The sequence below is a fragment of the Rhyacophila brunnea genome, unplaced genomic scaffold (assembly GCF_057557595.1).
Source record: "Rhyacophila brunnea isolate RB1 unplaced genomic scaffold, BYU_Rbru_1.0 scaffold_6, whole genome shotgun sequence".
Lineage (NCBI taxonomy): Eukaryota > Metazoa > Arthropoda > Insecta > Trichoptera > Rhyacophilidae > Rhyacophila > Rhyacophila brunnea.
Window position 1 is genome coordinate 40507063 of NW_028233276.1, and position 72089 is coordinate 40579151.

The window sequence follows — 72089 nt, forward strand, 5'->3', positions numbered from 1 at the left end:
CAATTATAATACCTCAATACATAAATATGATAAACATCCGTCGATAGCCGCCGTGTGTATCAAAAAGATCAATTGATGTCATTAGTGGGAGGTAGATTTTGAACTATTATTAATTTATTTGATTGCATAGAGACACCGCATTTCCCCGCGTACATTCCCCATGCACAGATAAACATCGCTTGTAATGTAATCGCGATTAGTAACATTCTATTAACCATTTTTTTGTTGTTTTTTTCGTTCCGGGAAGGAAGCGATCCGGTTTCGAGGACCCCTCCCCCTTGTGTAGGCTCCAGCTAGCATCTTGGATTAATATTTTAAACAACTAAATTAACTCCTTCTTTTATAGTCGTTCTACTTTTCCATTGTCATATCATCATTCACCATGTATATGTATTTATTAAAAAAAAACTTTAAAAAAAAACTTAGTCAATAACATCACATAATATGTAGTACGAGATGTATTTTTTTCACAGCCGCACTGAGATAAAACACATTGTATTTGTGTTCAAATAAAACGGCCATTTTTTATATAAATAAAAAATATCACCAAATCAATAAACAATCACATATAATCACAACATTATTGCCTAAGCTTTTTATTATTGTGCCATCTGGCGGAGGTCAGCCACCATCAAGGCGATATTAACTTTGTCATCTGCTACCCGGAACAGTTCAGTGGAGCTACACTCGTACCAATCACAGAGGTTCTTATGCCACGAAATGCGGCGTCGTCCTTTGCTACGCTTACCATTGATCATTTATTAAATGAAAAGTTGGTGAATGCTGTACTTTTGTCCTCTCATAATGTAGCCGAGGTACTGTAGTTTCCTGGTATTGATACTACGCAGAACTTCTCGGTCCTTTCCCATTCGATTGAGAACTTCAACATTATTTGTCACCCAGTCGGTCCAAGGCACTCCAAAGTCCACTAAGCAACCAAAGCAAAACATCAGCATCAGGCGGTTATTTTAATAAGAAAGTTTGCAATTGCTTGTTCGAATATTTATATTATAATAATTTACCTAATATAGTAGTTCAATCTGCAACATTTTATTAGCCATGTTAATGAAATTGTATTGATTCATAATTAATATAATATGTATGAATATGTATTCCCTCTGAATAGCGATGGACAAAGCATCGAGAGCGTCGACAGCTTCAAGTACCTGGGGGTACACATCACGCGAGATGACATTTTGCAGAAAGAGCTTGCTATCCGAATGGGAATGGCTGGAGCAACATTCAACTCGATGCGAAATGTCTGGGACTCACGATTGTACTCGGTCAAAACCAAATGCCGCCTATTCGACGGTTGCATTCTGATGGTGCTGCTTTACGGTAGCGAATCATGGCACCTTACGAAGGCTCCGAGCAACCGTATACTGAGCTTCGAAAACAGATGTTTGCGACGAATACCTACTGGGTGTGCGGTGGTATGAATTTAGGAGCAACGAGGAGATAAGAGAACGTACCAAACAGCCTCTCATCACGCTGAAAGTGAAGAAGCGACGTTGGACCTGGCTCGGCCACGTGCTGCGGATGCCAGAAGAGAACTTTAACCTGGCTTGCCTGTTCTTCAAGCCGACCGGATTCCGGCGTCCTGGAATGCCGCTAAATACAATCTATAGAGTGTATACGGCGGAGCTACGGGATGATGGTTTGACCTGGAACGAAGCAAGAAGACTGGCGAGCGACAGGGATTCTTGGAGGCGCCGCGTGGTGTCCATATGCTCCAGTTAAGGGGCGGATATGGACAAAGAAGAAGAATGTGTATATATGGAATCAGTGGACAAGGAAGCAGACAAGGGTTCGTGATGTAATAAAGTTCATTAAAAGCCTCAAATGGAGATAGGCTGGACACATAGCTCAAAAAAGAGACAATCGTTGAACAAATTTAGGCATCCAGTGGTATAATAGATGTACAACACGTCCGCAAGGAAGACCTAGAGGCCGCTGCATCGATTAAATGATAAAGTTCTGCGGAAGTACGTGGCAGCGCAACGCACAGGACCGAAAGAAGTGTAAACAGCTTGAAGACGCCTTCATCCAGCAGTCGATAGATTTAGGCTGATGATGATGTAAGACAAAATCTGCTTTAACGACATAGTTAGTTAGTTAGTTAAGATTCTTTCTTTTCTCTCTCTTCTAGAAGCATTCAATTAATACAACTACTATGTTGGCACATTTCATAGAGTTCTCCTTGAAAATGTGGGTCAATTGGTTGACAAATAAATACAAGTTGTTTTTTTTCAATGTACGTTTTATTCCGTGTCAGTACCCAATAGGTTAAACGAATAGCTACCCGCTAAAAACCATTACCCATAAAAAAGCGTGTTACTATGCTCTCATGTTCCACCCCTTTACAGGTCTGCCCTCAATATGTATGCGGAGATCTCCGACTTTTTGTTTACTGACAACCATTCAAACGATTATCAGCTTATTCATCGTTGTGTCTTACTTATGATGCTTACTTTAGTCAGTAAACATTGAAGGTCATTCAAATTATTCACCAGTAGTACTGTGTCGTCAGCATAATGAAGATTGTTAATAATTATCTATCTACCATGAGATTACGATCAGTAAGCGGCATGAAGCACTGTCAAAAAATGAAGCATCTGGAGGGCGGTTAGAGCCTTTTCACATGAGACATCAGACAGAGACTGGTATCTTGTGTGAAATTGCACAGTGCTACATAATACTCATACTAGTCTACGGAATCAAAGTCTGGACGTTAAAGGAACATATACTTATGAAGCTGGAAGCTTTCAATATTTGGCTTCTATGGTGTACCATTCAGATATCTTATAGAACAAGGGTACTGTTCGGTTATGAGGAATACAGCGGAAAACACATTTTGAAAATACCCGATATACTGGATTATTTGTTAGTTTGGGTTAGTTTAGGTTAGGTTAGGTTTGGTTAGGTTAACCTAACAAATAATCCAGTATATCGGCTATTTTTAAAATGTGTTTGCCGCTGTATTCCTCATAACCGAACAGTACCGTATAATTTACTCTAACTCAAGGATGGCGAACCTTTTTGCGCACGCGTCCCAAAATTTCCTAAATATTATTTTTCAACTTTCGGGGAAAATATTTTATAAAACTTCTATTAAAAATAAATGATGATTTTCTAGATACCACTCACAAAACATAACAAATGTATAGCTTTATCACTTTTTTAATTACGCCATTCATTTCGGTCCACCAATTTTGAAACTGTCTGCCAGAATGACTATTACTAGCTTCATCAAGTTTTTATTTCGTATTTGGCGCAGTCATTTTTTGTGGGTAGAATTGAAATTGTTTGTTAATATATTAATTAGGTTATTTACGCACAAATTGACACCAGAATTGATCCGATCAAATGAGACATTTTCTCGCTACAGTGGTCTCAAGCATTGTAAATCGATAAAATTTGTTCGCGGCACGGCATTCCCCGCCGCCTGACGAGGTTAATGCGATAATATTATATGTGATGAATAAACTATAAGGATTCACCTATGCAATTATTTACATTTACATTAAACGTAATGCTTATTCTTGGAGAGTATTTGCCTGCTATTTTTATAGAATAAGATCTGTCATTTATTATTATTATAGGTATTTGTTTTTCTATTCAAACGCGTGCCATGCAAAATCATCTCACGTGTCACTGGTGTCACGCATGCCATAGGTTTGCCATTACTGCTGTTACTCATAATAGGTATAAGGAAGCAGAAATGTATCATGTAAAAGAATATTTTCTTGACAACGAAACTTTCGTAAATAGCTTAATTTTGAAGGCATTGGAGATTTCATATGACTGGTTTAGGATAGCATGGTCGTGTACTTAACTGCTAGTAGGTTACCAGAACTTATCTCCATTTTATAGAGACCCAAATTTCTTCCCGAGGAGAACGTGATAATTACCTTTATTTTACTTTGTTAGAAAACAGTATGGGAAACAAAGCTGAAGGAATATATTTCCATTTTATTGAATCCGTGTATACAAAATATAGCGACGATTGCGAAATATACATTTTATTATTTTTCTCATAAATAATATCCTCGATATTACAACAATAATTGAATTCAGAAAACGCAACCCTTCCCAAAAGTTGTATTATACTTAGCCGACATGATAAACGATATTATTGTTGGTTCACCCTGCGTCCAACTTTCGATCCTATCAGGGGTTGATTTAGAGCCATTAAGTGTTTTTGCTTGACTGGATCCGAATATCATTTACTTACTTGCCTACTCATAATGTGTAGCGCGGATAAATAACCGACCGGACACGGATAAGCATCGTATTATCTTTGATTTGTTTATGTTTTTTTTTTGTGTTTGTTTTTGCTTGTAAACGTGAATGGCGAATTATTTTCTCACCGGAGTTATTCGAAATGTACATCTATATTTACTTTATTTTTAACTGAAATAAAATTAAGATTCTAAATTCGTGAGTGTTTTGTAATATTCCACATTAGTAAGTTTTAGTAACTCAGGATCCACCGTTTCGTCACTTTATTATTATATTATAATATATCGTCTCTGTTCTGGCAGAACACACTAACTGGAGAATACTAGTTTTGAGTAATTTGACTTTGAAGTTGTTAAAATGTTTGAAATTGTCTATCATGTGAGTTTATGAAGTAATCGTAAAAAGGATGACTTTAAAAAATAAAGACTGTTTATTTATTAAGAAGGTTTCCAGGCGGTAAAGTTTGAAATAAGGAACATTTTGGTAAAACTAACTCAATATTATGTATTTTTTTCGAATTAGTGTCTTCTGCCAGAACAGTGACGATACTATATCTATTAAAAAACTGGATGCTGTGCAGAAATAAATGTTCGCATTGAAATATTTCAACCCTACTTAGCTATAAATTTTAAGAATAAAGTTATCCATATATAACTACTTAAAAATTGAAACAGATACCTAAATATTAAATATAATAATGTTACAAATACTCTAATAGTGCTTTTGGTAAATTAATATTATAATAGAAATAAAAGCTTAAATAAATAAATAAACGCACAGAAAATATCGATATAACGGACTTATGCGGGCGATTACGAATGTCCGTTATATAATGAAATAGGATTTTTAATTTTTTAATCGTCTTTGCATGATATATATTCAGACGTACCCGTTATGACGTGACGGTAATGTTCGCAATCGAGACCTAGACTTTTGGTAATCATGAATTAAAATTTTTTTTTATATAAATAATTCTTAAATGACAAAAATGGGTGGAATAAAGCTCATTATCTAATGAATAGATATTTTTGTCCATTATATCCGATATCCGTCATATCGAGGTCCGTTATATATTTGATAAATTTTCAACTAAACATTTTGAAATGCTGTAAATTCCGAATACTTATTAACTTGATTGATAGATGGCATCAAGATCTCTCCAAGCCGCCTGCCAAAATCTCTCCAAGTGAAGTATGAAACCAGAGGTTGGAGCGGACCCTTTTCTGAATTGCTTTGCTCCAGGACCTAATACTTTCTCCAGCTCCGTTCCGGGTAAAAAGTTTTAATAGCAAGGTATTATATGTATACAAATGTTAAAAATTAAAAAAAAAACAAGTAGTTTTAAAATAACGTTTGTTATTCGACGTTTTCATTATTAATTATATTTAATAAAACGACAGCTACACGTAAAGAAGTAATATTTTTGTCTCAATAAATAACTGTTAATGTTTCATAGTAAAACATCATCATAATCTATTATAAAATAATGAAAATAAATGAAAAATGTATTTTAATAGACTTCTTTAACAAACTGTCATTTTTTGTCATTTTTAAAAGCCACTTAAAATATTTTCCCCCCCCATCTTTAAATGGCTTTACAGTAGAAAGATTCAAGACAAGAAGGATTCATGTACCGGCGTCAGTTTTGTTGAAAGCAGCCACTGCTTACTCAAAAACAAATTAGAAAAAAAACACAAAAATACGACAGCCTTTGAAAATTTCACGGTTCCCCCACCATCTTGTTTGCTTATCTGAGTGGGGCTTTCCAATATTGTTGGTCTAGTTTATTGAAAGTATTCCATAATAATATTTGGCATTAAAGAAATTGCCTCAAGGCGATATAACAAGAGAGTCCATTGGTTTGCTTATAAACCAAACAATCATTTTTATCCAATTAGCCAAAACAACATTATTATTCGAAATGAAATTAACTTCATGAAAAATAACTCAGTTTATTTTTGTTATAATAATCTCTACATTTTTGGACTGTAATATATATTTACATGATAAATAATTTAGAAGGTAAAACTTGAAAAGCTATTGAAAAAAACATAGTGCATATTCTATCACATTTCGAAAAAACAATTATACCAAATAAATCACCGGCTCAAATACTATTCATGTCAAAATAAGTTAACAACTACGCATTCGCTGTGTTTATCTTTTATAATTTTAAATTTGGGATCACAGAGATTATCAATATAATTTTTTATCGTGAATATTTCACTACAATAATGCCAATATAAATTATACTGATGGTTTTAAAAATGCGTTTAAAAATTAATAAATGTAAAAAATCTTAACACCACTGCACATTTATGTACTGAAATATGACTATATTCTAAAACATTAGAGCGAGAGGTTTAAAAGAATACTATTTTATGTAATAAAAATACTTTATGCGTTCATCAAATGTTTAAAATAAATATAAAAGATAATAAGGCTTTAAAATTATATAAATAGATTATCTACAACGTTTAAGGTATGTCCAGGATCATGCTTTGAAAATAGAACAAAAGTTTTATTTTGAGCTACGCTTAGCATGCCCCCCTTAAGTTAGTTTTTATTTAAGTACCTACCCAATAATACTCAATACGAAAGAATATAACATTCTTTTTTGAACATCAATAATTTGGAACAAACTTATTAAAATATTATATATTGCAAGTTAGATCAGCAATAATAATTATTATATAAGATTTTTTTTTCTCCATTCATTGTAGTTCAATGAGGTAAACATATTATTGATTATATTTTTAATTTTTCAGTAGGCCAATAATAAGTGACATTTTCACTGTAAAATATATGCTGAAAAGTATATAATATGGCTCAAGATATGATTAATCGTAAGTAATATTATACAATCATATCCCACCGATATATTATAATGCTCCACATTACCGATTTGATATAAGTACCTAAAGATATAAGGCATAAGCCGTCGCACAAAACATTATATTTAATGAAATTATGTATTACATTAAATTTGTGTAAAACAAATTTTATTCCAAAATCATAATTATAACATCACCACTATGAGGGTAAAATGACTTTACTTTTGAATTATCAACAGCTATTACAAATAATCTATAAGTAGTATATTGTTTTTTTTTCAATTAGTTTGCTATCAGAAATTCTACTTTACCGAACATACATCTCATAATAATATATTTCAATTTGCTTTGCAAAATTAATAAAACACAATCCCAATAATTTAGAACTATAAATTAATCATCATCATCAGTCGGGGTTTATCCACTGCTGGATGAAAGCCCCCCCCCCATAGTCGTATCCACTCTTATTGGTCCCTAGTTCTTTTCTACCACACACGTTCACCAATCTTTATGAACTCGTCTATCCAGTGGATTTTAGGGCATTCCTGTCGGCGTTTAGTACCCATTGTGTACCACTGTATGACGGCATTTGTCCAATGGTTGTCCACTCACCGAGTCCAATGCCAATTCATCTGCTTAGTAACCTCTATCACATTGCGTACTGATGTCTGCTTTCATATCCATTGATTTATTCTGTGATCTTTATGCGTTATGCCCAACATTCATCTTTGCATGTCACGTTGTGCTACTCGTAATTTTTGAATTTATCTTACATAAGAAGTCTATGGTTCACATGCATACGTGAACATTGGTAGCACACATTGGTTGATCACTTGACGCTTAAGACACACTGGGAGGCCACTTTTGAAGATACTATCCAGGCTCAAATGCACTCTATGTCAGTTTGGATCTGCAAGCTATCTCGTCGACGAGATATTATGTACCTATAGATGTGTGTATTTTTGTAAAAGTGGTAAAACTGTTGTAAGTGGGTAAGACAGGTACGGCCTAAACCTAAATAGTAACAAGACAATATGTATGAGTATAAGTAAGTATAAGTAAGATGAAATTGTTTGCAGAGTAAAGCTAGGCTGGAGAGCTTTTGGTCGCCTGAATAATGTCTTCAAAAGTGACCTTCCACTGTGCCTAAAGCGCAAAGTGTTCAACCAGTGTGTACTTCCCGTGATCAAATATGCGTATGAAACATGGACCATAAGTAAAAGAGAGATCCACAAACTTAGAGTAGCACAACGTGGTATGGAGAGATGCATGCTGGGCTTAACGTGAAAGGACAAAATAAGGAAGCAGACAAGGGTTTGCGATCTAATAGAGTATATTAAAAGCCCTAAATGGAGATGGGCTGGACACATAGCTCGAAGAAAAGACAATCGTTGGACAAATCTAGTCATTCAGTGGTATCAGAGAAGTACAAAACGTCCGCAAGGTAGACCTAGAGGCCGCTGGATCGATGAAATGATAAAGTTCTGCGGAAGTACGTGGCAACGCAATGCACAGGACCGAGAGAAGTGGAAGCAGCTTGAAAAGGCCTTCATCCAGCAGTGGATAGATTCAGGCTGATGATGATGATAAGTAAGTCCCATATATATGAGAGAACCTGCGAATTAGACGAAGTGCCCTTACAAAAAGCACATTCTGTTGAATACTTACGTGAAACCATACCATTGAAAACCAAGGAAAATACTATATAGCCCCGATCTAAACATGCAAATGATAAGATGCTATGTTTTTTAATTCCTCCATTATCTGTAGTAAAAACATGGACACCCACAGGAAACAACGCATAAAATTTTTGAAGCATTGAAGATATCCGGTATACAAAATTACGAATGTCGAGGTGAAAAATTAATTAGGTAGATAAAACCTGGAAAATTGGCTTATTTTGGAGACACTATGCAGCATCTCAGGAATTATCAACCTCTGCATCTTGTAATTCAAGAAAAATTCAAAATTCAAAAAATTCAAGTCCTGGAAGAAGAAGAATGCTAAAGCAGCGGCAGAAAACGGAAAAAATAGCCGAAATCATCGCCGAAGTCCGAAAACGGATATGGCACAAAAAAAATGTACTTTGTATGTCTAATAAAAATATGATACATTTACAAACACAATCTTTACGATGATGTACTTACAGTAACCATATCATTTTTAAAATTGAAAATTGTGTGTGATCGTAATTATACGCAAAAAATATTTTCTGATCTTGCAGTTCCTTTTTTTTAATTATTTTAATTATAGAAACATTTATTAAAAAGTAGCTTAGTAATATTTAGAACACCCAGATACTTTTTAAATTAGAAAAAAATGTTTGCAATTATAAAACCAATTTATAAACACTTTTAAGAAGTTTACCGTAATTATTCACCGTATCTTAGAATTGCTACGCGGTCTTAATTTAGTGCCTTCAATGTAATGCAAATGGTTCCAATTTAAAGAAATGTCTACATAATGCCAGCTTAGAGGTCAAATCCAAAAAGGTTCTGCCATTTCTCACCAATGCCATTGAAATGCTTAACATCCCCTGTTGGTAAGGAAACCCCCTTGGTTGAGTTGTCACGCATTTTTTCTGCGTGATAATGTTGGGCCCACAACCGTTTATGGAGGCATACTGTAGATCCGTACATATCTACTGGGATAAACGTACACTGAAAAGTTACTTGACATGGTGAAATGAAATAAAATAAAACGTGTAATAGTAAAACTCAGTAGATATATTATTAGAGAAATTGCGTATTTTATTTACTGCTAAATATCATTAAACGATATTGTATATTATTTTATATCTTATACGAGAATGATTAAATGCCTTTCCTATGCTTTGGGTGAAGTGTATACACATGTGTCGCTCGCCGACTTTCATTTAGCTATCCTATACCTTAGGTTCATCGGTTTGGCTTTCAAAAAAGAAATGCCAAGCTATGACTCTCTGGAGGCATCTGAAGCACATCCTACGTCAAAAATTTCATCTCAATCTTGAATGTGATAAAAGGCTGTATAGTCCGCTCTTTTATCTCTTCTTTTCTGGCACAATAATACCATGTACACGCAATAATCACCCGTTCTCCAAACTCGACATATGCTTGATGTAAGTCTTTGTAAGTTGCTTAACTACCATAAAACAGAACCTTCAAAAGTGGTTGTACAGACGGTATCGTCGATTCGATGTTGCATATGAAGACCGCCCATATCTACATAGCGACAGTCGCACGTAACCTTCGAAACGTATAGATATTTGGATCCGGCGATCGGCGTGCCGGTATAGAAATGACCAATTCGTAGGTGTTTGTATTCATCCTGGCGTCTTCGACTCACAGCCCGAGAACCATGCGATTTGTCGATTACAACAGCAGATGTTTTTTTCAAACTAAACAATCGCATTCGAGCAATCTAATGAGCTCCATTTGGCAACGTGTGTTTTGTGAATAACGATGACGTCACATCGACATATTCGACACAATGCAGGCGGACGAGTTTTGATCCGAGAGCCGGCTAAATGTTACTCCAGATACTTCCATTCAGATAAAAAGCTCTCTTTGCAAAGTTCCATTGCTAAAGGTGTCGGTAATCTTAACGATCTATCCATCGCTGACCAAAGAGAAATCTGGATCATAATTTAATATGTTCAATACGAATTAATTATTATTAAGGTTAGGTAAATACTTCGCCTTACCACGCCATAATATCAGATAATAGATAAAAAAATATCGCTTCATTTCTCTTGTTTCAGCACTATAATAAGTGACCAATACATATTACTATTCCATGTTTGGTAAATACACGTTTATTTTCAACGCATAACAATAGGCAACGATCATAATTATTATTAAAACCTCAACAAGTTAAGGAGGGACATGCTTAGCGTACGTCAAAATGGAGATTTTATGCTATTTTCAAAGCATGATCCTGGACATTTCTTAAACGTTGTAGATAATCTATTTACATAATTTTAAAGCCTTATTATCCTTTATATTTATTTTAAACATTTGATGACTGCATAAAGTATTTTTATTACATAAAATAGTATTCTTTTAAACCTCTCGCACTAATGTTTTAGAATATAGTCATATTTCAGTACATAAATGTGCAGTGGTGTTAAAATTTTTTACATTTATTAATTATTAAACGCATTTATAAAACCATCAGTATAATTTATATTGACATTATTGTAGTGAAATATTTAAGATAAAAAATTATATTGATAATATCTGTGATCCCAAATTTGACAAGAATTAGGCGTTTTATTATTCAAAAATGGGCAAGATTAACACATTTGAAGATAATTATAAAGATACTCATTATAAGCTATGTCTTTGACCATTTAAGTGTGATAAACATCCTACGAATAATGATTGCTTTATAATAATTATTGACCTAAGAATAAGGTAGTATTTTTTTAAAATACGCCATTTCTATTGGCATTTCCCAGTGGCTAAGCTACAACATACGGCCGTAGCCATAAATTGACAAACGATAAATGAAGTAGGGAGTAAGGTCATAGTAACGCGCGTGTTTTGACATGTACCGTTTAAAAAAAATCATAAAAGCTCCATTTTGACGTACGCTGAGCATGTGGGCCGTTTAATGCAATTATAAATCAAAAGTAAAACGATGAATTTAATAATTAAACACACAATATATAGTTCACCTGGTAATGGATATTCAATTTTTTCCGCGAATATTATCTCTTAAAATCAATAACAAAATAATATATTATTATAAACCAATGCTTGACAACTTTCCAAATATATTAAAGTGGCTTCGATCTATATATTACTAGCTGACCCGGCGAACTTCGTACCGCCTCAGAATCAATAATCTTGTGTTAACTTATTAGCTGAATTAAATTCAGTTTTTTATTAAGTTAAAATGAATACTCAAAATGAATAAGTTCAATAAATGTGCAAAAACCAAATCAAAATGATAAGTATTTTAATTACATTGAACTGTACACACTGTATACCCACGATGACCGCGTAGATTAAGCGCCAGTGTATAGTGTCGAGTGTCGAGGGTCCCAGGTTCGAATCCTGGGTCTGGCAAGCTCACATATTGTTTTTCAATTTGTGCATGAGTCAGAATATTGTCCTAATACGTTGAGCAAGTGGCTGACATCCATTTCTCGTAAAAATAAAATCTGTTAATACAAACCTCCACTCTGTGGAGGCCCATATGATCCTATTAGGATCGGACATGGTCAAAAGAAAAAAAAAGAATGAAATTCACGTGGCAGCAAGGCATTTGCTTTATTGAAGCGAATCGAAATAATTTGCGTAGCATTGTTACACTACTTTCTGTTAAACTATTTGCTGGATGGGTTGCACTCGGGTAGATTCCCTTCATTGAAGTACCTTGTGATATACGACATTTTTGTTTTGTTGTCAGGTGCGAAAACGAACAAAGCAGATGGTTTGCCGACACATGAACATGCTACGTACAATTGACCGTGAGAGAAACATTAATTTTATAGATTCAGGCCATAAACACTCAAGGATTGGCCTTGTAATTTGTTGATCGTCATGCCGAACGCAAGAAGAATTGGAAATTGAATTCGTTTAATGGCATATCGGTTGGGATCATCGAAATTCTCGGAATGAGAACTACCTCACCTTTGAACATTCCTTTGATTATCGTCGCGTGAATCACATTGCTCATGAGTTTTTTCACCACCAAAAGCGTTCCGTTACATAGTTTTGGTTGGTTCAGATTTCAAAGCATGATGACTACCGAGCCAACCTTCAGTTGTTAATTGTGCGGTGGCAAGCCAGGCAGATCCAATGAGTTTAAAAATTCAGTTGGATAGTTGGTTGCTTCGTCTTCGTTTGTTACACAGTCGATAGATTTTAAGGAATGCAGTGGACCAACAATTTCATTTTGAATTATGAAGTTTAAGTGATCCACATCTTTGTTCTTTGCCGCAAGACTGCTCGTTCACTCAAACAATTGTAATTTTTGTGGTTAGCAATGATGTTTCGGTAACACTTTGTTGATGAGTTCGTCCTTAGTTGAGACGAAATTGCAAAAATTCAGCGGAAACGAAATCAATCCGTTCGATTCATCAACAGGAACACGGCCGTTACCGATAGTCAGCAATTACTTGGAGAAATCTTCGGCAGATGGATCGTTTAGCAATACAACTTGCATGTTTGTCGTCAGCTAAAGTTTCTTCACATAGCACCACAGAGTCGATGATTTGAGGCAAGCATTTATTTCATCGGCAGCGGTCGATCTTGGAATGACTGGTAGTGTTTGGCGGAAATCGCCAGATAGTAGAATCACTGCGCCTCCAAAACTTCTTGAGTCATTGCGCAGATCTTTTATAGTTCGATTGAGTGCTTTTAATGCGCGTTTGTGCGCCATTGTGCATTTATCCCAGGTGATGATTTTACTTGCTAACAAAACTTTGGCCATTAGTGAGTGTTTCGCAATGTTGCATGTCGGTTGTTCAGTCGTTGGCAGGTTTAACGGCAATTTCAACTTTGAATGAGGCATTCAGCATCCTTCTAGAAACGTGGCCGCTATTTCAGAAGAAGCAACTGCTACAGCATTTTTGGATCTCGCACGCCAAAATCAATCACATGAGGAATGTCTTCCCAGTTCCACCGGGCGCGTCGAGGAAAAATAAGCCACCATTTCCATCATTAATTGCCTTCATTAATGTATCATACACTTCTTTCTGTTGAGGGTTCAACAGTGTAACATTCGTTCGAATTGATTGGTTCAATGCATCTCGATCATATTCACGTTCACGTTCCAATTTTCGATTGAAAGCGTCGTTCATTCCACGATGTGGCGTTGGCATTCCTAACTTGACTAACAAACTGCCGCACATGAGGTAACACATATTATGTTCGATCAAAAGCAAAGCCTGGTTATGTATCTCCTCATTCACCTTGAGATCGGGATTCCCTGAACTGACACGAATTCGATGTAAAATGTCTTCTGACATGTCATCCTTGTACTTGTTTCGCAGTTCAGGTGGATTCGATGGGAAGCATGTCGAAATAATGATAGCAAATAATGTGCGTATCTGATTTGGAGATGTAGAAACAATTGCTTCAGCGATTGTCATATCCCAATGAGTATCGTTTTCAAGCAAATTGAGCTGTTGACATGAAGCACGAAATGTTGGGCACACTACACCATTGACAGTTAGACATTTCGACTATAATTATTTCTTTTGTTTGTTCGTTTCTTGTTTATTGTTTCTGTCATGTATCAGAGATGGCGTTGTATATGGATTTAATTTTTTTGTGATTTTCTTTTATTTTCGAATGCGCGAGGCGTGTTTGAGAAAATTAATTTTCTTCATAATTTATTTTTTCCGTGATTTATCCAATATTTTAATAATTATTCTGCTATTCCGGGCGGAGACAAATACAACAAAACAAAGATTATAAAAATCTGTTCAGCCGTTCTTGAGTTATAAATGGTGTAACTAACCCGACTTTTTTATTTTTTATTATATATACTATTTTTATATATATAGATTATCTTCATCATAACGGTCTTGAAAATTCTAAAATGCAAATCAACTGATTGCAAAAGACTCAAATAATTTTATTCATTAACCATTCAATATTATTTTTAAAGTTGCAAGCAACAACAAAAATATTGTTTCTTTAACAGGAAACCCTATAAAAATAGTCAAAATTCAATATAAAATGAAATTGTGCATTTTTTTAGCAAAATAACACAAAACTATATTACATATTTTAAGAAGTGCGCTAACGACATGTTCTAAATTTAATATTACTATTTTGCCAGGACATATCATGTTCCGTACATAATTTGAAAATACTTAAATATTATATAGCCAATAGAAAATATATTTCTTGAAAAAATACGACCTCTGAAGTGTTTTCAAATTATGTGTGTTCAATAAAAACAATGTTAAATTCTTAAATCATGTGAATTGTTCGTTTGGATAAAACAATAGCTAATTATATTATGTTTCGTATTAAAATTAAAAAAAATATATATAAAGTAAATGAGCTTACTATTTAGAACTCATTTCTATAGACCGGCACTGCACTACACTTAGGTTCATTTTAGTCCTAATTATTTGTTTTACGCTTATATAAGTATTTTTATAAATTAGTAGTATTTACATTTTTGCATTAGTTTTTTTCCTTTTTTTGGTGTGTTGTTACAGTAAAAGGCCCAACAATACGCTTGGTTAAAACCGGGCGTGGTGGTGCGGAGTAGGTATGGTTTGGTGGGGCCATTAATTTCAATGTTTTCAAAATTAATAACAAGATTGGCGTTCATGACAAGTCGGTTTACATAGTAATAATGCCTTTCGGCGCTAATGCAATGGTTTAACTTATAACTGAATTATATAGTATATACTATTATAATGGACCAAGGTTTTTTTCGGCCACCGTTGGTCAAACGTAATTTTTCTATACGGGTTCTACATGAAAGGACGACAAAGTTATTTCAAGACAAAATGCCTAAGTATATTATACAGCTGACCTTTAGTCTTTGGCATTACTCAGTTTGTGATGTTCATACTAACTATTATCAACTACTCTCTGTTATTCTAAGGATGATAATATATACTTCATAACCTTGAAACAATGTAACTAGATAAAATACTTAATACTAACAATGTTTCCCATGCCCAACAAACAAAAAGAATAACCAACAAACCCCTAGACAAAAACAAATTACGTTGTTTTTATTGTACGCTGTTGTGTGAACATGTTCCACTTGGATAATTTTATCCTACGTTCATTTTTTTAATTTATGCGAATCTTTCCACCGGTTGGATGAAAGTGTTTAAGGAATCTATGAAACATATTTATGGAAATAAAATATTCCGTACAGTAACATTAATGGTCTCACATTTTTTTTTAAATACTGCAATAATATTTCTTTGTTGAATACATTAATTTAAACAGGTTTAGTTTTATGTGATGGTATGTAATTACACCATTTTTATATTGTTTATAATTATTTTTTTATATATTATAAAAACTAATAGAAAATAAATTTGAATTAGAAACAATTAAATGTTTATTAAATATTGTTTACACGCGGTGAATACCGAGTGACAGGTAACTATATTATCATGAATTATCTTGGAAATAAAATTAAATAATTTAGTTTCTTTCCAAAATCATTGTTTGCAATTCATTATTATTTTTATAAATTTATTTTTTATTAAATTTGTGCCCCAGGTATTTAAATTTATTTTTGATTGAATTTTTAAAATATTTGAAAGTCCTAAAATTTAACAATTTAGTCCTTACACTACGAGTTCATCATATTGTTTATAATTATGAAGATGTACTCATTTTCTATTGCGGCAACCAGAGCGTTAAGCATAGTACGGAAAAGCTTTGTTTTGAGGCTTGTTAGGACCTTCGTGATCATTATGTCTCAAGCCATGGAGCTTTTAAACTCTATTGTGCTTGCCCTCTATTAGTCCTTGGATAAACGTACCTTGCATTAAGGTAGAGTGTAATAGGTATCAGAGACATCTGGTGATGCAGTTAAGAAACATGTAATTAGGTACCGTTCACTGAAAATGTTACTGTGATTTGATTATAATCTATTTTTGTCATAATAGTGCTATAAAATAAAGAAGAATAATTATTGAGATAAGAGGAAACACGAATGAAATGTAAAAAACCAACTTTCTATCACTTCATGTAGTAAGATACTCGCCTGTATGCGTAAGGTAATGCAAGGCTACTATTAAAAACTACTTACTCATTTATCAGCGGTATATTTCATCATGCTCCACATACAGAATACTATCGCCACGTGATTCTTTTTCAAAAATGTTTTTTTTTTAGAAATACACTCGACGTACAAAGTACTGGATAATATTATAGCACCTATAATAGCAGATATAGTAAAGTTTTACAAATAAATATGTAAGTACTATGTAATATTAAAAAACACGTAAAAGTCATGGCGACAAATTTGGTCAATGGTTTCGTCATTTTGCAGAATATTTTGAACGATCAACAGCTCTGTAAATTCTACGATAGATAGTGCCAACTCTAATGTATTAGTATTTTGAATTATTATTCATGATAGTTTCAATTATTTTTAACAGTTTCTACGTGTGCGTACGTAAAAATTACTTTCCGATATTACATCCAAAGAGAATATTTTGAACAGAACCCAACCTGTAGACCATAGATAATAGAAAACATTCTTATAGAAAATACATAGCGACAACCGCTAAAAACAAAAAACACGCGATTTTGACATATTGAGTCGAAAATGTGTAGGCATGTATACAATGATAAAAAACGTTCATTGAGTCATTCAGGTGTCGATGCAGTGCAGTAAAACGTGAGGTGACCTCATTGTTGTTCTGGTGATTTCGGCAGATTTTGAAGTGACAGTGTTCGTTTAAAGGTTCAAAATGCGCTACGGGATGGATGCATCAGTCTGATAACATTTTAAACACAAAGAAAAACAAAATTGTACACTTTCCCCCGTACCGACAGCTTACTGTGACAACACGTGATAGTACGCGACGTGCAGCTAATATAATCACAACTAATATCAAAAAAAAATCATATGAATCCCTCTGGGTGTAGGCCAAAATTCTGATACAATAACTTGTGTAATACGTATTAGGTAAACTGACGGCTGTAGGTACGGGAGAACATTGACGTATTGGTGAAAAATAAGTTGTTTGTTCAATATTAATTTTACAGTTGTTAGAAATTTTGACAGGTCATAACAAAACTTTCTTACTCGCCATCACAACTTTATTTTAAAAACTTTGAAAATTACGTCCATTAGTATTAATAATATATAACTCATTCAGATAAAATGGTAATTAATTATATTTTATTTCAGTTTTATTTTTTTTATTTTGAAGTGGAGTGGAGTGGGCAAGCTATAGTCTATTAATTTATTTGCATTTACATTGTAATGCACATTTTTCTGTCTATTTATGATCAATTTTCATTCAGTTTTTTGCCAAGCATTTTATAGAAATAGTGTTATACGTTATTTTAATATTTCATTGTTATGTAATATCAAATTCATAATTAAAATTTTATGAAATAGTAATTTAATCATTTACTGCTAAACAACAAGTCCCATATCATACCACATTTGATCCCATAGGGGCCAGTATAGGGCAACTGGTCGTATTATAATATAATAAATATATAGCTGATATTTTGAGATATCTGTGATAATTTTTTCACACCAGTTTTAAACACATTATTTCTACTGAATGACAGATTTTTTAATCACATTAATGTAGTTTTGCTGTCATTTGCATAACAAAATAATTAATATTTTATTATTCTTCTTCGACCATGCCCGTCTTTTAGTTTATGAATATGGACACCATACGGTATCTCTAAGAATCCCTGTTGCTAGCCAGTTATCTTGCATCTTCTCAAGTCACGCCAGCATCGTGTAACTCCGCCGTATACACTGTTCATGGTATTTAACGACTTTCCAGGATGCCACAATCCTGTTGGTTTGAAGAACAGGCATGCTAAGTTGAAATTGAGGCATCCTCAGTACGTGGCCGCATTAGGTCTCATGTCGCCTCTTTTCTTTCAGTGTAATAAGAAGCTGATGGGTTCCAAATTAAATTAGTATGTATTTTTATTTTTAAAATTCCATGCCGTGCAATGTTAATTATTTCTCATATTATATCGATGGTCCAATGTCAATTCCCCGTATCTGACCTATATGACGAAAATGACTTGACTTTTTGATGTAGTAAAAACAACAAACATACTGCTCATCGACTGCGAAATTCTCATATCTGTAGTTATTTTAACAAAAATGATATAGCCATTTTAGTAATTTACCGTAGCTGAAAATTGCAGAAATAAACCTGTAAGAGCCCGTATAATGCTTTTATGCTGTCAATCGTATTGCATGTCGTATGTTGAATAATTCAGCTTCAAAATTTCACTTTAGAATTATTTAAAAGATAAAACAGTAAGTAATTTCGTAACAAATTTGGATGTATATCTTTATATTATACTAGCTGAAGTACCTGGCTTCGCACAAGGTCGCTTCGTGGTTATATTTATCTTAGATATTTAAAAAAATAATAAGAGGTAATTATTTTTTTAATATTAAAATATCTGTGGCAATATGAAAATAATTCTAATAAGAGTAAAGGTCAAACAAAAGAACACTAAATTAAAATCGAATCCAAAATATGCAAACTTTATTAATGTTATTAATATGCAGTAAAAAACCAAAATTGGATGGAACAAACAAACAATAAACTTTGTATTTTATATAATACTAATTAAAAAACCTTTGCAGGTGTGCGCACAACTTCTGACAAAAGTTTCATCGCAATCGGATGAATGGTATAGGAACTCATACGAATAGAAGAAGATGATGATTTTCTAATTCAGAAATCTTTGTGGGTATGCGCACGACAACTCACCGAAGTTTCATTGTAAACGGATGAACGGTATAGGAACGCATACGGATAGAAGAAGAAGAAGAAGATGGTTGTACTAATTCAGAAACCTTTGCGGGCGTGCGCACAACAACTTGTCAAAATTTCATCGCAATCAGATGAATGGTATAAGAACGCATACGAATAGAAGAAGATAGAATCGATGAAAAAGAAGAAGACATGGTTGTATCAATTCAAAAACCTTTGCGGGCGTGAGCACAACCACTGACGAAAGTTTCATCGCAATCGGATGAATGATATAGGGACCATACGAATAAAAGAAGATAGAACGAAGAAGAAGAATAAGATGGTTGTACTAATTCAGAAACCTCTATGGGTGTAACCACAACAACTGATGAAAGTTTCATCGCAATCGGATGAATGGTATAAGAACCATACGAATAAAAGAAAATAGAATGAAGAAGAAGAATAAGATGATAACTTTTCTAATTCAGAAACCCTTATGGGTGTGCATACAACCACTTACCAAAATTTCATCGCAATCGGATGAATGGTATAGGAACGCATACGGGACAGACAGACAGACAGACAAACATACAGACAGACAGACATTCATTTTTATATATTAGTATAGCCTATAGTCTTTGCGCAAGTGCAAGCAATAAGTTGACAAAGTTTTATCGCAATCGGATGAACGGTTTGGCAGCGCATAAAATACAAACAAACAAACAAACAAATATTGATTTTTATTATATAGATATCACATTTAATTGGATGTTATCACTATATTAGGCGTTATGTGCTTTGCTTTACCACTGTCAGTTTACGTTACGGGTTATCGGCATGCTATGTAGTTACAACATATTTTAACTATTAACAGTCAGATACGGGATATTAAATATTTAGTTTTCTTAGCCTCCTGTATAATTTGTAAAAATTTACTTACGGGATATTGTCATTAAGACATTGATATATACTAGCACAGGGCAATTAATATTTTTATTAAAACTTTCATAAATTGATTCCAAACTGTACTGATTTTTATATTAAACTTCACAATACATTGCAATAAATAATGCCCATTCAGCGGGAGAAATCAATGAAACAAAATGATGCGTTCTTTTTGTTATTCTTCAGAGACACTATCCTAGCCGAGGGGCTGTGAGTGGCCAGTAACCAACAAAACAGAACGAACTTTGAAACATACAAGACACAGGTGAATCGAGAGCAGAAATCCTTTTGATGTTGTTTGTATTTTGGTATTCCCCTGAGAAATTTGTATGCCACTATAGGAGTTAACTACTTGCGGTGTATTTGCGACAACTTCCGGTTCCGCATGGATTTGTTGTATAGTTTTATTTAATTAGCATCTAAAATGAGTAGCAAAAAGCAGTTACCGTAGCAAATTAGCAATCAATACTAACAAGTTGGCAATACATTTTTTTTTTATGTTGAAATAAAACACATTCGAGATCAGAAAAAAATCATGATTCTTTTATGCGAATTCATTTTACAAAATAAAATACAAAGGTTCGTATAAAAATAACAAGCTCCGAGCGTCTTTCCGTTATAAAAAATTCTTCATTGGATAAAAACTAAAAAAGTCTCTAATATTTGTATATTTTCGAAAAAAAGTTTTTATGGATCAATTACCAAAATTAATTCACATATTTTATAATATGATGTAATAAAAAATATACAAAATAAATATTTTTATGAGATAGATTTTTTATGCGGTAGATTTTTAATGTTTTTATCAATGTTTGATGATATTGTAGGTATTTCGTAATGATAATACATTCAATTATCATTTTATTATGAAATAAAATTACAAAGGTAATATAAAAATCTTAATGTCAATATATTAACCGATTGACATTTATATGTTTTGGTAAAAAATAAAGAATTTTTGGTATCTTAATAAACCTGAATAATTTGTATAAGTACTTGAAATAATATGTTTCTACGATTCATCAACGACGAAGTAAAAAAATGTCTTCACTCGGGGTTTATATTTAGGTAAGTATATTATACATTTTAACAGTTTTTTGAAAATTTGAAATTCTGTACGATGCAAGTGCGGTGATAATACTTTTTTAGTTAGGGAGCGGCACGGGAATCCAAATATTGGTCGCAATACTATGTTGTTATAAAATGCTATTATATTAGACATGCTATCGCTCTGAAATATTAGCTGTCGATTATAAAATTCCCGTGGTATAAATTGAACATAAATGCCACAACTTAATATAATTTATTTAAGCGTAAATACAGTTTTCATCTGTTGATGGTGACGTATTTTTCATATATGTATTCATAATTGACTTATAGCGTTTGTACACGTGAATGGGTTTACTGGCAGAAATAGTGTGTATTTTAAACTATCGTGACAATAACACTGTTTACACGTAAAAGTGGTGACTGTCTCTCAAAATGAGTCTCTCCGCGGTGTTGTTCGTTTTTTTAACGGCAGATTTGCATCGAAAAAATCCCAACTGTTGCATGAAAATTCAGAAGCTTCCGAACTTTTTTGATTCATGCACGCAACCTTGCAACTGCAGAATAATACATGTTTACGCGTACATTTTTTGTTATGACCGCGATAATACGTACTGTCAGCAGTAAATCTATGGACGTGTAAACGGGGTATAATATTTAAAATGCATTTCATTATCAATTTTACTTATTTTTATGATAGCTTAATCGTTTCTGTAAACGTATTTCTTAGCTTAGAAACATTCGAAGTGCTGATTTCAATGTAATCGTAAAGTTACATTGTGTATTACTTTACCAATGAGCTGCGGTTACTGAAATTCAATACAGCAATCTTTTATTTTCTGTGAAACAGTGTACTTGTAGACAAACGTGTATTTTAGATAAAAGGCTGTTTCCATTCAGGCACTTGTGTTCTCTATGAAATTCCTATTGTATTGTAGATATTTTTATTTATGTCCGTGCAAACCGACAATAATATTGTTCAGAATTTTCTCATTGTAAAACCAGAAAGGGAAACCGGGCAGATAGGGTAAATGCAACAATAAATTATTATTTTCCTCCACATACAGGAAATCCGAAGCCCGAATTGAAAGGAAAAACAAAACAAAAATCCCACGGATATTTTATTACATACAGTTATATTATTATGTATTCATATACTTAGTATTTATTTAGTAATTTAGGGCGGGATTCTCATAAGAAATACTTAACTTACTATATTATAATAACATGATTATATTACGTGAATACATCCAACGTAGAGTTATTGCCAGAACTTGTTTGGTGGTTACTTAAATATTATATACTAATATTTATTTATTCTCTATTTCAAGACATAAATTGTAAATTTATCAGATATTTATAGCTATTGTAAAAATATTGAACGGAATAGGATTCGAAGTACTATTCCGCTTGAGTCAAACTTGTATAATATTATATTATTCCATTTGACTCAAATAGAATAGTACAAAACTTAAATAATTAGAATTTATATTCAAATTCCAGCAAATAGCCTCGGTCGATAGTATTAGTTTTGCATGTATTTTAATGCCCACGATGGTCGAGCAACTAATGCATCGGTTTCAGGGCTCGAAATGGACCGGAACGCACCGGAGCGCCGTTCCGGTTCATAAAATCTCCAAAATTGTCGCTCCGTCTCGTGGAAATAATAATTTGACCGTCTGATCTAGATATGTCATATAATAAAAAATCTAACAGACTTATTTTTATAAAATACATATACAATTAGATAACAACGTTAATTAACAACGGTTCGTAAAATTTTCCATTTCGAGCGCTGATCGGTTTATAATGTCGTGGGTCCCAGGCTTGAATCCAGGGTCTGGAAATACACAATAATATATTGGTTTTCAATGTTAACCCATAGCTTACGGGCCACACAGAATTGTGTTTTTGCTAATTACTTTTCAAATGCAAATTAACACGTTAATTACAAAATTAATTAAAAGGGCCCGTAGAGTACAATATAGTTAGGTTAGGTTGGTTGGGTAATAGGTTGAGCAAGTGGCTAACATCTATTTTAGTAAAAACAAAAATATGTTAATACAAAAATACATTCTGTTGAGGCCCATATGATCTTGTTAGTATCGTACAAAGTCAAAAAAAATCTTTTAGATGGTGAAGGCTCATAACACTAAGCTATCCGGGAACTTGGATCGGTATATGGTATGTTTTTAGGGTTTTATTTATACATAGTTACAACACATAATATATCATGATCAGCCGAGATCGATCTACGGCTTGATGAAGATCTCCCTTAGCTCCCTCCACTCTTCTCGGTCCCTAGTTATTTGCTGCAATGTACATCTGCTAAAATTTATGTTTTCGTTTATCCAGCGGATTTTAGGGCGTTCTTCTGCAGCTCTATGTTCTTACTGGTGATATGAAGTCACCCGACGATATGACGTAATTGTGACCCAATTGCACAAACCTCACCCACCCAAGGCTCACCATAGATAGTATTATGCTGAAACACCTATTTGTGTATGGGGACAATGGATAACGCCACTATTTTAGTAGCGTTATTTTCTCGAATGCTATTATCACTCCGGTAGTACGTCACAATGATGTCATATGACGTCATGTCGACCGGGCGACTACAACTCGCAAGTTCTAACATAAGGCCTCTGGTCATTTAGTGTGGCTTGGGTACCGTTGTATATCTGGATAACACAAAAACAATTATTGCTCTATTTTATAATGCAAACTTTTTGTTATAATAATGTAGTGTTGAAAACATAATTTTAATGCATTTTACTATCAATAAAATAGTGAATGGTTGTTTAATTTTGTCATCCATTACTATACTGTTGAACAAGAACTTATTGTCCACGTGTTGACACTGTGAGGTGTTCAAATGAGGAACGCCCCCCAAATTTATCATTTCTATTTATGCCCCCATGGTGAATGGATTTATGTAATGTGAAGCTTTTTATAATAAAAATATATCTAAAACAATCAGAAGTGCTAAAATTATTATTATAAATTTTTGGTTTATTGCGAAGAAGAAAAGGAGTCGCATCTGAAAAGAGAGCCGATACATTATTTAAGCAGGCGTTGCCGCCATGACAGGTATGGCACTGATAAGTCTATTATATACTACAACGAATTCGTGTTATCGTCGAATTCTTGTTGTCAGACAGTAAGTAGTAAATAATAATGTAAAAAAATAATAAATTGAAGGACATCAGTAAATAATAATTCTTCTTTTTATTGTGCCATCCCCTAGCGGAGGTCGGCCACCATCAAGGCGATCTTATCTTTGTCGTCTGCTACCCTGAACAGTTCAGTGGAGCTGCACTCGTACCAATCACGGAGGTTCTTAAGCCACGAAATGCGGCGCCGTCCTCTGCTATGCTTCGCATTGATCTTTCCTTGAATGAAAAGTTGGGGAATGCTGTATTTTTGTCGTCTCATAATGTGGCCGAGGTACTGTAGTTTCCTGGTTTTGATACTACTTAGAACTTCTCGCTCCTTCTCCATTCGATTGAGAACTTCAACATTTGTCACTCGGTCAGTCCAAGGAATTTTGAGGATGCGCCTATACAGCCACATCTCCGTGACATCTCTTGGTTTAGCGTCTATTAGTTCGTCGTTTAGTTAAATAATAATAAAGTTTTTAAATTGTTGATTCATTCACTTGTGATTTAATTGTTAAATAAAACAAATGTAATAAATTATACACCTACTAAAGTACCTGTAGCCTAATAATCGGTTTATACAATTTTAATTCCGTAATGATAAGTTAAAATAATTTTACTTTGATTAACAAATTATGCAGGGAATGCCCAACACCTAACCGTTTGACAATGTTCACATAATATTGCAGCTGAATACACATCCACACATTACAGTAACTTAATCACTGATGCCTAAACACATATCATGCAAACGTTATAGCTAATCAGTGCAGTTGCATGAGTCTCGTGACCGCTCACTCCAAGATGCAAAACTAGTGACTCCAATAGGAGCCTCCGCCGGAGTACATTAATGAGCTACACCGGGGACTCAGTCTATCTAACTTGAGACTTGCTCCAGTGCAGATGTCGTCAATTTGATTAACGATCTCCAACTTGTATTCTGATTTAATTGTAATGCATACAACGATGGTAGGCATTCAAACAAAACAATCATAACTGAAGTTTAAACAAATCGTAAATAAATTAAAATTGATTTCCAAAATGTATTTATAATAAGTAATAAATATGTAAAATGAAAATGACAACTTGAGTTTCCTTTAATAATATTCTAAGTATATTATTTTTCATTGCTGTTTACTTTCAATCAAAAATATACGTACGCAGTTAGTCGTATCATAGTTCAATGCAAACTATTATATCGGAAACAGAAAGCCGCATAGCATTGTGATCAAATTCATGTCTAAATATAACACAATGTATACGTTATATAAACCACTGGCATACATTGGAAAAATAAAAGCAAATGTGTAAGTAAGTAAATTAGAAATACATACAATCGTATCGCATATATTTATATAAAATTATGAGTGATTCAAAAGTAGGTTAGCAAGTAGGTATTTGTAAATATTAAAACTAAAAAGCAAGAACGTCATAAACATGTATAAATCCTGACGCCATCTAGCATCTTCTTTTAATTTCAAAGCTGCAGGCCTATATTATAACTGGTGATATAAAGTTACCCGACGACATGACGTAATTGTGACGTAAGCCAATACACGCTCGAGGCAAGCCGCCCAACGCACACTGCTCACCATAGATATTATTATGCTGAAACACCTATTTGTGTATGGGGACGATGGATAACGCCAGTATTTTAGTAGAGTTATTTTCTCGAATGCTATTATCACTCTGGTAGTACGTCACAATGATGTCATATGACGTCATGTCGACCGGGCGACTTCAACTCGCAAGTTCTAACATAAGGCTCCTGGTTGCCTTTTTTGTAGTTATTAGAAATACTTTGCATTAGTCATAGGCCGATCGGTAACTTAAAAACAATCTCTCAGTTAGTGAATATTGTGAATTTCAATCAATACTTCTCGTTTGTTACACAACATATTTTATCGTATGGGAAAATGTACTTATACTGACGTATGGACGCAACGTATTAGGTAAATTAGTGAGTTCTATTGCGCATGCGTCATACGCATCGGAAATTTCTGATAGTATCCGGAAATCATGAGTTCAAAAATTCAGTCGACGTTCGTTTTTCGTAACGCTTTTTTGCGTAACACGTTAGCGGTCGTTCTGTTGCATTACTTTAAAAGTCATCTGGATAAAATCACGAATGGTATGCAATATTAAAAATATCCTCATGAGACAAAATGTCGAAAATATCTTCTGAACCCTCTCTACAATAAGGCCGTACTTAATCTTACAAGGAGCCCAAATAATAGACTCACTCTTAAGCCAGGTTCGAACTAATGAATTAGGTGAGGTTTTGATATCAATGATGTCACGTGATATCAGCTAATATCAATGACATTATTAATGGACAACGCACCACTCAGTACAGTAGCTAGCGAGTAAATTCGCGCATAGCAACATTCGCACATGTATAGGTAGACGTCACGTGACCAAATTTTGCAATTTCCATTATGCGATATCACGCATCGGGAATTTATAGCAATATCACCTTTATTGTAATGGCGATAGAACAGTGTTTCTAGTGTCAATGTTCATTTGAGCGAGCGATATTGATATTAAAATATTAATTATGCCATTCGGCAGACCGATAAAAATCATCGGGAATTTATAGCAATATCACCTTTATTGTAATGGCGTTAGAACAGATTATGTCATTCGGCAGACCCGACAAATAAGTGAGTGTCATTTTTTTTCCAGATGCTTCGTCCATATTAATGCCATTGGCTAATATATTAAAATCGATCATTGCAATTTAATCATATTGGAAAATGATTTATGTTCAGTCACAGAACCATAGTTTTGTCTTAATGTTATTATTTTAATAATAAAATAAATTATAACCGGCGACATAAATGATATTTTCGATAGCATTTTTCGTTGCCATAGATTTCACATTCTCGTGAAAACAATAAATAACGCGAATAGACAGTGTTCCATATATTTCGCAGAAGAGTCGATATCGGACGTCATATTCCGGGCCAAACGGATAAGAAGTATTACATTCGCAAAGTTTTTTTTTCCAGTATCGATTGAATAAATTTAGTACTGAGCTCTTCGAAATTCTTACTTCATTATGAAATTTTTAAAGGGAGGTGTTAAAAACTCAAACCAACGGGAGTGGCTATAAATTTCCCTTCGATAATCGAAATAATACGGAAGGCTCTTTTTAAAATTCTTCAACCATAATGGCTTTTTTCATCTTGCAGATATTTGATAAGTTTTTATCGTGCGACTCCGTTTAACTGTCACTTGTGAAACATTTCTAGGTACCTAGTTTTTTACGAGCCGTTTTTTTAAAGGCTTCATTAAAATAATATTCTACCGGTAAACCGCTGAAAATTCGATTTTACTAAAGATTTTATCATATCAATGAGATGGTTCATCGTAAAAATAAAAATACTATGACGAAGGGAGGGGCGCCAGAATTGGGATTTTTAAGGAAATGCTATCACAATCAGCTTGTTAATTTAACCTCTCTTTCCACCTATAAGAACTATAATTATAGTTTCAATACTATCGAAAATTATTAGTCAAACGGTATAAGTCAGTCCGATGGCTTGCTGTTTTGTGGATTATGAGAAAGCTTTCGACAGTCCGCACCGCCCCTCCCTCTGGATGATACTGGGAGCATACGGGATCCCTCCCAAGATCATTGCCATAATCAAAAGCCTTCACGAGAACAGCGAATGCTGTGTCAGAATTGGAGTTACTGTCACGGAATGGTTTGGGGTCACGACCGGAGTCAGACAGGGTTATGTCCTTGTACCGTTTCTCTTTATCATTCTCTTTGACTTTATACTACGGAAGTCAATACCACCCGACCGAGGCATACCTGTTACCCCCACGGTGAAGCTATGTGACCTGGAATACGCCGATGATGCTGTCCTATTCGACAACTCAATCGAGGGCATTCAAGAGACAATCGATAGTACCTGTCCTGATGCAAATTTCCCTCTGATTAGCGATGGACAAAACATCGAGAGCGTCGACAGCTTCAAGTACCTGGGGGTACACATCACGGGAGATGGCATTTTGCAGAAAGAGCTCGCTATCCGAATGGGAATGGCTGGAGCAACATTCAACTCGATGCGAAATATCTGGGACTCACGATTGTACTCGGTCAAAACCAAATGCCGCCTATTCGACGCTTGCATTCTGACAGTGCTGCTTTACGGTAGCGAATCATAGCACCTTACGAAGGCTCAGAGCAACCGTATATTGAGCTTCGAAAACAGATGTTTGCGACGAATACTGGGTGTGCGGTGGTATGACTTTAGGAGCAATGAGGAGATAAGAGAACGTACCAAGCAGCCTCTCATCACGCTGAAAGTGAAGAGGCGACGTTGGACCTGGCTCGGCCACGTGCTGCGGACAATTCACGCATTAAGACATGCGTTCCGGATCTTCGAGGGAACCTCTCTCGCCCTGCATCGGTGGTACGAAAGCAATCTACGCGCTACAGGTCTCACATGGCGGAAGGCGCGAGACATGTCGATGGACCAAGTGAAGTGGCGTGATCTTATCCTTGCCCTATGCTCCAATACCGGGGCGTGATAAGGTGAAGTATATAGGTACACTACCAAAATATAGATGCATTTTTTACACGCAATAATTCTTGCTGATGCATTTTTGATACACAATCTGAAGATTCTAAATAATCAAACCTCATAAACAATTAATTTTTACCTCATACATCTTTTTTACACGTATGTAATATTTCATCAAAACATATTATATTTACCATAAAATAAAATGTTAATAATTTAGTAACTGGGTAATAAATTTTTAGAAACATCCTAGCTCGCTCTGTAGTAATTAATATAAAAAAAATATGACCAAACAAGAATACACCATACGCATCAAAACCATCGCGTTCTTTACCGTCAGAAAACGGATACGTAAATTTATCCATGGAGTGATCGTGTGAAATCATTGACAAATTTTAAAACGTCGTGCATATGCTGAGTATAGGCGCCTTTTCGCGCTTTCGCTATGCATCTTAAATTCGTTGTTCCTTTTACAATTAAAAAAAAAAGTTCATAAATATTGAATAAACCGTAGAATAATTTCTCTACACACATACAATGAACGCGTGGGCGTTCGATGTTTAGGTACATAAAGTATTACTTACTAATTTGACTAATTATGCATTTTTAAAGTAGTCACTCTACTCCCATAATGTTAGTAAACGTATATACTTTGATCATTTAACATAATATTAATTACTGTGACGAATCAATATCACATAATAAAATCATTCAGGTGTGCTCGGTCTCTTTGATTATTTGTATAGATACAAATTATCACTTGCAACATGAGTGGAGAAAGACATAACAGTATGATAATACATTGTACATAGCTAACTTATACTAGATAAGTGGTGGCAAACCTGTGGCACGCAAATATTTTATTTTGAAGAGAATTAAAAAACCTGTAATAATAATAAATGATAGATCGCATTGTATAGAAAATAGCAGGCAAATAGTCTTCAAGAGAGAGAGAGAATTACGTTTAATGTAAATATATAATTGCATAGGTCAATCCATATGGTTTATGGGCTACATATATTACCATAATATTATCGCATTATCCTTATCAGGCAGCGGAGAAAGCCGCGTCACAAACCTATGATTTTGATCAATTTACAATACTTGAGACAATTGTAGCGAGAGAATGCCTCATCTGATCGGATCATTTCTGATGTTAATTTGTGCGTAAAGAACCAAACTAAGTAATACAGTACAAAATAATTTCATTTGTACCCACAAAAATGGCTGTACCATATAAAAAACAAACACTTGGTGGAACTGGTAGTACTAATTCTTCTTCTTAATCTTCAAAATTGGTGGACCAAAATGTGTGGCGTAATTGAAAAAAATGATACAGCTATACATTTTTTGTGAGTAGCATTTAGGACATAATCATTTTTAATGGAATTTTAAAAACCATTTTCCCCACGAAAAACTGCTCGGCACGTCAGACTGTCGAAAAATAATATTTTGAAAATTTTGGCACGCGTACATAAAAAGGTTCGCTAACCCAGCACTAGATACTAGTTAATAATATGCTTTTAATAGTAACGTTACTTCCTATTATTATACATTTTCAGTCGCTTTTTCTTAACAATATTGAATGATTCTAAACGGAGTAGGTACAAACTTTACAATGTTATTTGTTTTTGGCTGTTAAATTTAACAAACCATATAATAATTATCAAAATGGCACATTAATAAAATAATTGTATTAATTTCAGTCTCTATTATATTCAATTACATTATTGCTTCACAAAGAAAATAAACCTCAGCAATATCTTTGTAGAAATAACATTTTCACTTTAATTCCGGATAAAACAATTCACAAATAAGCCGAAATGTCTTCACATTTACTGTTATTACCTACTTTATAAAAAAACATGGTTGGTATTTTGTACAAAAACAAATAAACGGATATGACAAAGCCTCGGTTACTCAATGAATGCAAAACACAATAAACCTTTGCCAAATGAAATCCTTCATAATTTCCGGTGGATGATTTTTCACAAAGCCTCGAGAAAATGGCGAGCAAACTCACAGATATATTCGTTTGTTTCTTTTGAAGCTCGTTCTCTATGGTATTATTACCTGCAACGGAGTTACCAGCGATGTTGTGGTCAAAGGACTTGTCTTGTACGAATTCCCCGGATGAATTAAGGGAAAACCATTACCGACTTTAAATTATATTTAAAAAATAAATGCTTCGTTTCCTTCCTAAAGGTGAGTTGGTCAATTAAACCACAACAAGTTTATTAAATACGCTTAAACTGATTACATACATAATGTTTATAATACAAGTATTGTATAATACTTTTACTGTGAGCACCAGTGTGCGTTGAAAGAGAAAAGCTTCTAAATTTGATCTGACTCTCAGTTGGACCAGTCGGCCATTGCGACTTGATATCTTCTAAGAGGGAATATTTCTCAGTTTAAAAAAAAGTTTGTCGTATTTTACGACGAGCGAGAAGGTCTTTTTTCATCCAGAATTTACCGAAATTAATTTATTATATAAAATCATGAATCACGCATACCCTAGTCTTAGGAAGTTGCTCCTGGGACACTTTCAGCACAATTTTTCGTTACGGCATTGTATACGCCTGCATAACGGGTATGGGGACATAGCGGCTGGTTGAGGAAAAAACAAGTATGGATACCTACCTACATTTATATTAAGATTATGACTTATAAATCTCAATACTGAATTATAATCAAATGATATTACTTAATAGTAAATTGATATACTGCTAGATAAATATATCCCCTACCTCTTTACACATGTCTCTCGGTTTGTAATTATTTGCTGCAGTGTATATTCGCAGAATTTAATGAGGTTGTCAATCCAGTGGGTTTATGGTATCTCTGTGCTCGTTTAGGTCTCTTGGGTACTACCGGACATTCAGTGATTTTCCGTGTCCGATATAATATAACCACTCTTATCTGCCTCATTATGCATTGGTTTTTGCTGTAGTCCCTGTGCTCAACATGCACTGTTTCATGTGATGTTACATCAACGGTTTATATTTCACATCTCAAAAAAAAATTATATTATACCTATGATAGGTATTTGAACAAAAACTTTGTACGGCTGTGAAGTTGGTCTTTCTTTTATTTTAATGCGGTTTGAGAGAATGGTTATTTATTAACCTACTAACTTACGGCACTTAAATTTTAAACACATATGTATTTAATTTAATAACAACAATAAATTATTACTGATGTCTTAAAATACATAACCTTTGGGTCTATTCTATACTTATCGAACCCTAAATTGATAAATAGTATCAAACTTAGGGTAGGTTTGTATTAAAATATTAGCACTTATTGTAACAATTACACGAAGCTGGTTTTTATTGTTGCAATAAGTGCTATATTTTAACAGCACCTATCTTGCTGCTGTTAAAATATCGCACTTATTGCAACAATAAAAACCAGCTTCGTGTAATTGTTACAATAAGTGCTAATATTTTAATACAAACCTACCCTAAGTTTGATACTATTTATCAATTTAGGGTTCGATAAGTATAGAATAGACCCACTTAGCTGGATATTGAGATATTATATGAAGAAATATAATATTAATAAAGCTTTTGTAATAAAAATGTTGGTTTTTTTACAAATACAGTGGTATATAGTAACAAAATTAACGATAACCAGATTATTAAAAAAAAACGCATACGTTATTATCAGTGACGAAGGATGGAGGGGAGGTAAGCTGTGGGGAAAAGACATGCATAATTTTATAGTTATTTATTTATTTACATTGAATTAAGAAATACAAATTGCAGTTGGTTTTTAAAATTCGATTAAGCTTCGCTTAAACCAAACCGTTATTATAATAATATATAACAAAATATTCTTCTTTCCATAAAATACCCAAAATTATGAATTGTTTATAGGCATAATTTTAGATTTAGACATAGACATTTTCAATGATATACTTTGAATTTTGTTTCTGAAACTTTATTTTATTGTATAAAATTGTTTATGTTTTGTTTTATTAATATTTCTTTTCCTTCTATCTTGTGAAAGTAATATTTTTTGTTATAATGTAAATCTCATGTTGTCAATGTCTTTAATCTTGATTTGTTATTTCCACAATGTTTTGTTTTCTTAAATAAATAAATAAATATTTTATAGATAGAAGAAGATTTTTATCTATTATGGTTTAGTTTAGGCGAGTTTTAATTGATTTTTTTTTAAACTTACCAATACCATCTACAAATTTTATTTTTTGTTCGATGAAAATAAATAATAAACCAATATTGACTGACAAAGTTTAGTATACACTATTTATATCCGACCCTGCAGCTTATATTTTATGATTGGCACCCGTTTTGTTCACTTAGAATTACATTCTTAACAAACTATAATAATATATTATAAAACTAACAAGTTTTATATTATACATAAAAAAATATGTAAACAGGAAAAATATAAAAATGTCATCTTCATCAGCCTGAATCCATCCACTGCTGGATGAAGGCCTCTTCAAGCTGCTTCCACTTCTCTCAGTCCTGTGCATTGTGTTGCCACGTACTTCCGCAGAACTTTATCATGTCATCGATCCAGCGGCCTCTAGGTCTACCTTGCGGACGTTTTGTACTTCTTGGATACCACTGGATGACTAGATTTGTCCAACGATTGTCTCTTCTTCGAGCAATGTGTCCAGCTTATCTCCATTTAAGGCTTTTAATAAGCTCTATTACATCGCAAATCCTTGTCTGCTTCCTTATCCACTCATTCCTCTTTTTGTCCTTTTGCGTTATGCCCAGAATGCACCTCTCCATACCACGTTATGCTACTCTAAGTTTCTGGATCTCTCTTTTACTTAGGGTCCATGTTTCACACGCATATGTGATCACGTGAAGCACACACTGGTTGAACACTTTGCGCTTTAGGCACAGTGGAAGGTCACCTTTGAAGATATTATTCAGGCGGCCAAAAGAACTCCAGCCTAGCTTTACTCTGCGAACAATTTCATCAAATATACATCCATCTATAGACATGTGTTGTCCCAGATAGATGTAGCTTTTCACCTGTTTGAGCTGAGTGCCATTGATGAGAATCTCTTTTTGGCCTGCAAAGCAGTTGAACATGACTTTCGTCTTTGTTACATTTATTTTCAAACCTACTAATATAATAAAAATGTGCCGTATATGATAATTTTTTTTAGTATTTTCGGTAATCCGAATTATAAAATTATATAACTAAATAACTACTCAGCCTAAGCTCTGTTTTACAAAACTTAAGGAATGGGTATTTATTTTTAAACGACAGAATTAATAATACATCAGTATTAATTAAACCCGTTTACATAGAATTATTATTGTATCATGTTATACTATCAAATTCAAACTCTAGTATTAATCAGGTTATCACTATTATGAGGAAGTTTTAGTAACCAAATACAATACCCAATAGTATCTACCCAAAACTCTTCGGCAAAATTAAATTAATCATTCATGTCTTGATTAACTTCTGTTTCAATTAGTCTAGATTTCAGGTTTATTTAGAATGTCAAAAGTCAATAACCATAAGCAGCTATAAATATGACAGTATACACCAATTCAATTCTCAGTGACTAGACTATGGTTTATGTTAATTATATTTTAAGTACTGATTGAGCTTTCTTAATATTGAAATTTATTATATCTTACAATAAATTAAAATTATGATCAATCGAAAAAAAGCTTTTTCCGATATTGCGAAAAATTGTTATTCAAACTTTCTTTGATTTTTAAAATCAAGCTTTTACCTGAATTTGACGGAAACCATTAAAAGGGTGCCTTTTCGCTTTTTAATCACGATTTAGCTCTTCGTTCGGGTTAATTAGTAAAAATGGAGATTAAAAATAAGATTTTCAATCATCGTTTTATTTTTAATCTAACTATAAGAGCGTCATAATTTACTTAAACAAAAAAATATTCAATTTCGTCACGTCGAACCGATTTGAAAAAAAAATGAATATTACCATAAATTTTATGTTTCGGATTTTTATTACTTTATTATTATTTTATTAACACTAACCAAACAATATGGTGTAATATGTTAGTTTTTTTTCTATATTGTGCTGATAAACTTTCTTAAACAGAATGTGAAAAAAAACTGACAGATACATAATTTTTCAATTTACCGAAACCCATTTTTACGATCTGATAATATTTTTCGTGGTGTTGTTATATTTTAAAAAAAATAATATGACTTATCATCCTCATTATTAGTATTACACCATAGAGCAAGATTTAATGTCTTCCAGAAGTATCCTCTACTGGTTTATGTCAGTCTTCTCTGACTTATAAGACCTATCATCATACTAAAGTCCTCGTACATACAGTTAACCTACTCCTATCACGACATGCCTATGGTCGCTTCAGCTGAGATACTAAACAGATTTATCTTCTAGAAATCTTTTAATACGCTACCCATTACAGTTTTTGCGAATGACAATATAGGTATGCTGTTTAACTAGGTTATCGATCTAATAGTTAATATTTTTAATTAACCATTTCTTTTATCCAACGGATAATTTTGAGAATGTAACATTCCATATATTGAACATTTACATTACTTGAAAATGCCTCAGAAAATATATTCACTAGAAAAAATCACATTTGAAAAAATACAATGCTCGATTGGATTTGAACCCGTATATCCACTGGTATCGCGCCAATATGCTTTAACCAATTAAACTACGAGCCTCATACCTAATTGCAATAATTTAAACTAGTAGGTCCTACATGAAATGCTTATCAAATTGCGTTATTATTGACTGTCGGTTTTTGTGTTTTAAATCAAGGAATATTAATTACCTTAGTAAAAACGTCTGCTTGAACTAGCTTACAATTTTTAATAAACCATTTTTTTATTCAGCGAGCAGAATTCACGAGATTTGAGAATGTAACATTCCATATATTGAACATACATAACTTGAAAATATCACCTTAGATATATACTCACATTAAATTTCACAAAAAATCACATTAAATTATCGCAATTAGGTATGAGGCTCGTGGCTTAATTGGTTAAAGCATATTGGCGCGATACCAATGCATATGCGGGTTTAAATCCCGTCGAGCATCGTATTTTTTTCAAATGTCATTTTCTCTAGCGGGTATAATCTATCTGAAGTGTTTTCAAGTTATGTATGATCAGTTCATACTTATTTTGTAAACCCTAATTAAGAATTATTTCTCCTCACAGACTGCCAATTTTCCTTCTACGTCATCGATTGGATAGGCATTATGTTTTACAGGAACAAGTCATCAATGGTGTTATTATGACTTTGAATGTCAAAACTTTGCTTCTATGACCTAGTTCTTTCAACCCCAGTAAACGGTTTGCTTCCTGTTATTATGAGATTTTTTAGTTTTTCAATAACCTTTTATTTCATATTAGATATTGAATTAAGAGTTCACTTCTCGGCGGTGTAATTCATGTATATTCAAATTTTATTTTTAAAAGGGCGTTAAAATGTAGAAAAAAAATAAACTCTTTTAAAAAATGTGATTAAAGCTCGCGGACCACACAAAAATACTTGGTGGGAGGCAGTTTGCCTGTACTAAGTAAGGCATTGATTTGGAGACTAAATGCCTCAGCGTTATAATATTTCAAAATTGCAGCGTAGTCAATAAATTTCTGGATGCCATTTGCGTCGTATTGTGATCCACATAATCTTTACTTAATACAAGGATATTTTTTTATACTTTATAGCACTAAAATAGGTTACGAGGCTGCATTAGAGTGGTGTATAAGTAGTTTGGTAGAAGTAGCAGTTAAATTAACTGAACACAGAAATAAATTCCTAGACAAAATCACAAATAAGTATTATAACGTTACCGCGTATCTAACCTGAAACCCCAGTATGAGGGTGGTTCTATCAGTGTTGCTTACTGTTATTCACAAAAATATGGCAGAAAAAATATTAGATTTTCTTATAATTAAAAAATATCCATAAACTAGAACTTCGTCGAAATAAGTCATAATTTTGAACATTATTTTACGACAGCAAAATACATGAAAAGAGAATTAATTATTGAACTTACATAATTTGAAAACACCTAATTTGAAGACGCTCAGCAGTAATCGAACCTGCGTCACTCGGGATTCGCGCCCACGTACATTGACCACAATGCTATAGGCATCTTTAAAATTATGTAGGTATGTTCAATAAAAACAATGTGACATTAGTAAAACTTGTAAATTATTCGTTGAATAAAAAATAGTTAAGATGATTTAATTATTTTTCAACTACTCCGGTACAAAATTTCGTCATCACTTAAAAAAATCCTATGCCACATTTAATTTATTGAAATGACATTATAAGGTACAAGCGGCCAGAATGTTGATTTTTAAGTAAATTGGTGTAACATTCTAGATTTTTTGTGAGAAATTTTAAGCTATTTGTGGTGTCAAAAAACGCTAGATTTAACGCCATACGCCAGATGCGTATTTTTCAAGCGTCAATACGAAAATGTTAGATTTGGCAAGAAAAACGCTTAGTTGATAACGTTGAACCCTCTGCGTTAGGCATTGAACCACGAGGGTCGCGCTGCTATGGCATCCATTACAAGTGGTAAATTATTAATTGTGGTAAACATTGAATCACTTTGTCTAACCCCTGATTTGATCGCAATGCTCTCTGTAAGCTCATTCTATTTACCATTGTATAATATGACTACAGACTACAAATATTTCGTTGAGTAAATTTATAATCCAATCAAAATACTATTACAATACGAACCCTTTCCTTCGCTTCTCTATTCTTAGAGTCTCTACATTTGATTCACAAAATATGCCCATTTATTAGCAAAAATTACAATATCCATCCGCCATTAAGTCTGTAATGCAGACTTTTATTGCGGGAAATATAACGCGAGTAGTTTTATTATTATCAAAGGACATTATTCATCCTGCGGCGCGGCGACGCTTTGCGAAAGACGAGGCCGTTATGATACATAGACTGGCGGTTGTATAAAATGTTGTAAGTACCTACAACACAAACGTGATACATCTTCAAGCAATCTTCACCTTAGCTCTTCACTTCAACAGTAAGGGTGGGATAAATAGTCTAAATGGATTATCGGTACTTAGTACTGAAGGGTATGGGTTTACGTAGGGTGTTGATTTATACTTTTCACTTATTAAAAACACTGATTCAGGGACATTAAGTATATTTCGCTTGACAATTAATTACTAGCAACATTTTTAAACGCACGCTTTGGCGCGAAAAAGGTAGAAAATCGTATTTAGAGGCAACGTAAGGGCTCAACAGGGGTAGGTAGCCGACTGACTGTACCCACTTCTTGACCCTCAGTCCGCTCAGAAACAGGTAACGGTAATTTTGTGTTTCTTTGTTTAGCTGTGCGTGCATCTTGGTCTAGCTTCGACTCGTTTACAGTTACAATAAATATGATTATATTCCAAACTCTATCGATTGGAGTATTTTTGATGGGGGATTTAGGCATTAGGGTATTTGATAACAGTACCTACATGTATATTTGTTTTGCGAGTCTCGTTGTTGAGGGACGAGAGCGTTGTATTTGGGGAAAACCTGCAGCCCTATGTTATAACTAGTGATATGAAGTCACCCGACAACATGACGTAATTGTGACGTCAGCCAATACACGCTCGAGGCAAGCCGTCCAACGCACACGGCTCACCATAGATATTATTATGCTGAAACACCTATTTGTGTATGGGCACAATGGATAACGCCACTATTTTAGTAGCGTTATTTTTTCGAATGCTGTTATCACTCCGGTAGTACGTCACAATGATGTCATATTACGTCATGTCGACCTGGCGACTACAACTCGCAAGTTCTAACATAAGGCCCCAGGAGGTGTGAAGTCATCAGGAGGTGAGATGAAGAGTCGAGATATGGTAATGATTGCTAGAACGGATGCAGGAGTTATTTTTATTTACAGAGTAAACATTGTTACAAGAGTATGTTACAAGAGCGTTATGTTACAATACTTATCGACTGTGTTTAGGAAAAAGGGAGTAACCCTCAATTTTTCGAAAAGTCCTTTTATTAGATATTAACAATGTATTCAAATAAATACACATTCTATAAAAATGAAGTACCTAAGCCGCAAATACCGAATTATTATCTAAATTCAGGTTTTAATTGAGTTTCAATTAAGTTTTAATTCAAGGAAAAAAGCATTTACCCTCAATTTTATTGATTTTTCTGTAATAACTTCTTTAATTATTATTAGATCGAAAATAAATTACACTAAATCATCAATCATCATACACCCAATGACTGTACCTATTTTTTAAAAAATAATAAACTAAAATCATTCAAAAAACGTTTTTTGCCCCTCCTGTAAAATTTGTTCTGTGAGGGTTACGCCCTTTTTCCTAAACTTGGTGGTTATGATAATGTCCGAGGTCCGAACCCGATGGAATCGAATGCTGAGCGGGGCGACTGGCACACAGCTTACTGATCGGACGGAGATTATGATTGATACTAATAGGTATTTAGACTGAGCAACTAATCAACTATGACCTGCTTATTATATGCATTAATATTCGGTAAATTGCGAGTCATTGCTGATGAAATTTGCAATTGAAAAATTTACTGGCCTCTGAATTATTGCACTTCGATGTCACGCATGTAGAATATGCTGACTGTAGATGCGAGTATTGTTAGACAGTTTAAATGATTTGTAATTCTTACACTGTAGAAATAATGCTGAGAAGGCCCGAAATCATTGACCACTACACTTGCGTACCAATATTGCGTGCGGTGTATTTTGAGATGCTATGCTTTCAAAAGCATATGCCTATTTCCAATTTTGAAATAAATTATTTCTACTAAATACTCGATTATAGATTATCACAATAAAACTATGAATGTAGTGGAGCTGTCGTGAATTTGTTATGAAATTATATGTTAACATGGAAAATTGTCTGCAAAGCATGAAAAAAATACTACCAAAAAGTAAGTCTCACAATACAACACATGTCCTCTCTTTGGGAGAAGTACCGGGTAGCTACAGCAAATTTTTATTTAAATATATATATTAGTTTTTTCTATATTTCAACTATTATAAATACACATTTTGGAATAAATAAGGGATGCGCCCCAACTACACCATCTATTGACAGCACGCCACTGTTGCTTACTTACCGGAACTTTTTGATAATTGCAATATTAAAACTCCTTTATAAAGTCACACACAGACGGTAACCATTTCTATATGCCGAAATGACTGATAAATAAGCAGTGAGCATCTCACTAATGTTTAAAGCTGATTGCCAGGACCAATTCGCGAAGTTTATAGGTATGGGGAATGTACACGGGTAAAGTGTTGAAATGAGGTAAGATAGTAGGTGATATGATTAAATAAGGATATGTAGTTGCATGGCTGAGTAACTTTTCATTGTATTATACCCAGCATGTGTGGACGTACCATACAAATAATATCTATGGAAATCGCGGTTCGTATCGGTTAGTGACTATATCAATGCACGGTGCAAATAATTGATTTAAAGTAAGCTTGAAAGTGGGTTTTTTTTTTGTATGGGGCTCATATTAGTTAAATTTATTGTTCCTTATGGTGAACAGTTTAAAAAAAATACGAATTTTCTTTACTTTAAGCTGTATGGGTATTATTTTGTGATTTTATTTAATTGACATGATTTTTAGCATCCTTCCATATTGTAGTTTAAACATCAGAAGAGATCTTAATTAGGTTAAGTTTACTTTTCAATTGATGCATGGAATAAAAATGAAAGCTCTGCCATTATAGTGTTGACCGTTGTTTCTCTTTTAACTATTTAAGCCTTAAATAGTTAGAAGGATAACACAGGTCAACACTCTAATGGCAGAGTTTTCAATTTAAGACATCGGGAGCTTCTAGTATTTTGTTCTTCAAATGTATATAACTAACCTGCTATTGGTAATGTTAACTAGGAGGACAAAAGCTTTGTTCTACCAAATTTCTTAAGATATCGCTATATTTTATTTACGTTGTGTGAATTTTGATTGAAGTCATTATATAATTCATTTCGTAGACGGTACCTACTTATGTTATAACTTATGTTATTTTCTTGAACATGTATTTAAATTACTAAATATTATGTTAAAAACATACTGAACTAATTATTTGTAATGTTTATAATTGAAGCCTCTTTCTCAATAATGAACTTTGTTACATTTTGGCAGTTTTTAACTCAATAATGTGCAAAAGTGATCTACATCACATTGCCTCTGTTTTGGCATTTTTTTTTGATTTAGCAATATTAAGTTACTTGTTTTTGATCCGTTATGTTGGCCTCCCTACAATAACGATCTATGCATCTGTCAACATGAAGGATCATACGAGAGTTTTTGTTAACCCTGTGGATGCAAAAAGACTTCACAGAGAAGAATTACCATGAAAAATTGGAAGATGAATAAAACTAAGTGATTAGGAATTCAGGAGAGGCTTTTTATATATAAATAATTTTCTCTCAACAAAATAGTTTTATTTGATTATCTCAAAATGCCCAAATGTAACATAGACCATTATTGAGGGGGAGGCTTCAATTATATAAATTTAAGTATGGTACACAGAGTTAAAAGAAAATAATGTTTATACCATAAATTAATAATAATAGATTAATTACAATTTCTGTCTAACGAAGGTGTTATGTTCCAGGGTATTGAAATACACTTGATCTTGACACTAATAATACCAGTTATTATGTTTGGGTAGAAGACTTGGTGAATTACTATAAGAATAAGTCTTAGGCTCATTTGAGCGAAACTTGCCGCATAGTACCTTCGGACCCATCAATGGCACATGGTGGGATGGAGACGAATATACAATTACATCAAATACCATCAAATTGAGCCGCCTTAGATGGCTAGGATGGACGAGTCATATATGACAAAGAAACTTAACTGTCATGCTATCTTTGATTATAAATCGTTTACCTTCTTACTGAATTTTGGTTTTGATGGTAGGTCAGTAATGACATCGCCTGTTTATGATGGCACGCCTCTATATTCATCCGTAACCTGCTCGCGTTCATAATTCAAGGGCTTACAATACACCAAATGCAGAAATTTTACTCCCCCCATTTGAACAGTGTTTTAGAAATTTAGAATTTGCCTAACCGGTACGAAAATAAGACAAGGGGGGACATGCTCGTCGTAGGTCAAAATTGAGTTTTTTTTGTATTTTCAAACCATGATCCTTGACATTCCGTAAACGTTGTAGATAATATATTTATATAATTTTGAAGCCTTATTATCATTTATATTTATTTTAAATATTTGATGACTGCATAAAGTATTTTTATTACATAAAATAGTATTCTTTTAAACCTCTCGCTCTAATGTTTTAGAATATAGTCATATTTCGGTACATGAATGTGCAGTGGTGTTAAGATTTTTTTACATTTATTAATTATTAAACGCATTTATAAAACTGAGATAATTTTAGTAAAATATTTACGATAAAAAATTATATTGATAATCTCTGTGATCCCAAATTTTACAAGAATTAGGCATTTTATTATTCAAAAAATTGGCAAGATTAACACATTTGAAGATAATTCTAAAGATATTTATTATAAGCTATGTTTTTAAACATTCAAGTGTGATAAATATTTTACGAATAATGATTGCTTTATAATAATTATTGACCTAAGAAGAAGGTAGTGTTTTTTTGAAATACGCCATTTCTTTTGTCATCCCCCAGTGGTTAAGCTACAACACACAGCCCTAGCCATAAATTCACAAACTATAATTGAAGTAGGGAGTAAAATTATATTAACGCGCGTGTTTGAACATGTCAGAAGTCATCAAATGTTTAAAATAAATATAAAGGATAATAAGGCTTTAAAATTATATAAATAGATTATCTACAACGTTTAAGAAATGTCCAGGATCATGGTTTGAGAATACAAAAAAAACTCAATTTTGACCTACGCCGAGCATGTCCCTTAAGTCAACACTTCAATCAAACTTTGTCATTTTTTTTCGACCATATCCGATCCTAATAAGATCATGACATGTAGGCATCCACAGAGTAGAGGTTTGTATTAACATATTTTGTTTTTACGAGAAATGGATGTCAGCCACTTGCTCAACCTATTAGGTCCATACTCTGACTCAAACACAAATTGAAAAATTAACATGTGTATTGGTCAGACCCAGGATTCGAACCTTGGACCCACTTAAGCCGCGCGGCCATCGTGGATGTAATTTTTACTGCCTCAATAAATTAGTTTGTATAAACAGTTTTTTATCCCAAAGCAATTCTTTGTCATTAAAAATATTTCACCCCCTTCTCTTATACAATTCCACACTATATTCATCCGAAGCCATGAAAGCGGTTTGTTGTAAAAATGTTGAAAGTCATCGATACTAGTATTGGTTTAATAATCGGTATCTATGAGATCTAATGCGATCATCCTTAGTTACCTGCTGGCGTTACTCTGTCGCATAATTCATCTCAATTTCCTTCCTTCCACATCGCGACTCTATATTTTCACCATCGCAATAAAAAAAACTCAAACCTCTTGGGCGACGATAATATAATCTACATCTAACCCATTATTTTTATATTCCACCATAACCTCTTTGTGCCAAATTTTGTACGTATCGAAACATATGTATGCCACCAAATACTTAGAATTTTTATTGTATAATATAAGACATCAGAAATACACAGAAAATTTAAATTTAAAATCGATTTTATCATATTGTCACTTAAATACTACAACTCGTTTACTTGATTTATACTATTTTTTTTAGAATATTACTAAATTTCAAACTCTTTTCAAAGACATTTTACCAAATCTTCGCCTGTATTCGCTATGAATTCTGGAACGGAATGTATGTAACATAATATTGGGTAAAGTCACAGAACAGTTTAATAATTATTAATTTAATTTGATGAAATGCAATTTTTAAAAGTACTTTTTCCACTTTTATTAATTAAATCTGGACCAGTTTTATCTGCCTCAGAGGAACATTTTTAAATTAATAATATTTATATAACAGGCATTTATCAAAAAAAAAAATCAAAATGTGACACAAATAATCTACCAATACATTGAATTATCTATCCAATAATGTTTTGTCAATAACATTAAAATTAAAATTAATGAAATTGGATATTAACACAATCACTGCTGACCTTTTAATTACCTTTAAATTACACATTTAAATAACATGTTAGTTATATCTAATGGTCAACTACTCCAAACGCGCCAGTCGCGGTGTCAGCACTATATAAGTTAATATTTCATAATACATCATTAAGGACACTAAACCAAATATTCTAAATTATTAAGAGCGCACTTCAGTGAAACGGCAAATAATTTTTAACAATAGGTGCGACGAAATTTCTCACTCGTCGCCTGGACTCGCCAATTGGAGACCGATAGTCGCAGTGCGCGCACGTCGATTTGTTTTGTTATGGCCTCGGATGACTAAAAAACTTCACGTATGTACTTAAAAAAAGAAAACATGTCAATGAATATACTATTATTATTAGTAATATAACAATAAACATAACATTAAATGGACGCATGTTGGATTTTTATGACAAATTATATTTCGTAATTCGCACAATCCGCGAATCGCCTAGCCACGATCTTTTTAGACCATGCCTTAACTGAGCCTTGACATAAAACAAAATATAAAGCAATAAACACGTAGAATAACATATTTTAATATATCACCAAACGATTATGTATCTATGATTAATCAGTATTTAATAACATAATACATTTGATTAATAATTTGTTTATAAAATTTACAATAAAAAAATACATTTTTACCACTTGATGGTCAAACGAGCAATAGAAACAGTATTAATTCTAACTAAATTGAATATAAGTCAAAAGTAAATAAAATAAAATATTAAATAATGTTTAATCTTTAAAATATGTTAAATCAATAAGACAATCCCGAATATTATATAGGATACAATAATTGATCATTTAACAATTGAGAATTAGGCAAAAATTTTAACTTATAAATCTCTAGGATTTCCTGTTTATCCAAGGTCTTAGATTTCTCATTCACAGATTAATAAAATCAAAATATGAAAGCCAGTTGCACTGTACCAACGTTTTGAAGCATGGCTATTTTTAATATTTTATGACGCAATCCAGAGGACGCCTGCTGTCCAGTATTGAAAGCGCGTTTTGTTTCCGTGACAAGCTGTAATGCATATTATATAATTGAAAATAACACATTTTTTAACAATTTTGTAAGTTTATACCATATAATTATATGTTATACCACACCCGATAGAAAATATCGTTAATTAATTAATTCTGTATTTCCTGATAAAAGCCTTCATTGACTCAAATCATTTAAATTACTCATTCAACTATGACAAAATTATCACATACTAATTTTGTGTCTATCTAGTTTTTACGAGTGGGTGTAATATATATATATTAGTAGCGATGAGTGGAGGTAGGCTGTTAAGATCTGACTTAAATAGTGCACACTAAATTTTGATAGCCATACTTATTTCTTTTCATTGAACTACTCGCAAGAATAGGTACAATTTGCAGATGGTGCTGGTTAGTTTTAAAAAAATAATCGATCCCTGCTTAAATCAAACCATAATAGTATGATTATGATATGGGCAAAAATAGTGCACACTTTTTCAGTCATACTTATTTGTTCTCGTCGAATTACGAATAAATAATTATTACATATAGTGTAAGAATTTTTATAAATCATTAACACCTGCTTAATTGATAAAAATAATTTTTACATATGAAATATCTAAAATTATGTATTATTTATTAATATTATTTTAGATAGTTTATAGAGAGATGAATAGTTTTTGACTATTATCTATTATGACCTAGTTTACTTAGGGTTTAATTGAATTTATGAAACTTACCAACACTATCTGCAATCTCAGTAGTCTTAGTTCAATAAAAACGAATACGTATGCCTAACAAAATTTAGTATGCACTATTTATGTCGGATCTTAACAGTCTACCTCCACCCTTCGATACTGTTATATATATATATATATATATATATATTATGACGATAACGTTCAATACATTTTCTGGTGTCCCTCAGGGCTCAAACTTGGGGCCATTGCTGTTTACGATTTTTATAAATGACATAGCAATGGTCATTAAAAATGCTATGTTTTTGTTATTCGCTGATGACCTGAAACTCTTCATGGAAGTTGTCAACTTGGACGATTGTCGTCAACTCCAACTTGATATAGATAATATATTAGATTGGGGCAGGCGTAACAAACTGGACTTCAATATTGAACAATGCAATATTTTATTCATCCAATATTCGATGCATGGCAGAGTTCTTTCGCGAATACCATCTGTAAGGGATCTTGGCATTACGTTTGACAGTAAGCTGTTATTTAGTGGTCATATAGCTATTATTTGTAAAAAGGTGCTACACATGTTGGGCTTCGTCTTGCGTACTTGCCGGGTCTTTTCGGATGTTACTGTATTAAAAATTCTTTATAATTCCTTAGTGAGAAGCCAGCTTGAGAGTGGGTCGATTGTTTGGGCCCCGCATCAGTTGACATATGACCTTATGGTGGAGCGAGTTCAAAAGAAATTTTTGAGACTCCTTTATTTGAGGTTATATGGATACTATCCGAGGCTGTATCCAACTGACTTTCTCTTAGGTATGCTTACATACTGTAGTTTAAGTGCTAGAAGATATCAATATTTGGCCACGTATTTTTTTCGACTTATACGTGGTGTGAATGATAACTCTGCCATTCTTGGTAGTATTGACTTGTGTGTCCCTGATAACTATCTTAGAAATCGGGAGAATCAGTTGTTTGTTCTCCCGAGGAGCAGAACTAACCTGCCATTGGTGATGCCAATTGGGAGGGCGATAACTCTGTTCAACCAAATCGCTAAGAATGTTGATATATTCCATCTACGTGAGAATGAGTATAGGTGGACGTTATTTTATAAATTCTTAAAATAGGGTCTGCTTAACTCATCCGGTGTACTTCCTTGTATCTATAAACTTAGTATTTTTCGTATTTACACATTTATACTGTAGAATAACTTAATATTACATAATTACAGTATTACATAATACTGTTTTCATAATATTTCTTTGTTTCTAAATGTCATGTTGTGAACGTCTTAAACTTATAATTTGTAATGTCCACAGTATGTAAAATAAATTAAAATTGAATTGAAATTGAATATATATATTATATGAAACTACACACTTCTACTTAATTTGAATTTGAATTTGTATTTGAAATTAACGACAATGTATGCTTAAAATAATAAAAATAGTTATGGGTTATATAACTCTCTCATACTTTCCATATTCATCCCGAAAAAACCCTTCTAACACGACATCATAATAAGATATAGGTACATGTACTTGTACATACTTTAATAGTGGTACTGAAATTATGTCAGAATATTTTCCAAACCGTAGAAGTTGAAATGGTTAAATTTAGTATTAGCTACACGTATTATAGTAAGAATGAGGTACATAACATCTCACGTAGGAAACACTGCGTATTTTATTACTAAAGCCAGTATGATTCCAACTATTTTCATGTAATGTAATCCAAAATTTCCACAAAGAAAAAGCATTCCCTCGAGGTAGTAATGATAAACTTTAATACATTTTGAGAACCAATACATTATAATAATACATATCTCCATATAAATTTTGATTGAGTGCTATGTAATTTCGAAAATTGTTGTTATATATATTTTTTCTTGTATAAGTCATTCTATAATAATTATTCTATGAAGAATCTTTTAGTATAATACTAATTTTATAACAAAATTCGTATACCTATAGAATGTCTCTGCTTACACCAGTCTCTTGAGGCTCTCTCTCTAAGTTTTCCAGAATTTAATTTCAGAATTTTCAAGGTTACATTAGATACTCTGCCTTTTCTATGTTCTGAAATGAGATAATATAAAAGTTCACATACGAAATTGAAATTGGTACTAAATTTACGTAATTATATTTAGTTTGGTATCTACTAATATTAATATTATATATACTAACTATTTCAGGTTTTCATAACATATTTTTTACAGGTCCTTTATCCAGTTAATGCATAGAAAATAATTGCTAAGTAAATAATATTCATTTAATGGTCTACTGCAAAGAAAAGAAGAAATTACCATTTTTTATCCCTAAAGTATAGTATAATAATATAAGACTGCAAAGTGTGCTGTATAAAAGTAGTTACGAGTTGGCGGTTATTCGCCCATTAAAAAGAAATTTGAATAATATACATAATTTGAAAACATCACACTAGAATAAATCATCTTGTAGAAAAAAGGATGACACCCGGCGGGACTTCAACCTGTATCTGCTGGATTCGCGCTAGTATGCTTTTCCAATTAATCTACGGGTATCTTGATTAATTACGACGATTTTTACTAGTAGTTGTTACATGAAATGTTTATCGAATTGCGTTATAAATGTGGTGTCGTATGTTTTCTACAAAATTCCTTTTTCTAGTGTGTATATGCATGATATGTTTTCAAATGATGTATATTCAATATATAGAATGTCACATTCAAAAATATTGTGTTGTTGCTGAATTTAATAAAACACATTTTTTTTTGTAGTACTTATTCCACTGGAAGTGGTAAGTAGAATAAGTAAGTACTGGAAGTTCCAAAAGTGGAATAAGTGCTACAAAAAAAAATGCGTTTTATTAAATTAAACAACAATACAATGCAGTTCCACCATGAATTGACAGTTAACAAAATAAAAGAAATTAAAAATAATGTGTCTTATCAGTTGAATTAAAAAATAGTTTATTAAAGGAGTATTTGTTTTAATTTACTCGATAGTTTTTTGTTAGCAATAATAATTATTAATTGTCTTTCTTCAATGTTTTATTTTTCATTTATTTAGTAATCTGCTTACTTATACCAACGTTTTTTGTATTCATTATATTGTCTCTCAACGCTAGTATTCAATTCTTCATATTCTATTAGCTGTTTGAAGCATCCTGCTGTTATTTGAAGAATTACTACTTACCTATTCATTTATTTTGTATTTTGAGTATTTTAAAAGTAAGATGGTTTCTCTCCAATTTTCAAATGCATCACACCTATGTATCTGTAATTTTCAAATTAAAGCAAAATAACGTTGATATTTTAAATTAAAATAATACGTGTAGTACCTATCTCAGTATATTCTAGTAATATGATATTATTTATAAATGTATAATTACCACCATTCCATAATATCGTAGTATGTTGCTGATGGAGAACCTTTACTTTTAACCTACTCAGTAACATATTAATCAAAATTTTCCTTGCTATCACGAGGGATGGTTTTCGATCCTGGCGTCCTAAAGAATTAAAATTTATATGTGCCTGATAATTACCTATGCGGTCACATTCATGATGTATTCTGGGTCAGAACTGTTTCCTCGAGTCAAGTCTATCAGGCACCATTAGCGAGGGGTGCAAGACTAGTAAATGCGCTCCCTAAAGACATTTTCAATGATTTACTTTGCGTTTTGTTTTTGAAACCTTATTTTGTTGTATACAATTGTTTGTGTTTTTATTATTATTTTATTCTTCTCTCTTGTGAACACCTACGATAGCCGCGCGGCTTAAGCGTTAGCCTATGGCGTCGTGGGTCCCAGGTTCGAATCCTGAGTCTAGCAAGTACACATATTGTTTTACAATTTGTGTATGACTTAGAGTATGGACCTAATAGGTTGAGCAAGTGGCTGACATCAATATCTCGTAAAAACAAAATTTGTTAAGGTGACGCATCAGTGAAACGCCAAATAATTTTCAACTGTACGCGCGACGAAATTTTGTACTCGCTTCGCATTCATTGAGAGAACGTCGAGTCAGACACACGTCACTTTGCTGCGTGATGGCGACGGGCCAATTAATTCTAAAATCGTGTAAAGATGACTAAAAACGTTACTCATTTACTTTAAAAAGAAATCATGTCAATGAATATATTATTATTGTTACTAATAGAATACGTTAAAGTGCCCACCACCACCCGTCATATATGCACAACCGTGGATATGCACGGCCGCTTTCTATGACGCTTTAAACGTGTCTGAAAGATGTGATTTTAAGTGCTAATTCCGTCCCGAGACGGAGCCGCACGGAACTGATGCTGCAACCATGCACCGTAGTGCTTAAAGAAGAAAGTTAAGAAAGAAAATGTTTGTTTTTGGACTGGCTCTGCTGTCCGCTGACGTAAAGCGCTTTGTGTACCCGCATACTGAGTGTCACGAATTGAAATGAATGAGTCTACGGAAGAGTCGGGACTATCCCGCTCCCCATACGACGCTGCAAATTTCTCAAATGCCGCAAAGTTGGCCTCGGTTGCAACCAGATCTCCATGACCAATTGGGCCCGTGTGAGGACGGACCCTGGCAAACAGCTCCGCTCGTTCGAATTCCATTAGCGGGCAACCCCAGAGGATGTGTTCAACATCTTGGTGGTCATGCCCGCAGGTACAACCCGGCCCATCTACTATCAAGCCAAACTCGTGGAGTCTGGCGGCGAAGTTGCCATGGCCGGTGAGGAACTGGCTAATCCAGTGCGAAGGTTGGAGTCTTCTAGTTTGGTGCCTGCAGAATACGTCTGGAAAAAAACGGTAAGTGTGCCGCCCCTTGCGCGCATCAAAAAATCCAAATCGCATCAAAAGCGAAAAATCCCAGCAACGAGGTCCTTGCCAGAGCTCTCCACAGAATCGATCACAAAGCGAATCGCATCCTCGGTGGACTTTCCGGGTCTAAACCCAAATTGTCTTTGCAAGATTGGACAGTTTTCCGACAGGTGGGACTCAATCCTGCTGTTTATCAATCTTTCCAATATCTTCCCGAAGACGGAAAGGAGCGTAATCGGTCTATACGCTTTCGGGTCACAAGGAGGGCGACTGCCGGCTTTGGGGATCACCGTGAGATGACCCTTTTTCCAGCAGTCGGGGAATATGCCACTACTCATGCATTCTTTGTAGAGTTGCGTGATCTCGTGTGAGGCAAGAGACCACGCCCTTCTCGCTAGCACGTTATCTATGCAGTCAAGCCCCGGGGTTTTGCCAATCGGGAGGCTGGCAAACAGGATCCCTAGTTCGGACATGGTAGTGGCTGCGGATCGCGGAGTGTTTAAGGGGAGCAGCGCATAGACGCAAAGCTGCTGAAATCGGTCGTTGTCAATGTCGAGCGACTCGTTGTCCTGCGAGATAAGAGCATCCAACAGGACTGTGGCGGACTCTTCAGAGCTATTGGTGAACGATCCGTCGGGGCGCCGTACCACCGACATGAATTTTCCTTCCCGTAAGCCCAGCTTCATCACGCGGAAGGGGGGGCCCCACGGATCATTGCCACCCATTTCAGTGACGAACTCTCTCCAGTGCACCTTCTTAGCCTTACTGATTGCCTTTTTGAACTTGAGTCTAGTGGTCCTGTAGGTGACCGCAAGCGGATGGTCCGCGTGCAGCGGTCCCTCCAGCGATCTTCGCACTGCTTGTAAGGCCCTTCTGGCCCTCCTCATCGTGTCTCTCAGTCTTGTCAGTCTCGGCTTCCACCAGGATGCGAGGTTCGGCGGTCTCGGGGTCGTCCTTCCGATAGTGCCCTCCGCCTTTTCAATCATGAGATTCGTGAGGTCTTCAGCAGCAGCGTGCATGTCCTTTGGCGGAGGGCGCGAGGCCATCCTGTCCATACCCTCAGCTAACTCGCGGTCAAAACGTACCCAGTCGGTTCCCTTGGTCCTGAAACGCCTCGGCAGTGACTCGCTCACAAGTGGAGCGAGAGACGCGTGGCCCCTCTCGGTCCTGTAGGCGAACGTGATCAGACGGTGGTCGCTTGCTGACGCTTCCAAATGGACAGTCCAGTTCACGACGCGTCCGGCAGAATCAGTGGATATCAAAGTGACATCAATGTGAGATTCCCCATTGTTGGTAGAGAATGTGGCTGGACCATTAGAGTTATTCAGCACCGTCAGGTCGTGAGTTGCCACGAGTTCCTCGAGGAGCGCTGGATTGTCCCGGCCAGACCGCGGCCCCCGGGGGGCCCACAGCCATGATTGAACGTTGACGTCCGCTCCCACTATAATCTGTTTGCCGCGGCATGCAACCAGAATTTTACCGAGCTGCTCGACGCATTTCAGGATGTTAACGCTGAATTTAAAGTAAGAAGAGACCACCACAATGGAGTTCCCCGATTGGTCGGAGACCTCCGCTACAGCAAAGAGTTCGCTCGACAAGTGGGCAAGGTGTAGCACCACTAGGGTAGGATTCGCAATGAAGATGCAGGCCATGGACCCCAGGCCGTGGTGCATTACCCGACCCCCACTGAAACTCAGGTTGGGGCCGTAGGAGTAAGGCTCCTGCACCAGGACCAAATCGATGTCCATTTCCCGAACCGTCTTGATCAGATCCGCCGTTATAGCCTTCCCTTTGCCCGCATTTAACTGACCGAACCGAATCATTGAATCGAATAATCCGTTCGGTTCCGCTCCTGTGCCATTGCATACTTGCGCGCTGGGCAATCAGGGTCGATCGCTGCATGTTGGTGCGGCTTCTTGTGCCTGGCGCAGGCCGGGCACTTTCCGGGGGCCTTAATATTAGGGCATTCAGCCCTATCGTGTCCTTCCTCGGTGCAATGGCCGCATGTGGCGCTTCTTGCCGAACAATTCTTTGCCATGTGGCCGTTTAAGTGACACCTTGTGCACTTGACGACGCCACAAAAGTCTTTGGTTGGGAAGGATTCCCATCCCATATATATGCGCCCGTCATTGATGAGCGCTTCCCTCATCTTTGCCGGGACCGATATCACCATGTGACATTTCCCGATTCTGGGGCCTGCCCTGTGGCTCAGTTTAACATGACGGTATGCCTCCGAGGGGAGACCCGTGACCTCTTGAGTGTTGGCCTTAATGGCTTCCTTAAGGTCGTCCTCCGTCGTCTTGACCGGCACGTTGAATACAATTATCCGCGGGAGCCTTTTTCCTGCGATTTCAGCCCGGAGACCGGCCTCCTTTAGACCGGGAGCGGCGGCCAGTCGTTTGGCCTCTTCCTCGGTTCTGGGGTGAATGATTACCCCACCTCCACGTACCATTCTCAAGCCCGTTATTTTGACTTTTAGTTCCGCGGGCACGATGGCTTTCTTGACGACTTCTTTAGTGGCCGGAGACTCCATTCCTTCTTGTGTAGGAAAAAAGAACACGCCGGGCCTTGCGGCGGTTGTTGGTGGCACAATTGGCAATTCCGGAGAAGTCTGTCTGACCGGCTTGGCGCCTTTTCGAGTGACGTCGCTCCAAGAATACTTGGTTCCTTCACTGACTGCATCACCAGTGGCAGCGGCAACCGCGTTTATGTAGGAGGCACGATCTTTCAGTATGGCTTTGCTGGATTCAAGCTTGATTTCGAGAGACCAAGTCTCCGCGACGACTGCCTCCAGTTCCATTGTTATCGCCTTAATTGTCGATGCGGGGATATTTCCGTCGCCGGAGAGTAATTCTTTCACTCTTTGGATTGCTTGAGCAACCTTAGTAGCCCCGTTTTGTGAGTCCGTCACATCCGAGTCGGCTATCCTATCCCCGGGAGGGGCAACGCTCTTTGGATTCTTGGCGTTTGGCCTCGGGGTTTTCTCGGAGTCCTGTGGTATTTCCTCAGCCAGGGAACGTCTTTCCTTCCTGACCTTTTTGACCTTCTTGTTGGCCTTGGTGGCTGCCGCCTCTTCCCTCTCTTTTCTTTCTGTGGCCGCTTGGCGTTCGGATGCTTTGGCTTTCACGGCAGCTTCCGCTAGGATTTTTTCCGCTTTCAGATCCGCAGCCTTTCGAGCAAGGATTTTCGCCTTTGTGGCAGCCTCCGCCCTAGTTCTCACCTTTTCCTTTTCGGATTTTGTGGTGTCAAGCACTGCATCTGTGTCAGAGTCCTCGGAGGAGGGGTCGGATTGCGTATTGTACCAGTCCTCGGGAACTATTGGCTTATCCCCTCCCGGGGGCGGATCGACTGCAGGTTTTCCCATGCCGTTGCTTTTCTTGTGGAGTTGCTGTGGAGAAGCTTATTGTATAATATATATATATATATATAAGATTAGTGGCATAAGTAAATGAATAAAGTAAAAGAAAAAGTTAAAAAAAAAATTATATATTTTTTCAAATTATTGAAAAAAATATTTAAAAAAAAAAAAAAAAATGTTATTTAAGAAAAATATTAAAAAAACTATTTAAAAAATCCTTTTTTAGAATTATAAAAAAAAATTTCTAAAAAATAAAATTAAAAATTAAAAAATAAACTTAAAATATATATGCAAGTAATATTATTAATAAAAAAGTCCCTCGAAGTTTTCGATTTCCTCCAGTAGTTTTGAGAAACTTCTAGAAGGATTTGCAGTTAAGTGTAATTGCTATGCGGACTTCGAAATTCGATTCTTCCAGATCATTCGAGAAAGTTCTGGAAATCGTTCAAATCAAAACATGAATAATTTGCACGTGTTCGGGGAATGGTATAATACAAATTATGGTTTTTTGGAGCTAGAATCGGTTGGTCTGAACCGAATTTCTTTGGACAAACACCAAAACGTTGAAGGCACATACGCCGGTATCCCACAAACAATTTATTACTATAGCCCAAAGGGGGCCTTCACAATGTCACAAATAGCACAAAAAAGACAAAAAAAAATGGTTTTCACTCGATTCACGAAGAACCTTGAGATTTTCCGAAAACTTCCCGACGACTTCGAATGCAAGGGGGCTCCCGTCAACGCCTGGGAGCAAAAACCGACTTCTTTGAAACACTTTCTCGCGACACTTTATCAAAAAACTAACATTCAAAAAGATTCTCCGGTTTTACGGCTTTCCGGAGGAATCTCTCGGAAAAGTTTGGTATCACCAGGTTGACATTTATGAGCCAAAACAGAGAAACCTTTTTTTTTTCAAAATCGGATGACTTTTTGATTTTTAAAGCACAAAAGACCCGGGAGCTACACGATGTACGTCTTACTCGAGAGTTTGTGGCAAAGCCAGTCCTACTAATAGAATAATAAACAGAACATAAAATGGACGTATGTTGGATTTATATGAGAAATAATATTTCGTTTGACAGGCGTCTTTTGCGCCCGCGACCCGCAATCCGCACATCGCCTAGCAACGATCTTTTTAGACCGTGCCTCAACTAATGCATGGCCTTAATACAAACCTCCATTCTGTGAAGGCCCATAAATGATCTTATTAGGATCGGACATGGTCGAAAACTATACAAAAACTTGTGAGAGTAATATTTGTTATAATGTAAATCTCATGTTGTCCTGAATTTGTGTCCATAATGTTATGTTTTCTTAAATATATAAAAAATATAATAACCTTCTGTTATTGGTTCTGTCAGTTACTAGGGGCGGTAGGTTATATGAAAGTATGGTGAAGCAGACTAGTATGGTGAGGCTGGCTGGTAATCAATTTGTGGCAAAATTTGAACGTTAACATTATATTATATGGGTATGTTATAATGACCAAAGTAAATCCTCTGTGATGGCCTGAATTATTTTTATCGCGTCGCTATTTCTCGTAAGTTGTCAGCTATTGTAGGCCTGCTTCATTCAGCTGTATGAGAAAGCGGATTCCTTGCCCCTCCTTTAATTTAATACCTCTATGGTCAGTTACCTAATATATGCATACAATTGAGAGTGGCCCACTATAACAATGATGAATGACCTACACGTCCATGAATATTTTTACAACTGCATTTATTCTAATACATAAGTATTACATGAATAATTTTATTAAAACTCGCATATTTTAATATAATGTGTCTTTTATAAGCGGTTTCGAAAATGAATTGCTAATAAAACACTCTTCAAAGCAGACATACATTATTTAACTACTTGCACAGGCGTACATATTCTCAGAAACTGTGACCATTCTAAATAATTGATAGTGTCCTCTAAAACGATGAGTGGTTTGTACTTCTGATTCTCTATATTTCAATAGCCATTTTGCTAATATAATTTAACCTCTTGGTATTTAAATTAGTTCCAAAAACATATCTAAATTATTATGTGTAGAGGTCTGTCTGGCTAAATGGTCAAATTCAATATGAGATATTTTTGCATAAACTAACCTTTAATGATAGAGTCATGTCTACCTACTTAACAATCGTCATGTGACTAATTCTTCTTAATACTATGAAAAAGAATATCATATTCCCACACACGCTGTATACTAAACGATAATTAAGAAATTCTAATGGATTTTAGTTTTGTACTATTCTATTTGAGCCGTTATTTGCGACCCAAGCTTTGCCTCTCGGCACCTTCAGGCACTATGTACACTCATTAAAAGGCAAATATACACTAACACTCACAACGAACACAATTAACTCTAACTTATATAACAAATCAATACAATAATATAGGTAAAAACTTTATCGCCCACCTATTTAGTCAAGGATCACAATAAAAATTTAATTATGAATAGTTAAAAAAAAAACCCCTACCTTTGTCGCTAATATTACATTCGATAAGCGTACAATATAAATCGTCAAAACCTAATTATAGATCATTTATTAGTAATTATAAACAATAAAAATACTACATCAAGAGTTGTAAAATCGTCCATTCTGGGAGCAATGGTAACTTATTGGGAATTAATAGAGTAAACTAATGAGATATATATATATAAATATAAACATTATATCAGTCTTTAAAAATTATTATTTAAACAATTAGTATTCTTATATGATACCCACTTTTTTTATAACGACTCAAATTGAATAGTACAAAACTTAAATCAATTTAAAACTCCATCAAGTACCTTTGGTCGATAGTATTAATGTGATAATTAAGAATTTGGAATATCTTTGATAGCATTTTACATAGACTTTCTAGACAAGGTATGATGTTCACTATATTCTCAAATTCAATCAATCTAAATTTCATGACAACATACATAGATAATATAATATTATTATAATCAAGGCTTGAACAAAAACGATGCATTAGTGCGAGTGAGAAAGTATTCGGAACCCTTATAATCTCTGCGACACGCGCTAGAGTAAGATAAAAGGTTTACAGATGTGTGAGATGGTTTGCTATGGTGTCGCTGCCAAATCTTAGTTTGTTGATTAACTAAGCGTCGATAACCTGCAAGCGCGTGTCGCTAAAATTGATATTTTTTGTGTTAAATATAAAGTCAGTGGTATATATTTTAAGTTAATTAAGTAGAAAAGATGGTTCTGTGTGTTATATTAAAATGTGCCGTACTGATAAGCAAGAAGATGGTATTACGTTTCATAGGTAAGTTGATACACGTTCGTGATAATTTATTTGTATATTATATTATTATATTTTAATATCAAGTGACCTAGTGGTTCTTTAAAATAACTCAAATTATGGATATCTTTACCTAATGGTTGCATTTTGACTGCTTAAAAATACTATATAACGTAAAAAAAAAGAAAATTATATTTTAATTCTAAGCGTCTAGTGCGAGCACTAGCGAAATGGTCTATGGTCTCAAACATTTGTATACAAATGCGTTCGCTCGCCCACTAACCAAACGCACAGCAGGCAATCATCGCTTCATTTAGCAATGCAATGGGTGGCGTCTAGATGTATCTATAGTCTAAGATTATAATATTAATATATAGGTGCCGTATAAAGGAGTTAATAATTGTCATTTTAAAATTAAGAAGAAAGCCTTTTATTTCATATAAGATACATGTTAATATATTATTAATATTCATAAATTTAAATGCATAATAAAAAATATTTTTGCTAACATTACACAATACTAAAAAAGAGAATATAAAACATTTAAGGCGCTATTTTAAAAAAACTGGCAAGTCCACAATCGAATATTAAATTTGTGGTAAATAAAATTTTTGTTTGTCAGGCGTATGTACCTGTTTGATTTAATAATATATTTTTTTTATACCGTATTGCATTTTCAATTATTATTTCAATATACCCTTAATATTGGACGATAAACCATTTTTTGTAATAAATATACGCAAAATATTTTTTTTTCAATATTGTACATCGGTACATAACAAGGCCTGAACAAAAACGATGCATAAGTGCGAGTGAGAAAGTATTCGGTATCCTTATAATCTCTGCGACACGCGCTAGAGTAAGATAAAAAGGTTTACAGATCTGGAAGATGGTTTGCTACGATGTAGCCGGCAAATCTTAGCTTATTGCATAACTAAGCGTTGATAACCGTGTTGCTAAAATTGCTATTTTTTGTGTTAAACATAAAGTCAGTGGTAAATATTTTTAGTTAATAAAGTAGAAAAGATGGTTCTGTGTGTTGTATTAAAATATGGTAGCCGTACTGATAAGCAAGAAAATGGTGTTACGTTTCATAGGTAAGTTGATACATGTTCGTGATAATTTATTTGTATATTATTATATATTTTAATATCAGTGACCTAGTGTTTCTTTAAAATAACTTAAATAATGGATATCTTTACATAATTGTTGCATTTTGACCGCTTAAAAATACTATATAACGTAAAAAAATAGAAAATTATATTTTAATTCTGAGCATCTAGTGCGAGCACTTTGGGCGAGCACTAGCGAAATGGTCTATGGTTTCGAACGTTTGTGGACGAATGCGTTCGCTCGCCCACAAACCAAACGCACGGCACGCGGCTTCATTTAGCAATGTAACGGGTGGCGTCTAGATGTATCTATAGTCTATGGTACATAAGGTTTTAAGAATGTAACATTTTTTAAATAAAAAAACACAATTGAACTCAAAAACCAAAGTACCTACTCACCCGGAAAGTGAAAACTGTTGTTTCGAATTTCACTCAGCCCAATTATTTTCTAACATGTATATTTATGAGGTTTTTCAAAGTTGTGTTTTATCTAAAATATTATTTGATAATAATATTGACATTTATTTTTGCAAGATATTGCAGACAGCAATCAGCACAAAAATATTTTTAAACGATCGTGAAAACGTGTTTTCTTTCAATGTTCTCGGTACTTTTAGTTGTAAGAGCAGTTCAGCTATGGCGTACTCGGAAAAATCATGAGACCAATAAGATTCCCTAAGCTGATGCAGCAACTCACAAACTAATAATTAATTCACTCTGAAACACTAGGAGAAGACAGTAAGACAAAACGTACACGTATGTACGTATGATAGATAGGGAGACCAGAAGAAGATGCACAAGAATGTTGACATTTCTTAAATTTATAATAAACTCTTTCTAGTACATATCCTTTGAATTTCCTCAGTATAGAGTTTCCTCAGAATATTAATTATTAGCAAGAATGACAGGCATAGCCCTATAAGAGAGTTGGGGGATGTCAGGGCTCTAGCCTGTTGCTCCAGGCTGAGAGGGGGCCGGTGTGGCAGGTCAATCAGATAAATGCGATAAACACAAATTAGAAATTTGCTCGAATAGTAAAAAAAGTTGTCTGCGGCGCTATTTTCCTTCATGACTATTAAAATTTTAAATTATGTGATTGTAGGATGCATTTTTAAATTATTGTGTGTCCAATACTTGACAACTAATTATTCCTAACCTAACCACTAATCATAATTATTCAAGTGGATGTATTCAAAAATACAAAAAAAAATCGCTAAAAATACACTGAATACAATCTTTATTTTCACCTCAAACATCATTTGGAAAACGGTACTGTAGAGCAGGGTTTCACAAACTGTGTTTCGCGGAATACCAGTGTTCCGCCAAACCTGAATAGGTGTTCCGCGATCATTTGGAAAGGTTTTATACACTGCAACACATTTAAAGATCGAAGTAGAAGTAAAATAAGTAAAACTAAAATAATTAAAGAATCTACTTCATATTGAAAGACGAGTGATGATCAATCTCTACTGATGTTTATGACGTCAAGTATCTAGATAGGTCATGGGTCTCACAAGGGGGAGGGAAGGGCTAACAGGCCTCTAGCCTGGGGGCCTGGTGTGAGAGATCGACCAGCCAAGTGAGATAAACACACATTGCAAACATGCACTAATAGTAAAAAAATGTGTTTCACTTCGAGCATGCTAACATTTAATAATATGTGGTTTTGCCATACTTACAATTTTTGATGAAGCATCAATTACATTGAGATTCTTTACGAGCTGTTTGTTGGCGAATTTATAATCTGCCTGTAAAGTCGCCCAGTGTAATTATCGAACAAGCTAACATGTTCGATGATTACACTGAGCGACTTTACAGGCAGATTATAAATTCGCCAACAAACAGCTCGTAAAGAAGCTCAACGTAATTGACGCTTTATTGTCGATATTTGACATGTCCAGAATTTTTCATATCAACATTAAAGTGGGTGTATTAAAAATGCAAAAAATCGCTAAAAATACCCTTAATTTTACCTCGAAGACCATTTGGAATTTGAAATTGTAGATCGTCACATTGCCTTTAACCTTAGCGATAAGTAGGGGGCCCGCCAAAGATCTTAACCTAGGGACTCGCTTCGCACTATGCGCATGAAAAAAATGTGGTATATTGTCTTTAACTGACCGCCTGAGTCTTGTCAGTTTAACGAAAGTTGCCAAAATTGGCAGAACGATTAGCTGCGCTAATAAATAACCTACAAAATAAACAAGTGTTCCGTTAAAATTTCCGGGTTTGCAAAGTGTTCCATTGCAGAAAAAGTTTGGGAAACCCTGCTGTAGAGTATTACACTATCTTTAACCTTAGCAATACATAGAAGGGCCCGCCATAAATCCTAGTCTGGGAGCCTACCTCAGGATGTGGGGGCCATGATTACAGATATATTAATAGCTAAATATATATGATCACTCTCAGTCTCCTGTACAGTAAAATACGTGAGTTTGATCTCACTGACCCCATTTTTTCTATGATTTTTTTCTATTGGGTATATTTTTGATGGACGACCTCGACGTCTGTAACATGTCACCGTATAATGTCGTGGGTCCTGGGTTCGATTTACTAGAACATTCACATGTTGTTTTTTCAATGTGTGTTTGGAGTTAAAGTATGGTCCACATATGTTGAGTAAGTGGCTAACATTCATTACACGGAAAAAAATATCTTAATACTGCATCCACTCAGTGGAGGCCCATATTATGGTCCCCTTATGATCAAACATGGTGATGTACTGTAAAAATAAATATGATCTCTATGGAATGAATATTAATTTATTAGGTCTTGTCTATATTGAGTATTGACTAAAAAAATAGTTCAGTATGTTAATAGAATTAATTATCCAGTAGGTGTGGAAAAAATATTATTCAATTTCTTTATAATATTATATAACAACGTCAAATTGTAATTTAAGCTTCATCTAGTTCCAAAGTTACATTTAATTCATTTCTAAAAGACCCTTAAAATTTCTCGAGAACGCAAAGTTGAAATTATTAAAGCGAGGGAACAATCATAGCACATATGCCTTAATTATCAATTATTAGTGAAGTGATTTAATATTGATATTCAGCTCGAAGTCAAACTGAGCTTTCAAATTTGATGCGCAATTTTATAAAATCAGTGATGTCATTTTAACTTTGTAACAACCGGTTCGCAGTTTTACTTCGCCAACATATTTATATAATTATAACAAAAGATCAAGGAACCTACCACCATCATCATCAATCTGAAATAATTCATGGCTGCATAAAGACATCTCCAAGCTAATTCCATGTAAGACCTTCTAGTTTAAATTGTCGCAATTCGATAGGAGGCTGGTAGCTGAATTGGTTATTGCACTGTGGCGCGATACCAGTGGTTATACGGGTTCAAATTCCGTCGAGCATCATATTTCTTTCAAATATGATTTTTCTAGTGGGTACTTATATATTTGAGGTGTTTTCAAGTTATGTATGTTCAATATATTATGGTACATTCATTTCTCAAAATCTTGTGAATTATACGTTGAATAAAAGAGATGGTTTATTATTTATTACGGAAAAATATACAAGTTGAAAATGCTTACTATTATTCCATACTGCACTTATATAACGCCTATTGTATCGCTTTATCTCGCTCTAAGGTGCTCAGACTATGTAATGTTTTCTGTCAAAACTCTTAGGTACGATAATTTGGTGTGTTTATAATAGTGTCATAATAATATTATATCATATTAGAAGATTATTTATTATGCAATTTTAGAAAACGGTTTACTAAAATACACCTATGTAATATATTAAAAAAAACTATTTGTATAAGTATAATATGTTGGTAATGACCTTCTAAATAGAAGAAATTGGTCGTGAAAATTATTTAAGTAGGTATGTAAACCAAGTATAATGCATGTGTTTTATGTCAATTACTTAAAGGTTGACATATTATATACTGCCCTAGAGGAGAACCCAAGTTTTAAAGTACATTTTCTCTTATATTATGTAAAATTACTCAAGTCTCTTTGAGATTATGTACAAACCATTAAATAATTTTAGATAATATAAGAGAAAGGGTAGTTTAAAACTTTAAAACAAACTAAAATACTGTCTTTTTACTTATTAGGGCAGTATACGTGTATTTATTTGTAAAAATATTACTATTTTTATACCTACAACTTTAGCTTCACTAATCGAATAATATGACAAAACTTTGTAAACAGCCTAATTAATGATATTTCCAAATTAATCGGATCGAATATTGATGATGATTTTAACAACCAGATCGCAGAAATCTTTTGCGACCTACCTGAATGACAACACTATATTATTATATACCCCTAGGAACTGTTCACCTGTCAGTATGTAGATAACAATAATATGCTATCTCATTTATAATACGACTGAATTAATAAGGGATGATTTAATACCTATCCATTGTGTAGGTATAGATAATTATATTATATTCCCAGCACAATCAAGTTTAACGGGTTTAAACCTCGATTGTTGACAATTTGAATCGATATCAAGAGATCAGCTGTTATGCTTATACAATGTTGTTTAATTAATACTTATTATATTTGTCGGTGAAAAATTGAAATTACGATTTTATACTGGTAAAGCCTCCTATTATAGACCAACATATATAATATACACGCAAACAATATAATAAAGTGTGTTAAGATCTTAAGATCATTATTTTGTTTGAAACTCATTTTCATTGTCCCTCTATCTCATACGAGGTTGATCAGATCTTCATTTGCCTTTCGGCGTCTCGAATGATAGTTTCTTTGTGATGCGAGGCATCCGTTCTACATATATGGTATAGGCATCTCAGGTAGATCATTTTAATGTCTATCTTAGTATCCACCCTGATTATGGGTCATTAATTGGTTCGAAGATACCGCGCAATACGCTCCACTCAAATGGGCCCAGCATTCTTGATCATACATCAGGTTTTTGAGCCATACGTGACAACTGATCATTAGTATTTTGATTAACGTGCATTTAAGTCTCGGTACAATGCCTTGGAATATTGGAGTTCTACAAGAACAATAGATATTTAAAAAAAATGATGAAATATTAGGTATAGAAATGAAAGCAGTAATCGTATATATTTTTTATACTCATTGATATTTCTACTATTTTTTTAAATTAAAAAAAATATTTTATCGACTGTTTTTTTGCGACCCAGGTTTCACCTTTTCCATCTTCAAGCACTACGTGTACCCACCAATGGAAAATACACACCGACAATGAATACGTAAAATTAATTCTTAAAAAGAAAAACCTGGGTCGCAAAAAATGATTAAAAATGGAATAGTACACAACTCAAATCAAGTGAGTTTTGTCTTATAACTTTTTAACATTAATGCAGCTTCTGTAAAATATACTGAACACATTAAGAAAAAAATGTAATAAGAATGTATAATATTAATGAATAATATGGAAGAAAGTATTAGTGTACACTACATACTTATTTTCATTATAATCTAATTACCGTGATAAAGCCGAGAAAATTAGTGACTCACATGCGAAATGCCATTGCAGAAGTATGCTGAAACAATTTACACTTGCGTTTCACACAAATTAAGAAGGTGACTTTGAAAGGTAAACTTTTCATTTATTTATAACATGTTGTGAGTATGGTTTAACTTGAAGTAAACTTTTAAACAAATATAGTAACTTCAAAATGCGAAGCTTTTTCTGAAAGTTCTTCGCCCGCTCAGTCTAATTAACCCTTTCAAATATGCGAATATCAATAATAAATGACGTCATTAATTTTATTATACTTTGTCAATAAAATAAATAGCTAGAAGTACGACTTACAGCATATACAAATTTAATGTTCCATCTTATCTAAACAAGTGAATGAGGGTTAAACATGAACCAAATTGCAATAAAATTATTATTGCAGCAGTCATTATAGGGATAAAAACAGTGTAATTTTTCAGCCACAGTTATTTATTTTCATTAAATTAAGAATATTCATATTGCAGATGGTTTTAGTTAGATTTTTTTTAATTTGTCCTGCCTCACCAAACTATAATCGATAAAAAATATTCTTCTATCTATAAATTTTTTAAAACTATGTATAGTTTATTGGCATAAGTATAAAAACTTTATAAATAAAATGAACATTTATGGATTATTATCTGATGTCGCTTGGATTAAGCAGTATTTAATTGAATTTTAAGAACTAAAAAACACTATTTACACATTGAAATCTTACCTCAATGAAAACAAAAATATGTTTGACTGAAAAAGTTTAGTGTGCACTATTTATGTTGGATCTTAACACCCTACCTTTAACATTTGCTACTGTCTTATATACATAACTAAAGTAAGTTTCAGACTAACGTAAATGCCACTTTTGTATTGAAGAAAGAAACACCAAGATGTATAAATCTGACAAAGTGTATGGGCCATTCATAGAATTGACAGTTGTTAAATTTTTGCAATACATTTAGGCTTCATCTCTATGCAGTGATGTCCTTAGCCAAAATGCCGCCCCTAGACAGCGCCAAAATGCCACCCTATTTTTTTATACAGTATACATGTCTCCAATATCTAAGAAATGTACTGTATGGATACACTACTAACAAAATATATACCACTAAATCTAATTTAAATGCCATCTCTACTTCAATAGACAATATTGTGAGTCCACGGTTTTCAGATATATTTAAATATACACCTGACAACTTTCAAAACTCGCGAGTGACTGGCAAAAATATTTGGATAAATTAATTAGGTAAGTATGTAAGTACCTACCGATAATTCATATATAATTCTCAAATCTGCACGTATCATTGCTGGTAATCAAGGATGTGACGTCCAAGGACAATGGAAGGAACCTAGACATCGCAAACCCGACAAAGAAACACTCCGGTTAAACATTCTGTGTTAATTAATACATTTTTTTCCAACCAGTGAGCTGATTTTTTTTATTGGAGAGATATTTCCGCGATTACTAAGTTTAGGTACCTATTACTATATTATATACCCATGATTCTTCTCGATTTGCCGCCTTTCGAGTAACTGCCGCCCATAAGCGACGCTCAATCTGCCTACCCCCACGGGACGTCACTGTCTCTATGGACTGATCCAGAAACCATTCACTCAAATATACAAAGTTTAACATTGAATGAACAAAAAAATAGCATGCTAATTTTACCTATTTGACGATATTTGAATCCAAGCCCTCATAATTTACAAGACTACCAAGTAGACTAAGTCGCGTGGCCATAATGTTAAAATATTATATAACATTGTTAATATGAGACCCACAGGGTTAACCGCAAAAGTTAAACTTAAGTTTACCAGTATGTATTCAGAAAATGTTTTTGTTAAAGGATACGTTTTTGAAAAGCATAAGTAAGTCATGATTATAACAGAAATTAGGGAGACAGAATATAAACCTTAAAAGTTTGTTTTAGATGTCAGAATTAAGATTGACATGAAGCTCTGTAGGTAACATTATTAATCAAGGCAAAGTAAGTTATTTATTTGCGTGACTCATTTATTTTTTGCCACTCAAAATTACCGATTTTTCGTTTTGTTTCCACGTTGGCAGCTAAGAAAGTTTTATTTTGGAATTATAAGAATTTATTGTATTTATCACTTTTCTATTATTTGACAAGAGAAGAAATATTTTGTATCTGAAAATAGACAGACAATAAGCAAGAACAAGATTGTGCTATTTTTATCGGTCTAGTGCCACGCCCCAAACTTTTTATCTTGTATGACCTGTGGCACATATATTACATTTGTAGTACCAAACGCAGGGTAAGAAGTGGACATCCCTGGCAACGGAATCCATGCGCCTGTAAAATAGGGACATTGATTGTCACGTTCTCATATGGCATCAATTAATTGTTGAAAACCGACGCTTCAACTCACGAACTGTCTTGTATGTATCGCGGCCGTACCGTGATTTGAGTTACCCCATCTCCACCCGTCATATATATGCTGCCGCAATTTGTGCATGGCCATCTTCCATGATACTATAATAATGTCAGAATGAAAAGATTTTAGTGCTACACTTTCTTATCATGAAACGAATACACAGAAGTGATGTAGCAACCATGCACCTTGGTGTTTAAAGAAATGAAGAAATGAGAATGACATGAAGTATCTCTTATACCCTTGTACTGAAACTCTTCCTAAACAGAGGAATCAGGACTTTAACTTGATGAATATAATGAAAGATTTGTATTAATTTGCCCTCAATATGACGCAGCAAACTTTTTAAATGCCTCAAAATTGGTATTGGTTGGTATCAAGTTGGCAGTGACGGGTAGGCAAATTAAGCGTCGCTTAGAAATGGCAGTTATTTGAAGGGCAGTTAATCGAGGACTATCATTTGGAATATATAGAAATAGCTACCAAAATCTAGTAATAACGAAAATATCTTTCCATTAAAAAAATCAGCTCACTGGTTTTGTCGGGTTCGTAATATCTAGTTTACTTCCGTTGCCCTTCGACGTCATTGATGAGCAGGAACGACACGTGCAGATTTGCGTATAATTAGTCTAATATTTTGTTGGTAATGTATACATACAACACATTTCTTAGATATTGGTCTCGTGAAAGGATGATAAAAATACTGTTAAAAAAATGGGACGGCATTTTGGCGCTGCCTAGGGGCGGCATTTTATCTAGGGTCGTCACTGCAAGTTGGCAAGGCCAATTGGGCCTGTATTTAGACGGACCCTAGCAAACAACTCCGGTTGGTCGGATCCCAACAGCGGACAGTACCTACTATATTCACTACAGTTCGACAGAGATATCAATTCTCTAAATTGTCAAAGTCACCAACCTTTGATAACTTGACGAAACATTTAACAGTCATACAGGAGCACGTGTAGCACACGTGCGTTGAATTATCGATATTAATTGATACTAACGATAAATCATCCTCCTCTATATTATGACTTTCTGTTGGTTGAATGCATACCCCGTCATATGAGGATCCCAAAGTGTAGTCGAAATACCATCATCGGTGGACCTGATCCGCAGAAGTTTGGAAACATTTGCTCGTAGTATATGGTTTGTAGCTTTTTCTATGCCACGTTGCAATACTTAAACATTGGAAGTCCATATTTCACATACATACATGAAAATTGGTATCAATATTGGTTGACCACTTTACGCTTAAGATACAATGAGACAATGGGAGATCACTTTTGAAGATACTATTAAAAACCTAAATGCTCTGCATGCCAGTTTGGTAATATAATATGGCTTTATTTTACAAAGTTTTTACAACGTTTTTCTTAGCTCGTATTCTTATTTGTCCGGTGGTTGTTTGTCCGGTACAAATCTTGCAATCGATTTTTAACTAGCTTCCCGACTAGCTAGACATTTGAAACTTTTAGAATATATCAGAACACAATGCCAATTCATTTTTTTAATACTTTTAGCCATCTTTAAGTAGAATTGAGATCATTTTCAGTTAATTCTATTTTGTATAAAAAGTTATTTCGACACCATTATTGGTTGCTAAGCGGATAGTCCTAGCAACTAAATTATTTATATATACGTGCGTTACTATGGAAATCAAAATGACATTTCAGTATTATTTCTATCAAGTACAAATTTTTTTAATCATTTAAGCTAGCAAGTCAAGTTTATATGGTTCAACAGAAAATTTAAAAACGGTGTATATAAAAAGTTCTTTTTATCTTGTAATTATTAACATTCAAATAACGATAAAAATACTATTTTATAACATCAATATATTTTTTGTGGTAATGAAATGTTTATTTTTAATATGAGAAACTATGAATAATAAGTCAACAGACTAAGCTTCCAAAGTTGCCACAAATCCATTACAAAATATGTGGGCGTTTAAACATTTACAGTCATATTATGTAGATATTAATACAAAAAGTTGTATGTGGGCGATAACTCTGAAATGTTTGGTGACCTCTGTCATAAACGATACGCTAGGAATAGTTATTTTTGCAAGTAGGTATATTAAATTACTAATCTTTTTGTATAATTACATAATATATTATCAACGTTATGTTAGTTCATTATTAACCCCGTTATGTTTTTAACTGTCTCAATATAAAGTAGTCTTATTACCTCGGTATTCTATTCGCGTGCCATTTCAGATAACACACGACATTCTGTATGTGAAAATTTAATCAGTGGAGTGTTTTTTCTTTACTCAAATCTTAATAAAAATGAGTCTCGGTCAACTCTGATTAACGAACCTGTCGTTTCAGGGCGAGGCACTCTTTTATAATACAAAATATTGTCTACTTAGGACACATTCTAAGACGATGAAATTATTTCCGTATTCGCACGCAAATAAAAGCTCCCACTTTAATTCATTATGTAGAGCTTTATTATGTATAAGTGTGATCAAAAAGTTCTGTTAATTTAAAAAAAAAAATGGATTAACTATTTCTTTTACTCAACGAATAATTCACAAGATTAGTACCAATAAGAATGTACTATTCTAATTATTGAACATACATAAACATACATGTTTAATAATTAATTAGAATTGTACATTCTTAAATCTTGTGAATTATTCGTTGAATAAAAGAAATGGTTATTTAAAACTATTAGCAAGTTCAAGGAAGTTACAACATAGAATATTGGAAAGATCCGTGACGTCGGTTAGTAATTAAAGTAGTAGATACCTACTTTGATTTAGAATACAAAAGCCGATTGCCTTAGTAGCTCTATTTGGAAGAGCGCTGATGAGCAAAGTATTAAGTACCAATAGTTAAAGTCTGTCGCAATTAGTATGTCACCTCGTAGCATAGTGGTATATGTGTACGGTGCGAAACCCTTACTTTTTTCAAAAAGATTTTTTCTATTGGTTATAATATATTTTCTCAGAAGTGTTTTTCATAATTATGTATATTAGATACTTTGGATGTTTCTCCTGTCATTTCAAATCGGAGATCGGAGATGGGCCAATTCAAATTCAAATTTATAATTTATGATTTACAAATTATAAAGATAACATACATATACATACATAAACATACAAAACATACATAAATAAAACATATAATATAACATATTTTCTCATGAGTGTTTTCAGAATTATATATCTTCAATAATAATTAGAATGGTGCATTCTTGTGAATTATTTGTTGAATAAAAGAAATCGTTAATTATAAATATAATTGTGGGTGTCATGTATGACATGATATGGTGGATGAAGAAGTCGAGATAATGTCGTTGCTTCGATGGAGCGAGTTTTATTTTCAGCGTAAACAGTCGGTTTTTTTTTTTTAACAAGAGTATGTTATGTTACAATATTTATGATACAGTTCCAAGGTTAAATGAGATGTTGTATGGAGTGATACAGAGACTGAGATACTAACCAACCGGGAACTTATATTCGAGTGACATGTTCAATGAATTATGATCCGTTATTTCTTGACGTACTCACAATCAAAATAATATCTTGGAAAGAATATTTATGAAATAATTATTACAATTAAGTCAGCTATTTTATATGGAGTTTGCGTCATATAGGATATGCGGAAATTATCATCTGATTCAGTTATTTACTGAGTTTGCCATAATTGGACACTACTGAAATAGATATTTAATATCGCCGATCAATATAATTATACGGGTTGAGCTGTTTATCTCCATAAGACGTTCACAGCATGAAATTTAAAAACAAGGAAATATAATTAAAACAGTGTAAAGAAGAAAGAAATATACAGTTTCACAAAAAACAGTATGAAACGTAAATAGGTACAAACAATATTATAAAGCATGGAAGCACGCCGAATGAGCTAGGTGTATCGTACTTTAAGAATTTATAAGACAACGCCCACCTATACTCATACTCACGTAGGTGGAATTTATCAACATTTGAAGCGATTTTATTGAACAAAGTCATTGTTATCATCAAAATAATCTTCCTTTCATTGATTGCGCTGCCAATTTAGTGTTTTATCATATCTATCATTTACACCAATCATTTAGCTTTAAAAAATACATCTGGCATGTGGCGTTTAATTTACCATTTTCAATATCAACTAGTTTCAAAGTTTATATAAAATCGTTAAGCGTTTCTTCATTGGATTTTAGACAGATGTTTTTTTAGAAAAACCGACTTGGAAGACAGGAAAATTTTAAAGAAAAGCTACAAAAGCTTTCAGAGGAAAACTTTTCATGCAACATTTTTTTTACTTGTCTTGCAATTGTTGCGGAAAAAGTTAGCTACATCTTTTTTTAAAAATCTATCATATTTTTCTACGAATGGCTTATTTCTTTACTTGTCTGACATACTTTTGGTGATGAGAGTTAGCTACACTATTGCTTTTTTAAAGATACATTATCACGACGTTTATTATGCTTAGAAATACTGCGTCATCTTCTGTCATCTATAATATAGTATATACCAGGGTTGGAAAACCTTTTTACGAACGCATGCCAAAATTTCCCAAATATTAAAGTTCAAAAAATATAATTGAGTTCTTGAGTATTACTGTATTACTTAGTTTTGTTCTTTGTGCACAAATTGACGCCAGAATTGCTCCGATCAGACGAAGATTTATCTAGCTACCGCGGTCTCAAGCATTTTAAAATGTTTGTAGGTATATCGATCCAAATCAGAAGTACGGGGCGCGGCTTTCACTATCGCCTGTTGCGGTCAGTGCGATAATACTATGTGTGACACATTAAACTTAAAGACCGACCTATGCAATTAAAATTTAACGTAATGCTTATTCTTGATTGGTGAATATTATTGGTAAACATAATATTATTTAAACCGAAAAAATTTTGCATGGCTATGTCGTTGTTATTTTTTATAATTATATAATATATATTTATTTGTAAAGCTTTTTTGTTAAAAAAATATTTTTTAATTTATTATAACTATTTTTTTTCTCTTCAACATAAAACATTGACTCTCCATGCAAAATTATCTCGCGTGCCATAAGTTCACCATCACTGGTACTATCAATCTTTAAGTGGATATTGATGTGAAGAATATTTTAATTGTGTCCTCTGGTAATGTAGAGAAGATATTATACATAAAAAACGGTAGGTACTTTCCTATTAGCTGGAAAATTGTGAAAATTAGTTACTCTGCCAGTTCAACGAACCTTGAATATACGTCTACATAGCAATATTTCGAATCTCTTCGAATCAATCAATCATACCAAATATTCAGTTTCCATACCACTATTCTATATAAAATAATTCTGGAAATATAGTTAGAAACCATGTGTAATTTAATTTTGTAGAAGTTTCGCTTCAAATTGGAACATGTTATGAGCATCTACAGAGCAAATATTATCATAAGAAACTTCTTTTACAAGGCATGGTTATTAGAAATTCGACGAACTTAGATCCTTACTTTGGATTGAATATACATAGAAAAATAATATTTAAATTGATCTATCGATCTATCTATCAATTCCGTTTGTCAAGTAAATAATGACGGGGTTTTATCATGGATTAGTGATATTTACTATTCCAGGAATCATTGCATATCGCGTATAAGAAAGCTTTACTTTAATAATAGATAAATAATATTCTTGTAATCAAGATGAATTATCTTGAAAAAGTAATGATTTTGCAAAGTTATTAGTTGGAAAAACCATTTTGTATTACAATCAAAATATGTATTGTTCCATAAGTAAAAGTACTTATATAAAAGTGTATAAGTAAA